Source organism: Cynocephalus volans, chromosome 2, assembly GCF_027409185.1.
Source record: "Cynocephalus volans isolate mCynVol1 chromosome 2, mCynVol1.pri, whole genome shotgun sequence".
In the NCBI taxonomy this organism is placed as follows: domain Eukaryota; kingdom Metazoa; phylum Chordata; class Mammalia; order Dermoptera; family Cynocephalidae; genus Cynocephalus; species Cynocephalus volans.
Window position 1 is genome coordinate 401652 of NC_084461.1, and position 69991 is coordinate 471642.

General features: G+C 58.7%; 1 protein-coding gene across 1 annotated transcript; it reads right to left on the reverse strand.

Annotated features, from left to right (window-relative positions):
* Positions 1 to 5494: 5494 nt before the first annotated feature.
* On the reverse strand, positions 5495 to 49572 carry SLC9A3 (solute carrier family 9 member A3). Its single transcript, XM_063086815.1, has 16 exons — positions 49362 to 49572; positions 19353 to 19655; positions 16067 to 16227; positions 13778 to 13856; positions 13095 to 13272; positions 12162 to 12382; positions 11342 to 11544; positions 10750 to 10839; positions 10593 to 10663; positions 8948 to 9077; positions 7803 to 7918; positions 7030 to 7159; positions 6583 to 6759; positions 6428 to 6500; positions 5952 to 6065; positions 5495 to 5748 (listed from the first exon to the last, which is right to left on the reverse strand). Exons 1-16 carry the CDS (start codon positions 49570 to 49572, stop codon positions 5495 to 5497), a joined length of 2511 nt encoding a protein of 836 aa, XP_062942885.1.
* Positions 49573 to 69991: the final 20419 nt, after the last annotated feature.

Below are 69991 nucleotides of genomic sequence, written 5' to 3' on the forward strand. Positions count from 1 at the left end.
GCTGCCGTGGACTTACCAGTAGGCAGGCGCCTGCTGCAGCCAGTCCCAGAAGCCATTCGCGCCTGCCACTCTGCATCTCAGGCATGTCCTCCATGAAATACCTTTCACCACTCGGATGAAAGACCATCTTTCAAGTTAGGAAAGTTCCTTGATTCTCTGTTTTATTCATTGGAGCTCCAGAGCATGAGGAGAGGGGCTCCCGGGTCAGGGCGTTGACCTGATAAGGCTGCGTGCGGTGCTTCCCACCTGTGGCTGTCAGGGCCACCTGGTCCATCTGGCTCCTCACCTGGGCATGCTGTCCGTGTCCCTTCCACATGTCTCAGCTGCTGTAATGAGCACACCCCAAAACACGGAGCCCCCATCCAGAGGAGCTGGTGGGTGACACCCCGTCTACATGGGGGCTTCCAGCTGCTCCACATCACTCTTCAGCCCACGAGAGAAAGGGTGGCATCCCAGGCATCTGCGTGGGGCACCTCAGCCAGGGGTGCCCACAGGCAGACTGGAGACGGCCAGGGGAAGCCACCGCATACCCAGGAGAGACCTGGGCGAGGCCTGGGAGTCCTCCTGACACAGGAGAGGAGGCGGGTGCGCAGGGAGCCAACTTGGCTCGCCCCCTTCCTCCTTGTGATGAGCTGGATTGTGTCTTCCTGAAAAGGGATGTTATGGTCTTAACCCCAGCACCTCAGAATGCAGCTTTGTTTGGAGACAGGATCAATGCAGATGCAATCAGTCGGGTTGAGAGGAAGTCATGCTGGAGCAGGGAGAAGACAGAAGGCGCCACGTGGAGACGGAGAGTAAGCGAAAGAGGCCAGGGGCTCCCCAGTTTCCGAGGGACGCGGCCCTGCTGGCACCTCCACCTCAGACTTCTGGCCCCCAGACCCTGAGACAGTGAGCTTCTGTTTTAAGCTGCCCCGTTTGTGTTGTTAGCAGACTCCAGTGCACTCATTAGTATCAACTTCGAAATGGCTGTCAGCGTAGACTCATCAGCAGTCCCTGTGGATGCTACTTTGATGGCAATTTTCTTTTTATAATAGACATTTAGAAGTTTTAACTATTAAATAAAAAATGTGTCTCTGTGACTCTTAGACCTCATATCTGACCTGTTGGAGACAGTTGTCTGGGCCAGAGGCAGGTGGCTCCACCTGGGGGGGCGTTGGGGGGATCCACCTGGAGGGGGCACCACAGGGTTGGGATTAGGGGGTTGGTGTTCACCTGGGGATCTACCTGTGGGGTGGGCTCCACCTGCAGGGGGCCGGGTTCACCAGGACTCCAGGGCAGGCACACAGCTCTCAGGTCCACCTATCTCTCTGCCTCCCCCATCAGCCTTATCTCCACCCTGCAGAGACCCTCCTTGGCCACCCAGGCTCTGGACACCACTGTCCCTGCCCATGTCTCTTTTCAGCCCTGGGCCCACGCACTTTGGTGTCTCAGGCCTCTCATCCTCCTGCTCCGGCCCACATGGGTCTGAATCCCAGCCCACGGCCCCAGTCAGCTACCCCCCGCCACCCCGGGGCCTCTCTGACCCGTTTCCCATCTGAGTGACGACTGATGTGTGGGAGTGCCTGGGTTGTATCCGGCATCAGGGGTTGTTCCACAGCTGTGTGTCCACCGACTTCCTCACACCAGCTAGAAAGGGCAGCACTTACCCACATACGCACACGCCTGTGTCAGTGTCAGTGTTCACGTGGAACAGTGTCTGCACACAGGAGGCTGCTTCATGAACTCTCCTGGCTTGCTTTCTCGTGTAAAAACAGTTTGCACCCAGATGCCTTGACACGCTTTTAATAGAATTGGTCAAGCAGTCGTGGAGGGTTTTAGTGATGGGGCCCTCCCTACCCAGACACTGCCCATGACACATCTGGAGGGCATTTTAAGGCACATCATTTTGTGATTAGAATTACACAAAGTTTGAGATTGCATTCACAAAATTAACATACAGTTTTCACACTCATGACAAAATACATATCCTAGTTTTGTTGAAATTCTTCCATTAAATTTCCTTTCACAATAGATCAGTAGTACACAGTACATTGAACACTGTAACAAAATTATTTTCAAGAAAATACAGAAGTCAACAATAGTGATTTTCTAAATTTGTGTATTTCATAGTCTACCCACAAAGTAGGCCAAAATTCAGTATTAAATAAATATTTTTTCCTAATAAAATTTTTTACAACAGTTTTTCTAGGAAACACATTCATAAGACTTTGTTTACATTCTGTTCTACAGTAGTGACGGGGACAGTGAAGACTCTTGTCTATGAAATGTGTCACAGTACCGGGTTCGTAACACTGTCAGCAGATGGAACGTACTGTGTGAAGTGTGGGTTTCTGTGAGTGAGGTTTCCTCATTGGGAACTTTGGTTCCACTGTGGTTGTGCTTTGCCTGTAGGGTCCACATAGACACAGAAAATCTGCCTGCCCACCACAGAAGACACTGGGACTGAAGACCACCACTCTAGGAGATAGTGTCAAAGGGACGCGTCACGTGGCCACTGTCTTTTATTCTCTGCTGACTTTGGTATCCCTGGGTGTCCAGTGTGCGGTGACCGGGAACGGCCTGCAGTGGGGAATCAGATCCAGGGTCCAGTGGTCCAGGCGAGTTGTTAAGGCAGTCGGCAGTGCTGCAGCCACTGGACAGTTCCGTTCTGTTCTGCTCCCAGGCACAGGGCAGGCACTTGGAAGGCAGCGTTAGGCTCCTCTGGCCACTGGGAGGCTTCGCTGCAGTGAGGATGGGACCGACTGCGGTGCTCTCAGAGCTCCCTTATGCCTGGGGAGGTGAGACCACCATGCCAGAACCCAGCCTGCTTGGGATGAACCTGAAGGGTGGTCGTGGCTGTGGCTCAGCAGCTTGGGCTGGCCTTGGCCTTGTCCAGTGGGATCACTAATTGGGCAGTTCCTAGCATGGCAATGGCTGGATCTTGTGCTTAGAGTTGGTTGAAGTGGTTGCAGGATGTGGAGCACAACTACTGAGAACCACCCGGCAGTGCACTTGAGCCGTAATGGCCGAGCTGATGACCCAAACAGCGTGCGAAGGGCTCCCCCTCAGGGCAAAGCGCTTGCGCTTCTCCAGGAGAGAAGCCCCAGGCGGGCTTGTGCTGTGAAGAAACTGCTGACTCCTGTTGTTTCACATGTTTTTCTCAACAGCAAAGCTTTGAACAAGGAACTGTGGACTTTTCCAGCAGGGGCTCCATGTGCAATATTAAAAGAGTACATACTGCTGATAACTCCTCCTTACCTATGACTGCTTTGAGAACATAAACTGTCACTTGATCTAAGACACATGAATAGTTTAATTTTCCTGAGCAAGTTGCTGAGAGTCTGCTTTGTTTTTAGAAAAGCATCTAGTAGTGTCCTAGGTCTACTGTCCCTTTAATCCCATACTCTGTCCTCAAACAAAACCCTACAGTGCAGGTGGAATTTCAGGAGTGTAGGAACCACAGGCTGACCCTCCAAGACTCGATGTCTGAGGAACAGACACTGGCAGATGACAGCAAGCTCAGAGGCCCCTTCCTGGGTCACAGCAGCGGAAGACTTCACCCCAGAACAGCCTGGACAGTGGTCTTGCTGCAAGGGACTGGGGGCTCTGTCCAAGGCCTTATCCCTGAGACCTTGGAGGGGGTGCGAGGGGATGGGAAGGGGCCTGTACTACAGCATCCCAGGGGTCTCAACCAAGTCCTCTTTGGAGGGCTTGAGCCCAGGTGTGTTGTGAGCCACCTCCATGTTCTCTGAGCTCTTCCCTAGTTGAGTGCGGCTAGAGTGACCATCTGGTCACCATCCATGTAAGGGCTGGCCATGATACTAAACCAGAGTTGCCTGTGAGGCCCTGCAGAGCTCGCTACCCCCAACCCAGCCTGGGCCTCCACGGAGACCTCAGTGTCAGGTGGGACAGTTCAGGCCAGTGACCTGTTCAGTGGGGACAGGACAGTGCCTGGCATCCAGAGGCTACCACCCCAAGACCCAGGCATATGCAGAGCTGGAATTGGGAGGGAAACAGGACAAATGCTAGATTCTAGGAGTTTAAACACATAATGACAAACATAAGGTGTTCCTGCAGTTGTTGCTACAGTCCACATAGTGACCAGGTGGCCAAGTGGACAGGAAGATGTCACACAAGGCCTTGGATGCCCACCTTCCCAACCACTGGGCCTGCAAGCGCACCGAGGAAGGGGGTCTCTTAGCTCTGCTGGCTCCAGGACGCTTGGGAACCGGGCTTGCCTCGACTTCCCTGGAGGTGAGGGGGGCCAGTGGGAGCCTGGGCCTGGAATCTTGGGCATCTCACGGGGCAAATCTCATCTTGTTTGGGGCTCAGTGTCCCTGGCAGTGATGAGAGGATGGACACAAGCTGCAACCACTCAAACACGGAGCCGGGCGCCTGGCCGTCCTGTCCCTGAGTCAGGGTTGACAGTGGAAATACTAACGCGAAAGTGCCGGCCCAGTTCAAAACAAGGACAAGCGGACAGCAGGACCCGCGGCACAGCACCCCTCAGGCCACGGGAAGCGGGGGACGCCGGGGCGGGTCCTGGAGCGGGGAGACACCCCCGGGGCGGGTCCTGGAGCGGGGGTCCCCCGGGCGGGCGGGGCGGCGCGGTCACAGCGGCGTCTCCTCCTGCTCCAGCGCGTGCGGAGGCGCGTGGCACGAGGGCGGCAGAGACGCGAGCTTGAGCAGCGCGGGGCGGCGACGCGCGCGGGGTCGCTGGAACGAGCGCCGGCTGTGCACGCGGCGCGCCGCCGCCGACCGCGCGTGCGCACTCGGCAGTCCCCGGCGCTCGGGCCCCGCCCCCGGCGCGGGCTCGCGGTCGGGCGGGGCGGCGGCGGCGGGCAGGGTCTGGCGCGAGGACGAGCGTCCGGTCAGCGGCGTGTCGGAGCCCGTGTCACCTGCGGGAGAACAGGGCGTGAGCGGCGGGGTCCGCGCTCGCGGCCTTCTGCAGCTGCAGATCTCCTTGCGCTCGGTTGGCTGTTCCGAGGGTCCTCCCCGAGGGCCCCCGCCCCGTCCTCCGAGGGCCTGGCCGGGAGCGGGGTCGTGGCCGCGGCGGGGAGGCCCCTCACCCCCACCCGCCTGCCTGGGCCGCCCGTCCGGGCACAGGGCACCTGGGATTCAAGGGTGAGAACAGAGGAGGGCGGGAGGGAGGGGACAAGGGACGCGGCCCCGAGGCAGGAGCAGGGACGGGCAGAGGCGCCCACAGCGGCAGGGAGAAGGCGGCGCCCGGCACGGAGAGGCCCTGCCCGGCCCGCGGCTCCTCAGCTGGCGGATAAACGCCCCTCGGGCTCGGTGGAAACGACGCGACACCCGCGGGGCGCGGGCGCCACATCCACGGCCGAGCGCCGGCCGGAGCGGACCGCGGTGACACGAGCCACCTGAAAGCAACGCTCATGAGACGTGACCGGCCCTCCTCGGGGGTTGCGGTGGGGACGCTCTGGAGGGTCGCGGAGCCCAGGCCGGCGACCTGCGGGAGGAGCTGCGGAGAGAGCGGCGTTAGGCGGCGGCCCGGGCATTACATGTGCGTGGAGTCGCGGGGCCCGGGCTGGGGCGGCTCCTCGGGGCCCGCGGGCAGCGGCACGGAGTCCGCCGACGAGCTGCTGAGGCGGAAGGGCGCCAGGCGGCGGAGGTGGCCGGGAGAGTGGGGGATCTGCACGCGGGCCCGCTGCGAGGGCACCACGGCCTCCCCGGGACACAGCCAGGGCGGCGCCCGGGCCAGGATGCTCGGGGTGGGGTCCTCGTCCGGAGAAAAGACAGGGTTGTCAATCCCTAGGAGAAAGGACAGGGCCGGTCAGAGCGGCGGGGGAGGGCGGCGGGGGCGCTGCTGCCCTCCGGCACCTGGCGCTGTGGCTGCCACCTGCGGGGTCGCCCGGAAGGTCGGGGTCACGTGCCTGTCAGGTCAGAGGCCCCCCACCCACGCGCAGCAGGCGACTCCCCCCACCCTGCCGAGGGTCACCGTCCCCACCGCTCACCCGTGGGGGAGTCCGACGCTGTGTCCTTGGTGACGTTTGCCAGGAACTCGATCCCGCCACTGGTCTCCTCGGCGTCGTAGTTCGGGGCTTCCTCGGGGTCTGAAAGTTCTAAATCTGGTTTTGGGGGATACCAAGGGAAACAGGCTGGCTCCAACGCCCCCCACCTGCTCCAAGTGCACCCCGAGGGGCTGTCACTGTGGCCACCCTGACCCAGCAGCATCTGGGCAGCCCCGGGGACGGCCACGCGGGGGGCAGGCTGGCAGAGTGGCCCCGGGCAGCTCCTCAGCTCACTCAGCCATGCCTGGCGTTCTGTGATGGGTGGCGGGACCTTTGCTGGGAGGGGCAGCTCTCTTGTGGCCCAGTCATGGTGAGGACATGGGACAAGGGGCCATGGAGCGTCCCTGAGGCGCTGTCCGCCAGCACGAGGACAAGTGCGAGGGGAGGGTCCCCGGAGGACAGCCGCGCCCCCGCCGCACCTTTGTCGCCGAGGGGGAAGCTGTGCGCCAGGCTCTCCGTGGGCAGCTTCCCGTTGGGGATGCTGCTGTTCCTCTGGGGACAAGCAGAAGCCGCTTACACACGCGGACACGCGCCGCCCCGCCGCCACCTGCCACGCACCCGGCCGCAGCCTCACCCGCTTCTGGGCGCGCTCCCTCCTGTGCAGCTTGGCCGCCTTCTTGTTCTGGTTGATGCCCAGCTTGGCCGACTTGAAGGACTCCAGGCGCTTCCGCATGGTCCTGTGGAAGATCTCCTTGTCCTGCTTCTCGTCCTCGTTTGCAGCTAAACCGTGCCGACTGTACAGGTATTTATACTGGGGGGCAGAAGCCACAGGGGCAGTCATGGCGGGCGGGGACACGTGGGCCCCGGTCACCCGAACCTCACGTCCTCCATCCCCCATTCCGAGCTGAACACAGGAGAGGAGGCAGGAGGACGGGCTCTGGGTCGGCCCCTACTCCCCACTGTACCGGGAAGGGTGCCATGTGGACCCCCACCCATACTGTGCAAGGAAGGGTTCCGGGCAGACCCCCACCCCCAGTGGACAGGAGGGGCTCTGGGCGGGCCCCTGCCCTGCATGGCCCACCTCCTGCCGCGGCTTGTACAGGTACTGCTGCAGCGTGTGATGGGTGACCATGTCCTCGGTGTCGCGGATGCTCCGCCGCCTCTGCTCCAGGGACTGCATGTCCAGACACACTGCGCTGACGTTCTCCCTCCTGTGGGGAGACCACGCTGAGCCCATGGAAGCTGCTCAGTGGAGTCTCCAGCCCCCCACCCTCCTTCTGGTCGGCATCTGCCCTGGGCCTAGGCACCTGTACACCAGGACACCTGGACACCTGGCTGGTTCTTCTCCCCAGGCCTTCCTGGCCTCCTGTTTAAGGTTGTCCCCTTCTGGCCCCCTCCTGACCCGCCTCCTCTGAAGCCCTGGCTGTGAAACAGGGGATGGGGAGACCCGTGCCCACTGTCTCTCCCCAGCACCTGGACAGGAACTGGCCATAAGGTGTGGAGCCAGGGCCAGCATGGGCAGCAGGCTTGAAACCCAGGACCAGTGCAGGCATCCCGTGGCCGGGGCGGAGAGACCGGCCTGAGCCCCGACTGCTGCCTGCCCTCCCTCCATCCCTCCCTTCCATCTTGCTGCCTCATACAGGTGGATTCGTGCCCCTCCCTCACTCCATGCCTCCCCCTGGCATCCAGGGTGGGAGCCCCACTGGTCCTATTTATGACTCTCAGCTCCCCCAAGGGCCTGGAGAAAGTGCTGGTCAGGGAAGACCCCTGCCCATCTGTAGGCTCCCGGGTAGTGGTGAGAGACGCCTGGGAAGGGGCCTCCTCCGGGGAAACGGGGCAAACGTGGACGCGTACAGGAGGTAGGAGACAGAGGCCTCCACCATGGACGGCCGTGGTGTGCTGAAGTCCACGTTGACCATGTTGTCGGTGCTTGGGGAGCGGATGAAGGCCAGGGACCCACGGCGCTCCCCCTGCAAGGAGGAAACGACCTCTTCACCAGACGCAGAGTGGCCCCGAGGCCCCCGCCCACAGGGAAGGCACCGGTGGCCGGGCTAAGCATTTGGGGTGCGCAAGCCCCAGTGGAGACGGGAATTGTTTTTCTCTGAACGGACAGAAGTTTCCAGGCCTGCAACTGGCCCTCTGTGTGAAGGTCTGTGGGGTTTGCAAAGACTGCCTCCTCCCTCTGTGGAGCACAGACCCACTGCAGGACCCAGGGTGCCCGGCTCACCAGGCTCCACCACTCAGGGAAGGAGCTGTAAGCTGCTAGAGAGAAGTGGAGACCCAGCAGCTGGGCCACCAGCCAGCCTCCTTCCCCCTCCCTCAGGGCCCCATGAGACTCCCCTGGCTGGGCCACTGGGCCAGAGCTCCTTGGGGCAGGCCTGAGCAGGCGTCTGAGGCTGAGGACCACCTACCACAGTGGACCTACTCTGGACACTGCTGTGGCTACGGGGCCGGGTGGGGACGGCTTGGCCCTGTCAGTCTCAGAGACTTAGGGGCAGACCCATTTCCCTGGAAAAGGCAGGGGTACTGAGGACGCAGGACAGCCCTGCCCACAGTGTGTCCATGGACCAGGGAGATGTCCCCCTGCTCCCCTCTGTGTGCACATGTGTGTGCTGTGTGCATGTGCACTTGTGCCTGCGCGTGCTCCCAGCCTACTCCCCATCCTCTCCTATCTCAAGAGGAAAACACGGGAGCTCAGGGTCAGAGGGCCTGCCCAGCCCGCAGACCCGCCACCACCACACTGTGTCTGATGGAGTCATTGGGGCGCTGTGCCTCAGTTTCCCCAAGTGATAGGGAGTATAACCCATTCCCAGGTATCGGAGGACCAGTGAGCCTCCATCATCAGGAGCTGCCAGCACCGCCTCAGGGGTATGCTGGGGTGCAGGGCCCCCGCTGCCCCACCCGCCCACGCCCCAGACCACAGTGGCACCCACGTCCAATGTCCATGTCTTGCTTCCGCCCCCAGCCCCAACAAAGACAACAAGTGGACGTGCTGGTACCTCCGCCACATAGCTGATGGCGTCTTTCAGGTTCAGCTCATGGAAAACATTCAGAATCCGATCGCGAGACTTTTGAGCTGACCTTCTCATAAGGATTTTGCTGAGGAATTTCCTGTCGAAATTGGACCACCTGGGGAGACAAACAGACACATGTCAGCCCCGGGCGAGGCCTGGGTCCAGGGGGAAGTCGGTGGGGCGGGGTCCCCCCCCCCACGCAGAGATCAGGAGTCCCCCAGGAGCCGGCCACGACCTGCAGGAGCATCCCTTTCTCTCCCCTGAGTGTTACCTACTGTGACAGCCCTAAAGATGGGTGTTAAAATGAGAGAAACGACTTCACTGCACTGCTTCCTGCTGTCCCGCCACTCTGTGCTGTTTTCCTATTTAGTGGCCGTTGTCATTCGAATGTACATATAGCTGTCTAAACAGTTTCTCCAGTGACCCCTAATCCTCCAGAAGGTGCAGAGGACAGGGCCGGGGTCTCAGGACGCAGGGCTCTGGCTGCAGTGCGGAGGCACATTTTAACTGCACAGAAGGGAAGGCCGGGGAGGGCGAATCTCTGAGCGCTTAGACTTAGAGGGGACGAGCCGGCCAGAGCAGGTTTTCTTAGTCTAACAGTTAGTACGTTCACTGGGTATTCAGGTCAGAAGGGGCCGTGGGCTGGTCACACTTGAAGGGGAACTTCTGGGACACGGGGCAGAGGCTTCTGGAGATGGATGGAGCGGCCAGACCCGGCCCTCGGGTAGAGGACTGTGAGACCCCCTCGTGCGATCGCACCTGGGAGCGGACGCGGTTCCTTCTCTACCGAGTGCACCCAGCTGGTGGCCTCGCCCGCCCACTGAGCCGGGAAGCGCGATGACAGGTCACTTTGCTTGGGTTCATTCTCAGCCTCACCGAGGAGCTGAAGCTAACTTAGGCTGTGCGTTCTGAGACCCCCCAGGAGGCGGGTCTCTGAGCCCTTCAGGACAGAATCCCGAGAACCTGCGGTTCCACTTGGTGAGAATCACACGGCCGTGACTTCCTCATCGGACACAGACGGTCATTGCACAAGACAGGAGCGGGAGTTCTTAAGTGCCTTAGTTATTAGGTTACTATAATTTTAAATGTTAATTATAAACATTACTTATAATAAAATATAAATAGACTGCTTCAGTTTCACGGACAAAGTAATTTAAATGTTGACTGACACTACCACATCTTTGTCTGTTAACAATGTGGAGGAAATGATCTGTTTTCCCTGTTTCCAATTCCCGCATGCTTTAACAATGTAGAATTCATTGGGCTACATTAAAAGGGCGTCTCTGCTCCCAGGAAGCCCAGGGGGACACGACTGGCTCACTCAGTGCTCCCTGCCCACTGCTGGAGTTTACTTTTCTTTTCCACGTGCCAGCCCCTGTGGCCTGGCGTTGAAGACACAGGGGCCTTGACCCGGTGCCCCCCAAGTATCAGGACCAAGCCCGGAACCCAGAAAATTTAGCTGTTTTGAATGGAGGATTCCTCTAGAAGCTGGGCTGTGTGACATTCCCAGCACCTGCTGGTGGCCCTGTGCACACCCTGCAGCCCCACAGCCCAGGGGTCATTGGCTAAGGGGGGGAGCACAGCTGAGACAAGCATCCCACAGTTTCCCAGTTTCACTCCAGCCACGTACTTATCTCTGAGATAATTGTGTCCGATTTGTCCCGAGATGTCCTCAATGGCGGAGAGGATGTGGTCAAAAGCCTTTTGGAGGAGAGGAGGTCAGTGCCCTGGGGCAGCCAGCTCCTGACAACAGCCCGCGCCCGCCTGGCCCTGTACGCTGTGCCTACCCGGCCGTGCAGCTTCTCGTTGAGCCTGGGCTCCCGCTGCTCACTCCTCTTCACCTTCAGCCACTGCACCAGTGGCTTGATGGTCAGGCCCTACAAGGTAGGGTCTTTCTGACCCTGGCGGCCATGGCAGGACCCCATGCCCCACTGGGGCCCACGGAGCCCACGATGCAAAGGTCAGAACGTGCACCCCAAATCACCTACACCCACTGGGGTGGCCCCAGGGCCCCAAGTGGCCCTGCCTGCCAGCGGTCATGCCGACGCCCCAGCAGTTTGCTCCTTTTATTCGCTAAAAGCAGAGGCAAACTGGGGCACGTCCCGGCATGTCTGGCTGGTGCCAAGGACACGCCAACAGGGCTTTGTACACCAGCGACAGCAAGAGGGACATTTAGGACAAATCGTGCTATGTCCCCTGTGGGGCCACGTGAAAACCTACAAACTGTTCCTAGTTACTAAAATTGTAAAATTCAATTAGGGTCTGGAGCCTGGAAATCTTGTCCTAAAGCGCCAGGTGGCTCATGCCATGGCAGGCCGTGAGCGGGATCTGCACGGTGGGGCCACGTGGGCGTGGGGGTGGCACAGGTGCCGAGCGCACCTGGAAGATGACCGTGAAGAAGACGACAATGATGGTGGTGCTGACAAACAGGTTCTTCTCCTTGACCTTTTCCTGGTCCAGGAGCACCACAAGCGCATAGGCCACAGCCCCACGCAGGCCACCGTAGCACATGACCACCTGGTCGATGATCTCCAGCTGCACCATGCGGTACCGGTTCAGGATCCACGTCTGGAGGACGACGCCTGCAGAGCGGCCAGTGCTCAGCCCCCCCAGCCACAACCCGTCCTCCAGCCGTCCCCAGGATGGTGCGTGCTGGCCAGGTGCATGGTGCTGAGGGCTGGCACCCTCCTGAGCACGGTCTCCCCACACCATGTCCCTCAGTCTCATCCAGCTGGAATCCTTTCTCCAGCCTCTCAGGCCACAGGTCCCACACACGCCAGGACCTAATCAGCCCCCGCGGTCAAGGTGTCTCCACACCACACTCTGCACAGGCACATGTGGGCAGTTGGTGACAGGTGTCTAGCTTCCCAATGGCATTTTTCACAATCACAAGACCCCATGTGGGGGTTACAGGCAGCAGCAAGGCCAGGACCCACCCCAGGGCAGGGTGTTTCTTCCCAGAGCCCTCGAGTGGCTGCCTGCAGGACATTCCAGCTCCTGCCTTACTGACCCTTCCCTGGGTCACATCCAGAGTGAGTCGGAGGAAGCCAAGTGGGCTCCTTCTGGGTTCCGGAAACGTCCACCCTGGCCCTAGGCCCCACCATCTGGTGCCCTCCTCTGCCCTCCTGCAGCACCACCCCTCAGTCTTTCCTGGGGGACGTCCCTGGTCCTCATGGCCACAGCCCATGCCCCGCCTCACCGATGGCCCGGTACACGGAGATGAAGACCAGCGTGAGGAGCACGAAGGCTGTGTTCCACGTCCAGATGAGCGGGTCCACGGCTGAGATGCCCAGGAACATGAAGATGATGGTCTCAGCCCCACTGGCCAGCATCTTCATGGTGTAGCGCACTGTGGTGGCCGACTGCTCTGAGATGTTGGCTGTCACGTACTTCTGGCAGCAGATGCCGCAGAAGGTGATGCTGTAGGGTGGGGAGGGCACCTCAGGGTGGGGCCACAGGCAGGGTGGACCCAGGGGGCCAGCCCGAGGCCCCTGCCCATCCCTTGCTGGTCTCCTGGAGGCATGGTGGCCCTCTGCATCCCGAATGCACGTCCTCCCCACTGGCCCGCCCCTCGCCATGTGAACTCCGTGCCTCCTCCAGATCGGTGCCCCGAGCAGGGTCCGTTCTGCTGCCCAGCCCCCACCTGGGCCTAGTGCCCTGGTTGCAGGGGTCACATGCATCTCTCTCTGACACTCGCATGGTCTGAACCGCGAGTGGGCTGTGGGGCCAGTGGCGGCTGTCACAGGCTTGGCTGTCCTGTCTGGTGGTATGCTCGGGCAGCCCACTGCCTCCTGCCTTAGAGCACAGGCAGCGGCGGACAAGGACAGCTGACACAGGGTTTCTGGAAACATCTCTTGAGACCTTGCCCACGAGGCCCCTCCCCCATCTCTCAGAGCAGGCGCCGCAGCCAGCCCAGGGAACGTTCTGTGGAAATGCCAACTCCTTATTTAAAAATGGAATAAATCAAATTCTTCACCCACGATGAATTTCCACCCAGCTTGGGGAAGGGCCAAGTGGAGGTGGCTGGAAAATGCTCTGAAAAGTTGTGCTCCGCCGCTGCGGCAGCCCGCCTGCCCCGTCTGCTCGCCCTGGCACCCTGAGCAGCCCACGCCTGGGAGAGCAGGGGACTTACGCCAGGATGGCCGACAGGGACAGCATCTCGGACGTCAAGTAGGACAGGTAGGAGATGACAAAGACAAAGCCGGGCTCGATGATGCGCACGTGCTTGGTGAAGCGGGTCACCAGCGAGAGCAGGAAGGCGAAGACGATGCCCACCAGCGTGCCCCCCAGGCTCACCACGAAGAAGGACACTGCGGGACAGGACGTGGCTGCCGTGATGAATGGCCCTTTGTGGCCCGCAGCGTGGGCAGGGCTGGCCGGGGACCTCCCCCCTCTGGGGCACCACAACCTCAGGAAAGGAGAGGTCGATTCTCTGCTCTCTCAGAGCCAGACTGTGCGGGAAGCACGGGGAAAGGACAGTCCCATGGCCCCCAGGACCCCACCCCTCCATGGGAGCACCACCGCGACGAACAGCCTGGGGCTGGGACACTGTCTGCTGGCCTCATCCCTGCCCGGTGAGACGCACAGGCCCCACGGTCCACGTCCAATCATGTTTGTGAAGTGCTCTGTGTAGGGACTGTGTGCAGAAGGGCCCATCATGGCGACTCTGGGAGGAAACCCCTTGTCCTTTGTGGGACGTGGGTCCCAGGAGCGGCAGAGGCCCGACGATCATCCAAGTTCTAGAGTCGTTGCAGCCGCCTGTGTGCCCCTGGCAGACCCCTGCGGGTGGGCCGGGCAGGCCCTGCCAGCACATACCTATGCCTTTCACACAATCCACGCCAGTCACGTTGTCACTGCCCAGTGTCACAAAGGATTCAAATACGTTGTACAGCACCTGAACAGACAGAGAGACAAGCCAGACACCCGGTCAGACCTCCACCCATTGCGGCCCGGGCCTCACTGGACTTGGTCCGAGTGTGGAGCCTGTGGCCGCTGAAGACTGGTGGAAGGAGAATCACTACAGGGCAATAGTGACGGACAGGACGACGCCAAAGATGAGCCAGCAGGGGGATACATGAGACGAGAACATTCTGGAAGGGGCTAGAAGCTTCAGGAGCAAAGCTGGCCTCCTCCTACCCTTAGCAAAACAGGGGCAACCACAAAAGTATAACCTGCCATGTTTTCATGCTCAACGTCATTTACCAAGACATACCAGAGTGTCACTTTCAGTGACTTTGCCACCATGTGGCCTCTAGATTGTGAGATCGCACCCTTGCAGTCTTTGCGTGTTGATGTTTCAACCTTATCTCATCAAGATGTTGAGATAAAAAGCCCAGAAACCTTCTCCCGCACCAGGGTGTGTGGAGACGGCCATGTTTTCTGAGTCTGGCTCTTGCCGAGCGGGGCCTGCGAGGGGCTTCCTGGGTAGCTCAGCTCCCTCGTGGGAAACCCGCCTCTGTGCTCGCGGATCTGGGCAAGGGGAGAGGGGATGCCCAAAAGGCTGGGCGTGTGCAGCGCTTATAAAGGGCATGCACAGCGGTCTTCAGTTCACAGGTGGGGTGTCACGGTCACTGAGTCCTGGCAGGGCCCTCAGCGGGGCCGTGCATCCTTATGAAACGTGCTTGGGAGGAGACGGGACCTCGCACAGGAAACCACTACGCAGGAGCTGTCGCTGTGCTCCTGATTAAGCCTCAAATGAACCCTCAAGTCCCTCTGAGCACATCCTGTCTGCTACATAATGGAAGGGATCTGGTGCAGCATGTCCTTGGGGTTTTTCACTCTCCTAAACCCTAAAGGAACACAAGAAACTGGAGAATTTCTTAGGGAAGCCGTAGGTCATTCCAGGGGAGGAGAAAACCAGCCATGGGCTCTTTGGGCGGCTGTGTCCTGCTGTGTCTGCAGAGTCCTGGGGGATGGAGACGGAGGGAAGGGCCGGGCCTGGCCCAGAGCCCGCACCCCTGTGATTGTCACTAAGGGGACTGTGCGGGTCCACCAAGTGATCTAATTACCCATGTCCACGAGGAGTGAGCCCCAGTTTGGGGACGGGTTTTGAAACTTGACCTGGCCACTGTGAAGTGGCAATAGCATTCCCACATCTCGTGAAACTTCCATTCACTTTATGTGGAGCGGATGTGGACTCGGGGCCTCTGCACCCGCCCACGGGACCGGATGAGCTCCCAGGACACCGCCTCCCACAGAAAACCCACAGCATCGGCGGGAGCTCCGGGCACCGCTCAACTTTCCTCCCTTAACTCCAGCCATGGGCTGCACTGTGCCCTGCAAAATTCACGTGTTGACGTCCTAACCCTGGGACCTCAGAACATGACCGTGCTTGGGGACAGGGCCTTTGAAGAGGTGAGGAAGGGAAAGGCCCTACTCTGCTGTGACTGGTGTCCTAAGAAGAGGACACGAGGACATGGACGTGCACAGAGGGACGACAGTGCAAGGACACAGGAAGAAGATGCTCACCGCGCACCCTGGAGGGGCCTCAAGAGGAACCAGCCCTGACCTTGGACATGCGCCTCCAGGGCTGTGAAGGGACAGCGGTCTGTGTTTGAGGCGTCCCGTCTGTGGGTCTTTGTTACGGCAGCCCCTATGAGATTTTGTTGCTTGCTTATTTGTCTACTTTTTAGGAAATCAGGGGTGGTGGCACCAAGTGTTGGTCCAGAATTAAAGACCCCTGTCCTAGGAAAGGGGAACACGGGATTTCAACAGTGACAGCAACAGCCCTGGAGGTGCAAAGTAGGCAGGTCTAAGAATTGTGCTAGGAAGGAGGAAAGAAGTCTAATGAAACCGCCATCCCCAGTTGGGGCCGGGGACAGACGTGGGGACACCACTGGAGAGGAGCTTGAGCAGGGACCGCCAGACGCACGAGGCCCTCAGCCTGCAGCGGGTCTGAAGGCCGCTGTGCTAACTGATGCGGGGTCTCCTAAGTAGCCGTGGCAAGGCCATGATGGGAAGGCCACTTGTGGGCAACAGACTCCTCTCTCTGTGTTCCGGCCCCAGGGACACGGGCGGTGCCCCGGGGCCCTGTGGTTTTGCCGCACGGTGGCTGCATGTCCGCTCTGCAGCCCGCCTCGGGAGACCTGCCCCTCGCCCACTCACCACAGTGACAGCATCATTCAGCAGCGACTCTCCGAAGACGATGATGAACAGGACTTCGTTGACATGGACCTCCTCAAACACGGCCAGCACGGCCACCGGGTCCACGGCAGCGATCAGACTGCCAAACAGGAGGAAGTCCAGCAGCCCGACCTGCAGTTCGCCTGCAGGACAACGGGACATGGGGAGGCCGCTGGGCCCTGCAGGACCTGGTGCTGGCGCTGCCCAGGGGAAGGAGGAGTGCTGGGGCTGGGTGGCAGGGAAGGCCCCGAGGCATCACCCAGGACCCAGAGAGGAGCGAGGCCAGGCCCGCGCCCCCAGGGGAGAGCCCTCGCTGTTCCAGCTGGGCTTGCCTGTGCGGGGCCTGGGTCCGAGTGCCTGCTTCCCTCCCCTGGCCCCCACAGCCATTCAAGGAAGGGTGGTCTTGCCCAAGGGGGGCCTGTCCTGTCTGGCCAGCCCACCCTCCACAGGCAGATGAGGGGCCCAGCCCTGCACAGCACAGCCTGAAGAGAGCCAGAGCCCCTCCCCGGGGGTCTCAGCCCAGCGTCCACCTGCCCTCGTGTGTGGCTGCAGATGGCTTATGTGTGCAGGGCGAGGGGCCTCCTCCTGGGGGGCTCCTGGGAAGTGATGTCCCACCAGACTCGGAGGAGGAGGGGTGAGGCAGGCCTTGCAGGAGCAGGACAGGCCAGCGGGGGCTGCTGGCCAAGAAGGGGCTGAGATGGGCAAGGGCGCACGGCGTGTGGTGAGTGGGGTGGGCAGTGCGGGGGGCCTGAAAAGACACAGGTCAGCTTGTAGACCCCGCTCCCGGCTGCGCCCTCCCTCCTGCCCTGCTTGGTGGCCTCCTGGGCCCCTTGCTCCTTTTTGTCCTTCCCAGTGGTTCACATTCACCCCAGGTTTCACACTTGGAGCAGGCCGTATGCAGAGCCTGCCATTTCCCTGCAACGGCCTCTGTAGACCTTCAGGGACAGCGTGTGATTACATGTGTTCACATGTGCTCACATGTGCTTACACGCACGGGCCCCTGTGGGGCCCCGTCCTCCCTGCTCTTAGCTCCTGGAGGCTCAGAGGACAGGGGGAGGGGGGCTTCCTGCTGCCTTCCTGGCTATGAGGAGAGCATTGAGCCCTGTCCCCAGCCCAGGGTACCCAAGTAGACCCTAGAAGCCCAGGAGACAGCTGTGACCTCGAGACGACCCCCAGGGGCTGGGGCTCCTGCTCTAAGTCCTGGGCTGGGGCAGAACCTGCCCGCTGTCCAGGGCCACAGCTCATGGAGGTTTGTGCCTGCAGCAGTGAATGGTCCCCTGGGAGAGGGCAGGGGACCGTGGGAGGGGATAGTCATCTCTGCAGGACTCGGCCCGAGTTTCCTGGGAGCTGCTAATCCTTGCAGCCCCGAGCCAGCTCACCGCAGCTGAAGCAGCCGCGGACGCTGTGAGTGCCAGCTTCTGATGCATTAAAGGTTCCATTTGGAGTGGGACCCTCACACCAGGCCTTCCGTCCCCAAACCGCCTCACAGTGGAAGTCATGCAAGCTCTGCCAGGGCTTCTGGACGCAGTCCCCTTCGAGGTCAGTCTTTAAACGCTGTGGTCCATTGCCTCTCACTGGACCTGGCAGACCTGGTGGTACATTCCGGAAATCAGTGGACTCTGAGCAGCAAGGGCAGCCTTGAAGCGTCCTGGGTCTGCTGAACTCGAACTTGCAGGCAGCGGCCTTTCTCGCCTCTGTCTGGACAGTCCATCGCCGACCCTGCCAGTGAGTCTAGTGGACCGACATGGGGCTCACGGCTGCCAGGCTGCGTGTTCTGGCCTCTCTCCACCTCGGAGACCTGTGGCTTCACCCACCTGCGGGCCTGTGCTACCCAGACACCTGCCTGGATGACTGCTGCCTGCCTGCGGCCTGGCCAGGCTGACCCTCTTTGGTGGGGTGAGCCCAGCCCCATCGGGCTCTCGGGACAAGACAGGCTTGCTGGCAATGGCGTGCTCTGCTGCGTGACCTCAGCTGATGGCCTGCCTTGACCCCTGGGTTTCAGGGCTGAGCCAGGCCTCAGTGTCTCTGTCCCTGGGGGAGTGGCCCCACCTTGCGTTTGACAGACGCAGTGCTGCTAAAGGACGCATAAGGCAGTTGGAGGACTGAGTCTGTCGGAACCCAGCCAGCTGTGCCCTGAGATCTGTGGAGGCCAGCACCATCTCGGACCGGGGCCAGGTGGGGCGGCTGTAAGGATGCTCTCAGCTCCACTGTGCAGGCCTGCGGCCACCATGCTGCAGAACATGCCGGATTTTGGAAGGAGCTGCTGCTGCCAGCCAGATCGGTTCTCAGCTTCTCCATGCCACCCTCAGAGCAACACAGGGACATCCACGGCAGGAACTCACAGGTGTTAGGGGCAGCTGGGGGATGGTGAGTGTGACCTTTGAGGAGCCGTATCATCGTGGGCATGTCCCATGATGTGACATCACCGATGCAACTAGTGACACCCACGTGCAAGCAGGCGCCTGAGCTGTGGTCCATGCTCTGCGTGGTGGCCAGGAGCTTGCCCCTGGTGGGTTTCTCTGGGGAGGGCCTGGTGGTTGGTGCGTGTTGGCAGGGGCTCGCGAGATCAAAGTCCTGAGGGGATTCCTCCAATCAGGGGCCCTCCTTCTCGATGCTTCTCCTTGGTCACTAGGAGGTCAAGGTCGAGATTCATGTAGTGGGGGCCATGCAATGCTCTCCTTTGAGCCCGATGGAAAATTGTGGTTTGGGGTCCATTCCAGTGAGTAGCATTGGGGGCTGCGCAGCGCTGGGCACATCTGTGTGAGGCATCGGGCAAGCTACCAGCCACAATCAGACTGGTCTAGCTCCCAGGGGCAGAGTGTGCCCGAAGTGCTGTAGCTGTGCAGGCAGCAGCGGCATGAGATGTGGTGGAAGAGAAGCCCAAACACATGGGTGTCACTGGAATGTGTTTGGCTTTGCGATCGTGGAGCTCTGGTGCCAGGATCCTCCTCTCCGTCCGTCCGGGGACCTTGGTGGCTGACCCCACCTCCCACACGCCCCACCCACCAGCCAACCTGGTGGGAAGGGAATCCAGCCCCAACAGGACACGTGTTCGGCCTGGGCTGCCTGTCCAGATGCTCAGGGACTGGCTACTTATGATCTAACCCTTGCTTCGAACGTGCAGGGGGTGTTTAAGTGGGCCCCCCAGTGAGTTTCTCACCACCCCAACACTCACCCCGCTTCAGTCTGTGTCCTGCACCCTGACCTTTGTCACACGGGCCGGTCCACAGCCCACTGCAGAGCCCGCAGGGGCAGAGCGTGCACTTACCCATCAGGCCACTGAGGAAGACGCCGTAGAGGGACAGGCCGGTGGTGGCCGCGTTCCATACGGTGCCGATGACGGCATACAGCAGGATGGTGCCCAGGTTGCCGAAGAAGAGCCGGTTGGGCATGAAGTAGCCGGCATCCAGCACGATGGGCGGCAGTAGGTAGAAGAAGAAGACGGTGGGCGTGAGCGTGAAGGAGGCGATGTGGTCAGCTGCCCAGACGATGCCGCCCAGCACCAGGCCCAGGACGATGAGCAGCGCGCTCTCGGGGACCACGCTGGTGACCTTGTGGGACAGGTGGAAGACTGCAGGGGAGGGGGAGAGTCAGCGGGGCCTGGACCCACAGGGCAGGGGAGAGAGGGCTGATGGGCCGGGACCCTCCCTGTAAGGCCCCCATAGGACAAGGGGACAGGGTCCTCATCCCGGGTCTCCAGGGGCACCTGTAAAGCCCCTCCCTGCCCATTTGCGAGGCTGCCCACAGTGGAAGGTGGGCGATAACACATGGACTGGGAGAACTCCTCGGGAAACCGAGTTACTCTCCCTATGGCTGGCACAGGCTGACAGTGCCCAGGCTGAGCACTGAACAGACGGGACTAAATCTGGGCTCTGCCACTGACCTGGGGTCTCCGCATCCACACCAGTCGGTGCTTCCCTCCAGCCCCCACCGTGTGCCCCAGGAGGCCCAGGGAGTGCAACCAGACCCTTCCATGAGCCCTTGGGAACTGCAGGAGAAACTGCCCGGCCAGCACCCGGGTGCGGGTTGGTGTCCTAGGTGCCTCTCCCCCACCACAAGCCCTCCTGCTTAGTCGGCTCCAGGGGGCCCAGCGCTGGGGCTTCAGCTGTCCCCCCACTTTTCCACAGGGAGCCCTGAGGGCTGGAGAGGAAGGGGTGCATGGGCGGCAGGTACAGCTCCTGCAACAGAATCGGGGACAGGGAGGCTGCACCGTGGCTGACTGACAGAGGCCCAAGCAGGGTGGACAGTCGACCCATGCCCCTACCTGGCCAGCCCCCCCATGTCTGACGCATCTGGAAGCCACACGCTCTCCATCCCCCAATGCCACGTCTGGTGACTGTCCCTGAGGTGTCTGGAGCTTGCCTCATTTTCATACCCTCTGGAGGGACCCCCAGGGCGGCTGTCTGGCCCCCAACCCCCTCTCCTCGGATCACAGCATCTCCTGAGGCAAGGGTCTCCCCCTGTCCCCAAGAGGAACTAGCTCGATTCCCCACACTGGAGCCTGCAGAGTGGACAGCAAGGCCTCAGGGGTCTCCTCAGCCCCAGCCAGCCCATCCTCCGCCTGCTGGGATCTTCAAGGCAGAGGCTCAGCCCTGCGCCGCTGGCACAGGTGCAGGCACGGACCTCTCGGGACCACGTCCACTTTGTTTCACGTGGACTCAGAAAAAGCAGGTCATGGGAATTGTATGTTAAGCCTAATTTCAAAGTAGTTGAAATGTCGACAAGTGAGGTCGACTCCTCTGGCTTAAGCAACATGTGATATAATTATCTTTTTCACTCACGGAGGTTCTGCTTATTAAGTCTTTGACATTCAAAGACAGGTTGTCTCCTGAGATAGCCAAGACCCCAGCGACGCGCAGCGCAGCGTGGGAGATGGGAAGGTTCCCGACGCTGGTTGCTGCTAACTCCGTCCGCCTCGGGAGAAGACTCTGCAGGCGAGACTGGAGGGGGTGGCGGTGCTTGGGAGCTGTGTCCAGTGGGTCCCCATCAGCCCCACCCTTCCTAATCAGGTGGCCCTGACTGAGTTCCTGGTCTCCTCCCTGGCCTGTTTCCTCACGTGTAATTACGGGGTTATTGCAGGATTAGGTGTTAGCTCCTGCGGAAGTCTCCCACGCCCAGAGCAAGGAGGAGCCGCGCTGTCGGGTGGATGGCCCCGCACCAGGCGCTGAGGGCTGCACTCGCCGCGTGCAGGTCCGGCTGAGAAGCACAGCGCCAGGCACAAGCACGGCTCCTGCGCTGCCCCCGGCACCGCTCCACGGCCACACCCTCGTGTCACCAGGAGAGCATCTGCCTGCCGCTGCCTTAGCTGCTGGTCCGTGGACCCCATGGCAGGGGCAGATGGGTTACTGCTTTCCAGATCTGAGGCCCTGCTGGGGTCCCTGCCACCCTAAGGTCTGCAGGCCCGGCTGTGCATCCTGCATCAGATCAAGGCTGTGTTCTCCCATCTGGGGGAGTCACAGGTGTTAGGTGGGAGCAGTAGGGAGGAGATGCCTTGGGGAGAAGCCACAGCCGACACTTGAGCTCACGGTCCAGGGCGGCCGAACCCACATGACTGACGACGACCACACCACGCAAGGCACATGCAGCGGACAGCACCACAGAGGGGCCTCCCAGCATGAGGGGGCCTTTTCTGTGGAGCACCGAGGGCCAGTTCGCTGGAAGTCCTCGGGTCCTGCCCGGGGCTGGCTGGACCTTGGAGGTTTTAGCCCAGTCTAGCTCGTCAGCAGGAAAATATCTGGAAGGTCTGGGCTTGCCAAGGTTTGCAGGGATATGGGTGAGAAGGTCCCATCCCAGGCACTGGGTGCTGCCACACATGGCGAGTTCCTGAGAGCTCCCAGCCAGACCTCAGCAGTGCCTCGTCCCCAGGTCTGGGCGCAGGACTGCTGCCCAGCAGAGGCATCTCTCTCCTGTGGGCTCCACCTCCTGGGCCCTGTGGTAACCAGAGGCAGGCCTCACAGAGCTTTGGGAACAGACCTGGCTGTGTTGTCCAGCCCTGCAGGGGGAGGCCGTGTTCTCTGCACTGGGTCCTGGTGGCCACAGGCACAGGGCAGCATGAGAACTCCTGCAGGTCCTGGGCCCAACTCCAGACCCCAGGCTGGGCAGGTCCTTGGCTGGCCCAGGAATCTGTATTCCAAGAGCTCTGAGGCCCCTCAGGAGTCGCACTGTGGGGTCCTGCATGGTGGACTCTGGATCAGGAGCCTCCAGGTCGTGTGTTAATGTCCAGAGATAAGCCAGGTTTATCACGGTCAGTTCTTTCCTAATGGGTGGAGAAGCTGGCCTTGGTGTCCAGGAGCTGTGTTTAGAAAGAGCCGGGTGGTCTCTGCCCAGGGCTGGCACTCTCCCTCTCCTGAGGGCCTGGCCTGCCACCCGCTGCTTCAGCCACCACGGCTCCCCCGTCTGTGCAGTGCCTGTTGTCTTCCTGTTGTGAGGCACGGCTCCCTTGTCACTCACCCCAGCTGTCATTTTTCTGTGCACGGCCTGTTTTCTGCCTGTCTTCACACCCTGGGCTGGGGCTTGCTGGTGTGGACCTCTCTGAGGATAAAATGCAGTGACCGAAAGAGACAGCATGTGCTGGCCAGGCGGGTGCCGTGGTCACAGGCCAGGCTCGGGAAGCTCAAGGAACCTCTGAATGTAGAAAGTTCCTGGCCTGAGGCCCGCAAGGGAGGGCCCCTCAGGCCATTTTGCTCAGGACTTTGGTCTTTAAGCCATAATCTCCTCCAAATTTAGAGATTTGCAGCAGATCATAACGACTGTGAAGACCTTTGACAACCATGGGGCCAGCGGGTCAGGGAGGCTGCACGGAAGCTGCTTATCAGAGATGGCAGCAGTAACAAAACTTTGCACTTGAGGAACTCAAAGGCTCCTCGGCGCTATCAGCGAACCCTTCGCACATTCCTGCGCAGCAGCTGGTTACTATAAAACCTCACTAATCTGGAGCATGGTGGGTGAGGGACAGGCTGACAGGGACAAACGCTCCTGCTCAGAAGTAAGCCCCGAAAATCCACAGCAATGAAATAATTTGACCTTTTTACTCTTTCAGAAGAAAAAAATACCTAGACACGCATGAAGTGCAGGTGGGCAGGTGGGTGTTTCCGCCTCTCGCCAGCACGATGTTGGAAAGACACCCTGGAACACACTCCTTTTCCACAACGCGGGCGTGTTGGGGGGGTTCCGAAAAGCGTGTGGAAGGCGTGTGCATTCCCCGCACCGAGAGCTCACCTGTGTCCTCCTGCACCTGCCCACGCAGCCCGGGCAGGCGCGGCCTGCACCTCTCTGTAGATCTAACCTACCCTTCTCTTACCGTCAGTGAGGGCTGAGCACCTCTTCCCTGAGGAAGGCTCCCTTTTCTTATGGACACGTGGCTCTCCACGTGCTGGAACACTCGAACCTGTGCTCGTGTCTTCAGGTGCAGGCGCACCTCCGTCTGTGACTGTCTGCTTTGCTAATGCTGCTTTGGTGCATGTGACATCTATTTACATAGTTAAGTTTAATCAGTCCTTCATTCTATGGCTTCTGAGTTTTGTGTTATGCTTTAAAAAGCCTATTGGGGCCGAGCCCGTGGCGCACTCGGGAGAGTGCGGTGCTGGGAGAGCCGCGACGCTCCCGCCGCGGGTTCGGATCCCATATAGGAATGGCCGGTGCACTCACTGGCTGAGTGCCGGTCACGAAAAAGACAAAAAAAAAAAATAAAAAATAATAAAAAATAAAATAAAAAGCCTATTCATGTTTTATGCTAAACTGTTGTTATTTATGTTTTTTAAAATAAAGGCATTCAATTTAATTTTACTTGGATTCAATAAAGAACATATTTTTAAAAGGTTGCGAAACAGAAGGCCCTGCTCAGCCTCACAGAGAAAGCACAGATGTCTGCTCCCGACATCCCTGAGCCTGAGAGTGGGTCCTGGCATGCTGCTGGCGTCCCTTAGTCAAGTCATTCCTCCCGCTCGGACAAGACTGAGTCCCAGGAGCGCAGGTTGGTGCCGCCCCTGCTCTTTAGCTGTGGCCGCTGTGTTCCCGAGTCCTCCCTCAAGGCTAGGGTCCCGTCACGGTTTGCAAACGTCGGTTCTCCGCCTCTGGTCTGAACCGAGCCTGCCGGCTCGCGTTCTGGAGAGACACATGTCCCTGCACCCTCGAGTGGCCGTGGCTTGTGGCCTTTGGGCTCCAGGAGTGCTGGGGAGAAGGCTCTACCGCTGTCACCGCGTGGGCCACTGGCTTGTCCGTTTTTCCCGTCTGGCTGTCAGAAGAAACGGTCCTCATCCTTGAGCACATCCTTGCCACGAGAATGTATCTCAGCACCGATCGTTCTGCTCTCCCGTGACAGCGGGTACACACTTTCAACCTGCGGCTCCCGTTCTTCCGCCACTTCAAGGAAACCTCTCAAAGCTTCCTGAGTCACCCGGCCCCCGCCCAGTGCCCCGAGAGGCAGACACTGCTGGCTTTCCCGGAGCTCACGGCTCGGGCGCAACCGCACCTCCCCCGGCCCGAGTGGACGCGCCTCGACGGCGTCTCTGCGGCTTTGTCCAGGGTCGATCAGCGCTGGCCACACCGCTGGTGTCGCTCCTTGGGCATCTGCTGGTCCTTACCTGCACTCTCCCCTCGGACCCTGCGTGGCTGCTGCAGCCCCTGGTGTTTCTGGTTTCTCCCTTGGACCTAACATCGTTTGCTGGCTCTTCACTGAGCATCCCTGTCCTGAGTCCCACCGCAAGCACCTGCGTCCAGGGACGTGTGTTCTGATCCTGCTTCTGTGCTGCGAGGCCCGTGGGGGCTTCTCCTCTGTTTCACAGGCTCTGTTTTGCCCTGGGCTGGGCTGTCCCCACCCTCCTCCTTTCCCGCCGTCCGGGGGTCACGGCGGCTGCCCGGCCCCCTCTGCACCTGCGCGCGTCTGACGTGGGTGCACTGTGTGGACTTTGCTGTGCTTTCCCGTGCTGGGGAGAGGCCTCCCGCAGGCCCAGGATGGGCTTTGGGGGCTGGTCGCTGCTTTCTACCCACTCTCCCGAGGCCTGGGACTCTGTAGCGGGCAGCAGGGAGAGGCCTCCACAGGGACCTCGCTGGGCTCACCTAGTGTCGGCCTGGTCAGGGCTGTGCTGTCCCCTGGGGCTCCAGCCCAGCCGCCCTCCCTGGTGCCACAGCAAAGCTGCTCCTCGATTACTTGTTCATCTCTCTGGTTGGGGACATTGCGCTGGGGACTGGGGTTGGGGGAGCCTCAGTGGTGGATCTCGTTTTCATGTTCACCTGGAGGCCAGTGGTCTCCATGGCCGGCGGGAATTTTCAGAGAGGGTGTCGCACCCGCCAGGGACTGGTCTGGTGTTCCGTGACCTTCCCACGCACCCGCGGCCACCTCCCAAGCAGCAGCTGCACTGTAATTAGCTAATTAAACTGAAGACTCCATTAATTTTAAGTGGCAATTTGCTAGTGGTTCAGCAATTAAGTGCATGATGGGCGTCTCAGGAGTCGGTGAGCCAATTTCCTGCGCAACGTGCCCTGCGGCAGCCAGTCCCTGCTGCTGGACGGCGTGGGGCGCCTGGGACTGGCCTGGCACAGGGGCCTGACCCGGTGGGGCTGTCCACGCTCACGAGGAGCACGTGATGCCCGGCCCAGGCCCGGGAGGCCGAGGCACGTGTGGGCTCCTGGCAGGGCCCGCAACCCCTGAAGGGCTGAGTCATTTCGGGCAGTGAACGTACTTCCTGCCATGGTCCGCACATTTTTAGGATGGGTGACAGCACTTGGGCTGCAGGGTCACAGGCTGCAGGGTCACAGTGTGAGAATGCTCTCACACACCGGCCTTTCCCCCTCCTGTGCCTTCTGTCCACCATCTCCAGATACCGCCCAATGGCTTCTGTGGGTCCCTCTAGTCTGACAACCGGCCTCTCATACTCCCGGGGCAGGTTGGGCCTTCGGGAAAGCAGGGAAGGCGGGGAGGGCGACTGGTGGAGCCTGAGAGGACAAGCAGAGGTGGCCTCGCCACTGTCCCCCTGCACGCTGCTTCCAGCTGGCCCAGCAGCTCAGGCCAGCTTGGCCACAGGGCTGCCACGGCAGCGTGGAAGGAGCCCAGCCTCCTCCTCAGAGTTGCCGCTCTGGCCCCACGTCCAGCCACCATGTGGGGAAGGCGCCGTGTCCTCAGGAGCCAGGCTCAGGGCGGCCGCGATGCGGGAGGCAGGTCTGCAGCCCCTGCGCTCACATCCTGAAGTCCCCTGAGCTTGCTGGGAAGGGCCTGGCCCCGTCAGAGGACGTGGGAGACCTCACAGAAAATAAGGGCAGAAGTGACAGCCACTGCGCCCACGGCCACCTGCCCGGGTGGAGGCCACCGCGAGTCTGTGACAGAACGTGCGTGCTGCCACCGGGCCTGGCCGCACAGTCGCCAGAGCCAAGGCTGAGAGGAGCTTTGTGGAGAGAAACTGCCTTCCCAAGTGGCTTCCTTGCGGGAACTCAAACTCCACTTGCATGTGAGAGGCTGCCGGTGCCCACAGCCAAGACAGAGGGGACCGCAGCAGAGACGGGGACAGGGGTCTCTTTAGAGGACAAAATAAAAGTATGCCAGGAACGACGAGGCCGGGCGGGAGCCAGACAGGACGCAGCCGGGCCCTGCATCCCCCACAGGGTGGTGCCTTCCAAACTCCACGACATGCGTGAAGGGACATCCCAACCCATGCATCACTGATCGCTAAGGCTGGGAGAGTCACAGCCAATTAGGCACAAAATGGCACAGCCGCGTGATGGCAGCGACAGGGCAGCAGCTTTTAGTCCTAATTACAAAGCCTCTGGTGGCAGGGAAAGGTCGGGTGGGTGTGGCAGACCAGCCCTCACTGCAGCAGCACCAGAAAGAGCTTTGCCGGCCACGCCGGGCCCAGGAGGCACATGTGTCGCTCCTGGAACACAGCCTGGGGGCCTGCTCAGGCTGGGGCGCCACTGCCTCCAAGGATATTTCAAGGTGACGAGCAGATTTAGCTGAGTCCACTCAAACACAACAGCACAGTAAATCCTCTGGTTTTACTTTAACAACACACAAGCCTTGGCAAATTTAACCCTGCTTGATGACAGGAACCAGATCGAGCAGTAAAGACCCGTTGTGAGAGAACAGCAGGCCCTCGGTCAACGCAGAGACCCACTTCCATGTGTGGGATAAGCTGGTCGGGACCAGGGGTGAGACATGGACACACACAGGCAAGTGGACGTGGTACACACATGAACACACATGCACACACACAGAGACACACACAGAGACATACATACTCACACACACAGACATACACAGACGTCCACACAGACACACATACAGAGACACACGTACACTCACGCACACACTCACAGAGGCACAGAGACACACGCAGACACACAGACAAACGCAGAGATAGTCACACAGAGACAACCACAGGCACACACAGAGACACATACTCACACGCACACACAGATACACACTCACACAGAGACATGCACTCACATGCATAGACAGAGACATACACACAAAAAGACATACAGACATGCACACACACGTACAGAGGCACACATACATGTATAGACACAGTCACACAGACATACAGAGACACATGCACTCACATGCACAGACACACAGACACATAGACTCACACAGAGACACAAACACACAGACACGCACAGAGACACCCATGGGCACACCATGGGGTCCCCACATGCTCTTCCAGGACAGGGGCTGCAATCGTGTCTTCCCCTCATGTCTGGCACAGCTGAGCAGCCCACCCGGAGCAGACCCTGTTCCTCTGCCCTCAACACCACATGGCTCACCGCTGAGCTGACTCAGCACCGTGCGAGCAATTACGGTAAAAGTGTCAGCACCGCGCCCAGGGCAGGAGGTACAACTGTTTATGGCGTCCTCCTGCAGCCTCTGCACATGTTACTGAACTGACCCCCACCTCCCGCCTGTGGGCCATGCTCCAGCAGCGAGCCCTGAGGTCAGTGCTGGGGAAGTGGAGCCCAGGCCCGGACTCTCCCGGCGGCAGTGCAGAGAGCTCCCTCGGCAGTGGCGCCTGCTGCCTGCACGAGGAGCTTTGCATGGCGTTGGGAGCAACAGCCCATTCAGGACAATCAGAACTTGTCAGTTTTTACAATGAAAGGTGAAGATTGCTAATAGCGTCCTTGGTTTCAAGCCATGTGGTCCAGACAGACAGGAAGACCCTGCAGCCCTCAGTCACTAGCCACCGACCACTCGGGACGTCCTCCAGGCCCTCCCTGGCTGGAGCGGGCTCCAGCCCTGAGCACCTGTGCTCTTCCCGCGGCTGGGAGGACTCCTTCCGGCTGTTGGGGCCTCGTGCTGCTGCTCTGAATTGCTTTATATCCTCATTGCCAGTCACCTCCCTCTTCCACAGCGTCTTCCAGACTCATGTGTAGAAAGCATTGCTCACACACGCTTGGGTGTAGCCTTCACAAAGCCCCATGCTTCCCTGTGACCCGAGTCAGAACAAAGTGTCCTCTGAGGTTGGGCTAGAAAACCAAGAAGAATTCAGTGGACGGCTGCAGGGTGCCTGGTCGCTACTGTGGCTCCCGAGCCTTGATTGGGGCAGGCACACGAGGAAAAGCAGAAAACAGAAGGAGGGGTTCAGATTCAGCTTCAAGCACCAGAGAGACCAGGTGCCCTTTTATTTAAAATAAAACCCTCATCCTGTGTTCAGAGGCATCTACCCCAGCTGAATCCATTGTAGAACAGGCAGCACCACATGCAGGTGTTAATAATATTACACACAATCGTATACCTTAATAACAGTAAGTAGCAAATGCTTATTAGCTGAGTTGATAAGTGCATGGCTCGGGACAATGGTGTGACCCACAGAAGCCAGAGCCAGAGCCAGCACCAGTGCAGCTTCCAGTGGCAGCTCCTCCCGCTCTGAGCGTGCTTCTCCCCGAGCGCTTTCTCTTTCTCAACTCTTCTGAGCCATGCTACTCCTAAAGACCACTAGTCACAAAGGAGTACAGGTTGTAAGGTTTGCTTTCTTATGATTTCATGATTGGCTCTAACTTAATAAAAATCTGAGAGAAGGATTTGTACAACTGCCTCTTTATGGTCAGGTCAGGGTGGAGTAGCTCCTGCTGCCCCAACTCTCCCACAGGTAACAACCATGAGTCTGGAAAAGAGACAAACAACCTCTTAAGACAGTGCAGACAGACCAAAAGCAGGCAGAAGCGGGAGGGAGCGGTCTAGAATTAGAGAGAGGGAACAGCACTGGGTGATTTCTGGATTTTTTTTATGGCTCTTTTCCCAAGGGCAGGTCAGAGCAGGTTAAACTCAAATAGAAGCCTTTGGTCTCACTGGCTTGAAAACTCAGAGGACAGAGGTGACCATAGCAGCTGACAAGTAAGGGGGCAAATCCCAGAAAGGAAAGAGCCAGAGAGGGTGTAGTGGATTGAATTATGTCCCACCCAAACTCACTGAAGCTTGAACTGTGTCCCTGAAGTTTCATGTATTAGGAACTTAGACCCCACTGTGACTGTTAAGAGGGTGGGAAATCCTATTATGGTAATTGAAAGGTGGAGCCTTGAAGAGGTGATTGGATTGTAGGAGAGGGGAGAATGGGGCAGGGAAATTTTGTAATAATAGTCCCAAGTGTCCCCGATTTGGTGAAAGACACACATTTATAGATCTGAGAAATTCTGAAAACCCCAAGCAGGGTAAACACAAAGAATATCAAACTTCATAGTCAAACTGCTGAAAATCAAAAATAAAAAGAAAATCTTGAAATACATATAATTTGTGCAAGTTACAAATAAAGACCTTTCACCTTGTTCACTTCCATCAAATGGGAAGGAAAAGAAAAAGAGCCTGTTGGGAATCTTATCAGATGAGGCATCGTCTGTCTGTCGGGCTGGTGGTTCTGGGCCAAAGCCCTGAGTTCTCACGAGACTCCCAAAGCTCCTGATCTGACCCTTTGTCCCCACCGGGCCCCTCCTTTTCTCAGGACCCACCTCCTTCCATATTTCCCCTTTCAACGTCTGTTCCCGCTCCTCTCTTGCCCTATAAAATCGCATGTTTCATTCAAAGTAGAAATTATGAAAGGCGTTCTAACTAGTCACCGCAGCTTAGCATTCCTTGTGTTTTCCCTTTAGTTTATCAACAACCAAGGAACAGTGTCCTGCAGAAGCTTCAGACAAGCAGGACAAAGTCCTGCACAAGGCGCCGCTTGAAGGGAAGGTCGTCAGAAACGTCACTGCGGCGGCTGTGCCTACTGATTCAGTCACCCGCTCCACCGAGGGGCCTTCGCTCCTCCGTGGTAGTTTGGACAGATTATCCAGCACAGCCCCAAAGCAGCAAACAGGCAACTTGGGGGACAGGGCAGGGAGCTCAGAGCTCGTGGGTTGTCAACAGACTGTTCTGGAGACCCCTCGGCCCCACCAGGCACGTGAGTGCTGGTCAAGAGCCACCCAGGAAGTGTGCAACCTGCCCTTGCCCTGCCTCAGCCTCTCCTCTGCAAAGTGAGAGAACAGCCACCTGGCGGGCTGGATGTTGGCCGACTCTGGACCCCCCTGCAGGGGACATGGGGCTGTAGCCCTCGGGAGAGGACTCCGCAGCCTCCTCCAGTGTGTGCTGGGAGGACGGAGGGGAGGACGCCCAGCAGCCCACAGGCCCTGCCCTCACTTCTGGCTGGACCTCAAGCTCCCCAGACCCACGGCCTCCCCAGCTCCCTTCCGCAGACCTCAGGCTGGCAGAGCAAGCCCAGTTCTGGGGACCGCGGAGGCTCCCACAAGCCCCCCACCCGGGCCCCACCTCCAGAGCCTGCAGGGCTGCGTTGCTCTGCGTGGGGTGGGAGCCGTGTGAAACTCACACCTGGCTTCTGGCTGCAGTGGCCGCGGCCACAGCCGCACAGGGATTTTGCCCAGTGTTCCTCAGGCCCAGGGCAGGGCCTGTGGGGAGAGGCTCCTGGGTCCTTCTCAAGGCCCCCCCAGGTCACAGGGCCCCCCACCCCAGCCCCTCAGTGTAGGCCAGGCTTGCTCCTCTGCCCTGCCTGGACATTGGCTCCTGTGGGGCCCAGGGCTGGATGCCACCTGGATAAGGGACCGAGCCTCCTTGCTGGACGGTGCTGTCAGGGAGGAAAGTCCAGGGATTAGGGGTGACATGGGAGGGCAGCGGACCGGCCAAGACCTCAGAAGAGTGAGAGCAGAGGGATGGCTCAGCCGGGCCTGGCACAGGTGAAGCAAACGACGGTGTTGATTGGCGATGCTGGGGCAGAGGACAGCAGGCCGTGGGGTCCTGGCTGGGACGCCTGCTCCTGGCCAGCGCCGCGGAGGCCCAGAAGGAAGGGGCAGGTCGGAGCCGCGCCGCCTGGCACCCCCGCCTGCTCCCTTCCCCTCCTTTCCCTGCGTGAAATGTGAGGAGGCCCCAGAAGGGCCTGCACACAGTTACCCGCTTCAATAAAACGAGGAGGCCGAAGCCAGGGTGGCCTGAGAGGCTGGACAAACCAGAGCAGCATGCTTCTTTAAAGCTTCAAGTTTCAAGAACACAAAAAGTTGATTACATCGTAGGAAACCATTGTGTGAAGAGAGCCTGGGCGGTCAAGGGGGTTGGTGGTTGGCTGGAGGCCAGAGGGTGCCCGAAGGATCAAATTAATGTCAAATCCACAGAAGCAAAGATACAAAGACACTGCACTTTGGGCTGTGGCTGTGAGACATGGGCATATCCTCTAAAACTCTATAGGATCTTGCAAATGTATTCCCAGCAGGGAGGCAAGTTCAGATCTCATTGACCTTCCTGTGAAAAATTCCAGTAAGGCCATTTTCTGAGGTCATCTTTTGTGCAGATAAAGTGTGTGGGCAATGTCCCAAGGCTATTTAAGCCCAGCCTGTGCCCATTCACGTGGCTGCTGTAGCCATCGCTATCAAGGAGCTCCTGGTACCGTCCCGAAGCCAGGACTTTGTCACTAGCAGCTGCCTGGACACAGCAGCAGGAAGAGATTGGGACTGCTGATTGTTTATATTATGCAGCCCTGGAGGATCACAAAGGGCTCTGCAAGGTGGAACGCACTGTAATACAGCCCAGGAGCTCAGAGCCACTCAGCAAGGACCAGGGTCTCGAGGCACACTGGACCAAGAAGGTGGAATGTTGCTGAGGAAGCTGCTTTTATGATGACAGCTCTTGCCCACCCTATAGCTTCCCGGGCTCCCATTGTTTGCCCCAAATGCAGGAGGGCCAGGGCCCAGGGGGCGCTTCCAAGGGGCCCCTCTGCCACCCACCTCCCTGTTGGGGCCACCCCTCCCTGCGGTCAGAGTTCCACGGTCCCTGCACCTGGAGGACTCTGTGTTCTGGGAGACCTGCCTGGCCACTTCCAAGCAGGTTATTTTATCTCCTCAGACCTGCTTTCCTCATTGCATGATGACCATCTCCAGTCTCTGGGCTGCTGTAACAATGACAATCAGACTCCTGCAGAGCAGGCGGACTGCCTTTGTCCTCATACCCATGAAACAGAAGGGACAAGGCTATCATTGTTGCCGTGATTTTCAGGTGTTTCGGGCCAACAGCCACGAGGGGTCTAAGGACACTGGCATTAGTCCCCCCACAGCCCCTGCAGCTGACAGGCTCCCCGGGCTGCTCAGGCTCCCTCTTGCTTTTTGGCAATGATAATGCAGGTGGACCCAGCCCAGTGTCCAGCATGGAGAGTCTCAGGCGTGGAAACCAGTGACCGAATCACAAGAAACACGCCCAGACCAGGCGAGGGAACGAATGGAGACGCTGCAGGAAAGGCGGGCTCCAGATGTCACCATCCGCACTGAGAACAGAGGCGCTGTGTCCTCGAAAGCAAAGCATGTTCGGAGATTTAAAGACCTCTTGGAAGTTAAAAACATGAGAGCAGAGATTGAAAACAGAAGAGTTGAAAGATGAAGTTCAGGAATTCCCTTAGAAGACAGAGGAAAAAGACAAAAAGTGCAGAAGAGAAAACTGAGGAGGAAGAACGTATGTGGCACACAGGGGAGCAAGCAGAGAAGGCGGCGACGAACCGTGGGCGCAGCCGGGGTGAATGGGCTACCAGGGACCTAGCGCAGCAGATGGCGTCAGAGCCACCCAGAGCAAGTCGGTATGAAAAGAGATCGATCCTATGATATGGGGGAGAGTGGGGGAGGGGAGAGGCCCCCCAGAGGACAGGGCAGAGGAGGAAGCCTTCGGTGGTCTTGGCTTCGACACTGGAGGAGGCGGCACGACGCCTTGTGACTCGGCAGGGAGCCACACACGCCGCGCCCCTCCCGCCCTCCCACACAGGACCACGCCGTGCAGCGCACGGGCCTCTCCCCAGGTCCCCAGGAAGAAGGGGGGACCCCATGAGAATGAGCCCCCAAAGAAAGGGACTCCCCAAGACAGAGCCACAGAATGCAAGAAAGAGGCCACCCGCAGAGGAGAGGGTGTCGGGCAGGCCGGGCACCCAGGCTCAGGAGGAAAATGAGAGGGCTCCCGGGAGCTCGAGCACATCGTAGGGTGCGGCTCGATAAGTACACAGAAGGCGATGCCAGCAACGACACCAGCAAAAGCAGCGACTAACTTCAGGCGAAACACAGTTGAATGGGAAATGGGAACGTGGTCGTTCACTGTCACTTGGCTGTGGAAACCCCAGAACCGACAGAACATGCCCGAGAGGGGCGGGACAGTGGCATGGTCCCACAGAGGTTGGGGGACAGGGACGCTCCCTGAGCTTTGCTGTGGTCACCTCTGGGGACTGGAGACTGGGGGATGTGGGCAGAGGCTGCCGTTTTTCAAGTGAACCCTGGAACCACTCAATTCTTCGTGGACAACGCTAACCACCGAAAGAAGGAGACGACACTGGTCACCTCGCTAGAAGCGCTCTGCCTCGCAGGCGAAAGCGCCCGGTACACTGTGGCGTTTTTAGACACTTACTGAAAGTCCATGACCCACAGGCTAAGGACAGATGCAGCTCAGGAAAGTCCCAAAATGTGGCCCTGAGTCCCCGCTTCTGCAGGCTGATGGGGTTGGCAGCTGGTGGGACCCAGCAAGGGGTGAAGACAAGAGAAACAGACTCGGAGGAGGGGCAGACAGGCCCAGGGCTGGGGGCAGGGGCAGGAGGCCTCATCACAGCTTCCTGTGGGCACTACTGAGCTCCAAGACCTCCCATGGCTCTCACTGTCCCACGTCTGTACCTGACACCCACCACCCACCAGGTCTCCCCATGACTCCCCCGGCCAGAGCTCCTTCCCCTGTCTCTGCAGGCACCAGCATCCAGTCTTATAAGTTCACATCACAATTGCCTCCAGCCTCATCACAAACAGTCAAATACTTGCCCACCCATGTGTAAGATCATGGCCAAGATATCCTAAAATATCCAACACCTATCAGCAAAACCATGCGCCACAGGGAGCATGCTGCGGGCCCACTGGCCGCTGGGCAGGGGCAAGAGTGTCTGCTTACAGGTGACATGATCATCTATGCAGAAAGTCCCAAAGACTCCCGGAACTAATAAAGGACTACAGCAAGGTTGCAGAGTGCAAGGTGAATATACACAGTCAACTGCTCTCGTGTATACCGGCAATGGACGTACAGAATTCGAAATGTAAAACACACTACCACTTATCTTAGCACAACAAAAGCTTACCAAAAAGCAGAAACCAAAACCAAAACTAAACAAACAAAAACGCAAAATAAAACGTAGGCACCAATCTGACAAAAATATGAACAGCATCAAGATGAGGAAAACCACAAAACTCTGATGACAGAAATCAAGAAAGTCAATGGAGAGACGTTCCATGTTCACAGAGGGGAAGACCTGGTCTCATCGAGGTGTCAGCTCTTCCAATGAGATCTACAGACTCAGCGCAATCCTAACCCAAACCCCAGCAAGTTATCTTGTGGGTGTTGGCAAACTCATTCTAAAGTTTGTGTAGAAGGCAAAAGACCCAGAACAGACAACTCAACACTGAAGGACAGCCCAGTCGAGGACTGACATGCCTGATCTCGAGGCTTACATGAAACCACAGTGATCCAGACAGTGAGTGCATCCGTGAGAAAACAGACACACAGACCAACGGAACAGGAGGGGGAGCCCAGAAACACAACCGCGCGAACGCAGTCAGCGGACACGGGACACGGGCGCAAAGGCAATTCTGCAGGGAAGAGACGGTCTTTTCAACAAATGCTGCTGGAACGACCGGACATCCACGTATGTGCAAACGAATCTAGACACAGACCTTCACTTCCACATAAAATTAATCCAAAATGGACCAACACAAAACTATTAAACTTTTAGAAGATAACACGGAAGAAAATCTAGATAACCTTGGGTTTGGTGATAAATTTCTAGATAGAACAACAAAAGCATGATCCACAAACATAAAAATTAATAAGTTGGACTTCATTAAAATTAAAAACTCCATTAGAACTGAAAACTTTTACCCCACAAAAGACATTATGAAGAGAATGAAAAGACAACCCACAGATGGGAGAAAATATTTGCAAATATTTGCAATTACATATCTGATAAAGGGCTTATATCCAAAATATACAAAGAACTCTTAAAACTCAATAAGAAAATAAACACAATTAAACAATGAGCCAAATATCTAAACCAAATATCACCAAAGATATGCAGATGGAAAAGGAGGACACGAAAAGATGCTCCATGTCACCTGTCATCAGGGAAATGCAAATGAAAATGAGACACTTCACACACGCATTAGAAAGGCAGAGGCCAAAATCCAGAGCAGTGACAAGACCAGGTGCTGGCGAGGACGCGGAGCCGCAGGGGCTCTCGGCCACAGCTGGTGGCATGCAGGACGTGCCGCCGCTCTGGCAGGCGGTGTGGTGGCTTCTTCAAAAACTAAGCACACTCTTCCCGTATGATCCAGCGCTGTGCTCCTTGGTACCTGCCCAAGTGAAGTGAAAACTTTCGTCCACACAAAACCCTGCACGTGGGTGTTTACAGCAGCTTCGTCCATAATCACCAAAACTTGGAGCTGAAGCAACTAAGATTCGCTTTAGTAGGTGATGGACAAACTGTGGTGCGTCCAGACAGTGAAATATATTCAGAGCTAAGAAGAAATGAGCCATCGAGCCATAAAAAGACACGGAGGAAACTTAAATTCATGTTACTAAGTGACAGAAGCAATCTGGAAAGGCTACATGTTACACACTATAAGACACTCTGGAAAAGGCACAACTATGGAGACAGTAAGAGAATCATTGGTTGCCAGGGGCTGGGGAGGGAAGGGCGCATGGTGCGCACAGACGTGTAGAGCAGCGGCACTTCTCTGTGTGATACTGCAGTGGTGGGTGCATGTCATTACACACTGTATGTGTCCAAACCCATAGAACGTACAACACCAGGAGTGAACCCCAGTGTAAACTATGAACTGTGGTTAATAATCGCGTGTCAATATTGGCTCAATTGTAACAAATGCACCACACAAACGCAAGACGTTAACAATAGGAACTCTCTCTGAAAATCTCTGCTGCAGGGACAGTGAGGCTTGGGAACCTGGACACAGGGAAGGTGAGAGGTGGGTGAGGAGGGCCAGTGGGTGTGCAAGCGTGTGTACTTGGGGAGTGTGAGTGAGCAAGGGTGTGAGTCTGAGCACCAAGTGTGGGTGTGGGTTGCATGGTGTGGCAGAGGGAAGCGCCATCCTGAGACACTGGCTGCTGTGGCTCCAGCAGCGGCAGAGCCAGTGCGTTTCTGGAGCATGGAAGTCCCACGAAGGTTAGAGTCTCGTGTGCAGTCTTCCCTGTTGAGCTTTGGTTCTATGGTATTTACGACAGGTGACAACCTGGGAGCTTCGTTTCCTTTATGCTTTTGGAAGAGGGATGGGAGACCTGCCCTGGGGAGAAAGGTGGCCCCTCAGCACGGCGACCCTGCCTGGATGGCCCCACACCACCTCCCCTCTCTAACAGAGCCGAGGATCCCCTCCAGGATGCAGAGCTTAACAGGAGGAGAGAGCTGAGGTGCACCATGAACCCAGTGCTGGCTGCCGGGGTGTGCAGGGCACGGCATGCAGTTTCAGCCCCCACGCCAGCCTGGTGCATCCTGACCACAGCGTCCCTCAAATCCCCCAGACCCACCGAGGCTGTGACTGATGCTGCGACTCTGGAACACTCACACACCTCCCCATGCAGCAGCTTTGAGGACGTCCGAGGTGTGGGAAGAGGAGCTGGGAGTGCCGGGCTGGGGGTCTCCAGGAGCAGCTCCGGCTCTGAGCTGGAGGTCGGTGTCGCAGCAGCCTGGGCACCAGCACTGGCTAGTCTGGTGAATAGTTCTGCCAGCAGAGCTGGCCCTCACCCCTGGGCGGCCACCAGTGCCATCCTGCGGCCCGGCATGGCTGCCCTTGCTGCTTCTGCAGATATCTCAGATGGGGGGCCCTGGTAAGCCAGAGGGGCTCACGGAATATTTTCGGCATTGCCCAGTGAGTGAGTAAAGGGTTCTGACAGCAGAGGCTGAGTTCGACACCAGGGCTTCTCAGAAGCTTGAATTCCTCTTCTGGTTCATCCCAGAGATGAGAAGCCGTGTGGGGAAGGGGTAAGGGCGGGGAGTGCTTGGACCAACACCTGCATTTGGTAGAAGGTGTCCGGAGGCCCCGACCCAACACTGACCCCCGCTCTGTCCACTAACTCTATTTCTAAATGGCAGTCAGTGGCCGTGCCCTTTCCCACTCGCCCCAGATCTTAGCACCAGCATGCAGGAGGTCGCCGGCAGACGCCGGCACTACTACAGAAGAACAGGTAAACCAGTAGCCATGGTTTGAGGCACACCTGGGAGGGACCAACACCTGTCACAGGCAGTCCAAAGGCTGCCACTCCTTCGCAGCCCCACCAGAACTGGCAGGGCCACTCTAGCTGGGGTCAAGTGACCAGAGCACCCACCAGAATGAGGCGTAAAACATTCCTGCCCAGCAAGGGCCAGGGTGGAGAACCAGGAGGCCACAGGTGACAGGTGTGTGGGGTGGGGGTGGCGTGTCCATGCACCCAGCACTGCAGGACAGCAGCCCCTCATGAGAGCCAGCTGCACCATGTCCACCTCAGACCCGGGCGTTTGTGGCTGCTGTGTGGCCATCTGGCATCTCCGTTGTTCTCCAGCTATTGTTTGTGGTCTCATTGTGTGCAGAGCCCTGCGGCCTTTGCAGACACCAGGCGCCTTTCCAGGGCTTCCCTGTGGAGTCCACTCTCACCGCCTCCCCCAAGGCCACAGCTTGCCCACGGACAGGGCGTCAACCCAGGCTGCCACGAGTCCTCTCAGATGCAGCCACCGACCACACAAGAGCCAGGTGTGATACGTCTAGCCCTGGGGGCACTGGGGTCCCGTGGGCTGCCTCCAGGAGCCCCAGTGGGCAGTGCCTGCTCGGGGAAGGCGACCTCCTGCTTCCTCGTCCTGCCCTCCCTGGAGAGCTGCAGCTCACAAGTGCCGGCCCCAGACTTGCCCCAGAAGTTCTGAGTTAGGAGGTCAGGAGTGGCCTGGGGACTGAGCTGCACAGAGATCTGCTGGTCTCCAGGCTGCTCAGTGCCCATGAGAGATGAGGCCAGAGATGCATCTGGCTCCTCGGCTGGAGGAGTGGAATTGAGGTTTTGCACCTCAGGACATCTGCGGGGCAGTGGGTCCCACACGTGAGGGTCACAGGCGTGTACCCAGCCCCAGTGGCATGCTCTGCCCACCAGTGCTGCCGCTGCGTGGGGACAATCTGCTCCCTTCTCAGTCTGCTCCTGGGGGGGCCTGGCCTCCGAGTCCGGCCTCTGAGAAGCAGCTGGAGCCGCCCCCAACCCTGCTGCTGACACCTGCGTTCCCCGGCCTGCTCTGAGGCCCAGGCCTGGGGCTTCTCGCACCGGAAAGGGCCTCTGTGACCCACAGCACAGCTCTCAGCGAGCCCTGCCTGCGACCGGGGATGGTCAAAGGGCAGCTCCAGCCAAGTCTCCAGGGTCTGAGAAGCCGCCATACCAACTCTCCGCAAGTGTGTGCCTGAACCCCTACCCTGCGTGCGTCCTGGGGTATGAGTGTCCCCACTCCTCGCAGACCCCTGGTGGGGAGGGCTGGCGCTGCTGCAGAGGCAAGAGGGGACGGGGCCCAGGAAGCAACGGAGGCAGGATTCGAACCCAGCCCCAAGTCCACTTAGCTCTACAGGCTCAGACCCTTAAACCACAGGGAGCCACCACACAAGGCCAGTGCACATGTGTGCGTACACACACAGCCACACACACAACCACATACACACAACCAAGCACAGCCACGCACACAGCCACGCACAACCACACACACAACCAAACACAGCCACACACAACCACACACACACACACAGCCACACACACAGCCAAGCACAACCACACACACAGCCACACACAACTACACACACAGCCACATACACAACCACACACAACTACACACAGTCACATACACAACCACACACAGCCACACACACAACCACACACACACACACAGCCACCCACAGCCACACACAACCAAATGCACATACAACCACACACAACAAAACGCACACATAACCACACTCACAGCCACACACAACCACATACAGAGTCATATATACAACCACAACCATACACAGCCACACACAACCACACACACAACCAACCACACACAGCCACACACACTACACACACAAAAACACATATACACACAACCACATAGTTATACACACCACATACAATCATACAATCACACACAACCACACACACAACCTCACAAAACCACACACACACACAATCATACACACATACATACACATATAACCACACGTGGAGGTGCACAGGCACCCGCCCCCAGAGCCACACATACAAATGCACACACATGTGCCTGCCCAACCGCGCACCTGCACACCCACCCACAATGCATCCCTCCTCCCATGCACACACATACCTGCACACACGTGTACACACACTTCCTTTTCCTCCCAGACCGGCAGTCCTCTGGGCTTTGAAGCTCACAGGAGCTCCTTTGAGATCCAGCTGCCAGCCTCCAGCCTCCCTCCCCACCGTGCCAAGTCACTCTGGTGTAACCAAGACCAGCTGACCACGCCCTCGGCACAGCCAGCGCAGCCCCCAGCCCAGAGCCCCATCCCAGCGCTGCCCGCTACCCTCACAGGGTGGGCTCTCACTGCAGCGCCTCCGCGGCAGCCCTGCCCATCGGGGTGCATGCAGCCAGCAGCCAGGAGGGGTGGGTGATGTAGCACTGGGGGCCACGTTCTAGGGGAAATCATCCACCATGGCAGCAGGTGGGGCAACCTGTGTCAGATCTAAGAATGAAGCCCTCCACAGCTGGTGATTTTCCACATTTTGCATTGTTCCAAAAGTTCTTAAGAACAGGCATTTTCAATGTTCCCGTTCTGCACTTGCAAGAAACCCCTTCCCAACTGAGAACTCAAAACCGGTTGGACTTTGGCATGACAGCTTGGCGGGTGGTGAATTCAAGAGATTTCCTCATTCACCCGGGAAGAGAGGAAACAGCCTGAGTTCACCACCGCTCCCCTCCCTAGGTGAGTCCTACCTTGGTCCTGATGGATGCCAGAGGCACCCAGAGCCAGGCTGGTGGTCCTGAGCCAGGATAGCCCAACCAAACCCCCCCCATCCCAGAAGGCACAGGCTGGCAGGTGCCCCTGCTGGCCCAGCACGTCCTTCTCTGAAGTGGAACACTGCATGGGGGAGGGGTACTGGGAGGCGACTTGGCTCAGACCCCCACACCCCACCTGGGCAAAGTCCACACCCTTCAGCCTGCCCGGAAGTCCCCATCACCCGGCCCTAACCACTCCCGGCACTGCAACCCAAATGGCCCTGACCCCATTCCTGGATTCCCCCCCTCTGGGTGTCCCCCAAGGTGGTGCCTCCCCTGGGCTGCCCCCGCCCTCAGCCCCCCTGGTTCTGACTGGCCCCCTTCCTTTGAGGCCCACCTGCACTGCACCCCGACGGGAAGCCCCATCCTCACCCCAGTCGCTCTCTGACCCTCAGCCCGGACTCTGCCTCCCTGCGTCCAGCAACCCTGCGGCTCTCTCAGTTCTTGCTGCATGAACTACACTTGGTTGGGAAGTGGATGTGAGACACAGCTGGCCCCAAGGCAAGGCCAGTGTGGGACCCCAACCTCAGGCCCATGCAGGATGGTGTAGAACGACCAGCACTGAGCTCACCACAGCCCAGCACAGTCAGCCTCGAGTGGATGCTGCCTGTCACACGGCGGCCACCACGAGCTGGGCACTGCAGCAAAAGAACCCTCAACACAGGGAGGCAGGCGGGCCTTAGGAGCCCCTATGGGCAATCCTCGATCCCAGATCAGACCCCAAAGCACACCCACTGGTCTTTTGATGTGTTTATTCTGAACACGTTTCTGGGAAGAATCTCATAACATCAGAGGGATTGTGCCAACATTACCAGCCACGTGGGAAGGCCTAGGTCCTCGGGGACAGGACAGAGCCACCTCAGCCTACCTCCTGGCTGACTCTGCACGCAGCGGCCAGCAGGGCCTGGAGGACCTAGGTGGGGGCCCGCATCGCTGCTGGCCCCTGCAGCACCCCCACACACGCTGCCCCGGGGCCTCTGCCCTGGCCGCTCTCGCAACTCCCCTGCAGGGCCACCTGCTCCTGCCCGCACCCTCTCCCCCTCGTCCACCACAGCTCCCAACAGCAGCTGCCCATGGGCTGAGCTCCCGGCTGCCCCCATAGGACTGCTGCTGCCAAGGGAGGTTTGGGTCCTTTTGTCTGAAGCTGGGTCCCCTACCCACAGAGTGCCAGCATGTGGCGAACACTAAACATTTGTTGGATGAATATTAAGCTGGTGAGAGCTTGTCTGATGCCCAGACTTTGACTACTAAAAACCAGGCATTTGGGGCTGCATTGATAAAATAAATCAGACCATTCAAGCCCCCAAAAGTTGTCGCTGTACTCAGGCAGGGTATCAGCCGCCTAGGACTCGCGTTCCTTTCTATGTCCCAGGAGGGTGCCTGGCTGGGCTGGTCCTGGCACCCAAGCTGGGACCTGCTTAGGGTGTGCCTGCATCTCCAGAGGCCTGGGCGGCATTGGGACCAGGCTGGATTTGTCCCGTCTTATTCCAGAAGGCAAAACTAAGGTGGCGTGAATCCGGGGCAGCAGATTTCAGCTCATGCAGTGGAACGTGAGCAGTGGAGCGTGTTTTAGACAGGCAGGCACAGCTCCTCCCCAGACAGTGCTCTCCACCCTGACCCCTGACGCACCCATGGTGCTCTGAGCCGTGCTAGCACCAGTTGTCAATGGTCCCATTTTGCAGATTAAGTCCACCGCTCTTCCACAGGCAGCATCCCTGAGGGTGTTGTCACCAGAAGCGGGTGTGCCACTTACAGGAGGCTGTGTGGCAATGTGGGGAAAGAATTTGGCTAAGGAGCTTAGGGAGTCTCTTCCTGGGCCCAGCGACCGGATGGTTTGGAGGAAGGTTACAGACAGACGGGGAGCCAGTGTCCGTCCCTGCGTTCGCGCCTTCATCCACACTTGTGTGTGCCCACGCATTTATCCATTTAACCATCCCGGCATTCCCTCCTCGACTCCCCCACCCATCCCTGTGTGTGTGTTTGTACATGCACAGATATGCAGGAGCCTGCTGGGTGCAGGCAGGGTTCTGGGCACTGGGGACACAGCAGAACGAAACAGACAAGGCTGTACTGCGGCGCTGACCTGGCTGAGCCAAAGGAACCTAGTGTTGGGAGGTGTCCTAGGGACCTGGGTGGGCGGGAGGTTCTGGGCTCAGAAGAGGTGGGGCAGGAGAAGAGGTGGGGAGGTGTGGACAGACGGGCTGGGGTTAGGGGTTGTTCAGTGCATAACTGGGGGGTGGGGTCTGGGCTGCACGGCTGGCGTGGGGGCCGCCATGCACCTTCCATGCAACGTCCCTCGCCTCCTCCCTGCACACCCCTCCCTAAGGCTGTATCTGCAATCCTGGCACACTGGCCGCGAACGACTGCCCCTCCCTGAGCTGGAGGCACGAGGAGGGATGAGGGAAGAGATGTAGGAGGCCAGGAGGGCAGGTAAGTGAGCGAGTGGGGTCAAGAGATGGGGCTGGGAGGTCAGAGGGCAAGGGACATGGGGAAGGAGCAGAGGTGTGGGCACAGATTGGGGCAGGCCCGGGGCTGCCTAAAAGCACCGGGCCCCCTCCATGGCCTCCCCAGGGCAGTGGACAGGGACCCCGTGGTACCCACAATGGCCCAGGGAGAAACCACCCACTCTGGGCTCTGGAGCAGAGTGAGGGGTAGAGAACCTGGTGCTGCTCAGACCCAGTGCCCAGACCTGACACCCCAAGATGTGGCACCTTGTGACCCAGTACCCTGAGACCTGGGACCCCGAGATCCAGCACCTTAAGATCTGGCACCCTGAGATCTGATACCTTGAGACCTAGCCCCTGAGACCTGGCACCCTGAGGCCTGACACCTTGAAATCCTACACTACACCCTGAAACCCAGCACCCTGAGACCTGGGACACTGAGATCCAGCACCTTAAGCACCCTGGCACACCAAGACCAGGCACCTTGAGACCTGGCATCCCGAGATCTGATACCTTGAGACCTAGCCCCTGAGACCTGGCACCCCAAGACCCAGCACCTTGAGACCTGGTACCCTGAGGCCTGGCACTCTAAGACCTGGTACCCTGAGGCTTACTGCCTGAAAACTGATACCCCAGAGCAGCATCACGACCCTGGGAGCAGGCTCATCCAGGGCCCCAGCAGGGACAGAGCTGGAAGCTGTGGGACCTCAGCTCCTTCCCTGAGAGAAACTCCAGCACAGGCAGGGTGGGGCAGGGAGAAGAGAGCCCAGCTGGCCCTGACCTTGGCCTTGCTCATCCTACACTGAGACCTCAAGAATGAAACTCGGCCCAGACCCTGGGGAGGCAACGCAAGATGGCAACCCCAACTCTAAACAAGCCCCAATCTTCAGACCCTGGCTCCCAGGGAAGCAGATGGTGAGGGCCGACGGGGATGCAGCACGGCCAAGCACCCTCCTGGAGAGGGCTTACATGTCCACCCAGAAATAAAACAAGAGGCTGATTAGGTGCGGGCATAGCAGAGCCCAGAGACACGACGAACCTGCGCTTTCTCAGTGTGAGCTGCGCACCCAAAGGCGGACGGTGTGCAGCAGAGGGGCTCAGAGTCTTGCAGGAAGCTGGCCCAGGAGTGTCACCTACAGGGAGGTCGGCTTGCTCCCTGACCCCTGGATGCTATTAGCACTCCCCAACCTTTACCCCTCTTTTTTCAGGATATTCCAGGGCCAGGCAATGCCTTAGCTCCAAATGCCATGGATTATTTTACAGCCTGTTTCTAATTCTCCCATGGGCAATTCCTGAAAAATGAGACTTTCCACCTTCAGCACCACCCTTCCCTCCCATAGAGACTCTTGGAAGAGTCCTTGGTTCCAGGCTTCTGCTGATGGGGCCTGACTCCAAGCCCACTGAGTCCACCTTTCCTGCCTGGACTGGGGTCCACTAGGGCCCCTGACTCGTCCTCTCCTGGGAGGACAGGGGTCCTCTGGGGACTCTTGCTGCTCACTCTGGCCCCTCTAGGTCATCCTTGTCCCCAGATCCTCTCCTGTGTTCCTTCAAGGAGAGTCTAAGGGAAATTCAGCAGGGTAGTATAGGGGACGTGGCAGAGAGAGCCCATGGGAAAGACGGCAGGACAGGGCTGGGCCCATCACTGGGGGCTCCTGTCCCTAGGGCCAGAGCACATGATATAAAAACCTCAAACTTCCGAGTTCAGCCCTAGGAGGTAGATATGACCCCATTGCTTCCCCCACGACCTGGGAGCATGACTCAGGGCAGACACCCGGTGCCTGACGGATCGCTGCGGTGTGGAGAAATCCACAGATTAGGCTGGGGGTCTAGACAGAAGTCACTCCCCTAGGAGTACCTGGGTAAGACAACAGGGATGTGGGGACACAGCTCCTCCACCCCTGCAGATGGCTGGACTTGGTCCCATGGCACAGAGCCTGTGGTCAGGAGCAGACTCCCAGGAGGGACTGGAAGCCACGGTGAGAGCAACTGTCCTGCGCCCTGTCCCAAACAGTAAGTGACGGGGATTCAGGGGCCAGGGACAGGCAGCCTGGTGGCCAGAGGTCTGAGTCTTGACAAGGCCACTGTGGACACATCAAAGAGGAGAGAGTGGCATTCAAGGCCAGCACCACACCTGAACAACAGGGCGTGTAACATGGTGATACACAGAACAAGAGACAGAGAGGGCAGGGGCTCCTCACAGCCCACCTCACACAGAGCGCCTTCCTGACCCCAAAGCCACCCAGGATCCTCAGTGCCAAGTCACTCCCCTGAGGGGCCTCTGGCTGCCCAGTCCCCTCAAGGTGAGGTGGGGTTGGCATTGTGGAGACAGTTCTCCCCGGATGGCGCAGGCCTGAGGGGCACAAGATGGGACTGGAGTCCGAAAACCCTGTGAGCCCCACCCCACCCCAATGCCCCCCTGAGGCCGACCTGCCATTCTTCCTGAGTTCAAAGGAAGTTCTAGATTGTTCCCTGGCATCCTCTGTGGTGCCGTTCTCTGCCCTATGGCCAGGGTAGCATCTGAAAACCCAGATCTAACCATGTCCCGCCCCTCCCTACAACCCTGAGGAGAGCTCTAAGGCCTCTGAGGCCTCACTTCAGCCCCCTCCAGCTCCTCCCCACACCCCTCTGACCTCCCCCTCAGCTCCCCCAAGTCTCCCCGGCCTCCAATGCTTCAATCTCCCTTTTCCTCCAGGAGCACATTTCCTGGTTGTCCTGTCCTCTGAAGCTGCCTGGATCCACTGCAGGCACGGCCCTCCACCCAGTGCTCCCATAGCCTGGCACCTACACCACTGAGGTGGGCCTGCCAAGCCCGGCACCAGCTCAGCCTTCGGCCCTCAAGGAGGCCCAGGAAGGACAGCTCCTTGAGGGAGAGGAGGCCTGGCCCGGGGTTCCTGACCTTCAACAGCATAGGACGAGGCCCAAAATATCCCTGGTGTGGGTGGCTGCAGGCTGGGAACCCCCCAGGAGAGCACATGTTCCTGGTGGTCCAGAAGAGAGAACCTCTCACCCCGCCCAGGGGCAGACACCAGTGCCACTGCCTCTCCACTGCAGAGGGTCCTCACCCTCTCGGCCCACCCCAGCCCTGGACTGTGGACAGCCGACCTGGCCTCAGCAGCCCCTTCTTCCCCTCCCAAATTCCTAAAAGATGCAATCACAGGCAGGGGGACCCTTGCAGCAAGACAAGAGGTCTTGGGGGCCTGTGGGCTCCATGCCCACCTGTCCTCACGGGGCTCCTGGCCCCCTGTGGTTCAGGCAGCTCCTGCCTGCTGATTTCTCTGTCCCGAGCTGCTGCCCAGAGTGAAAAACCTCCTGGAATCAAACATTGTGTTCAGGGCCCCCCAGGTCTTCTTCCCCAACCAGGTTATAAATGGCTCACAGAAATCTGCCCTTTCCAGACAAGGCCAGGGATGTAAGCTGGAAACACTTAGAACAATGCACCAGAAATTCAACAAGTGTTTGGAAAATCAACACAAATCCAACCCTTCTTCTGTTAGAAGGTAGGTTTCTGTTTGTACAACTTGAGATTGACATAGTCTAGACAATCCCTGACCATTTTAAACAATAAATTGGACAAAATAGCTTAAGTATGAGCCGCGGTCTGGGGTCTGCCAGGGATTAGGATGAGGTTCACTAGAATTCAAGTGTTTCCCTCATCTGGGCAGATATCAGAGTCCCCCTGTGTCTGTACCATGTTGGTTGCAGGTGCTGGGGGGCTCGTGGGATGGGTCATGTAGGACTGGCTGCACAGGGAGGGGTCTGGGGGACTCTTGAGGAAGCCAAGTCCAGTCAGCTGGGATCTGAGTCCAGAGTTCATGGGAAAGGGAGCCTCACAACAGAGGGATGGGTGTGGGGGGGGGGCCCTGCACCCGAGAGGCGAGGCCCTCAACGCAGGCAGTGGGGACTGGACGGTGGGGACTCTGGAGAGTTAGGGCAGAGCCCTGCTAATGGGGGCAGCGGAAAGTGGGAGTCTCATAGGGTGGGTGGAGCAGAGAGGGGGTCTGGTGATGATTTGGTGTGACCCCTGTTTGGGGACTGAGCCTGTGGAGAGGCCAGGAGTTGGGGGGATCACCTGGGGCGTATGGAGGCAGGTGTGGGGAGCTATCTATGCAGGAGTGCCTGGGGGGCAGCTGCACTCAGGGACCCCTGGGTGGACAGTGGGGGACCTGAGGAGCTGCCTGTGACAGTGCAGTGATGCAGGGAGAGGCATCAGCGAGGCCCAGGCAAAGGAGCCGACATCTGAAGGGCGGGGAAGGGGAAGCCAGCTGGGGGCAGGAAGGCAGAGCAGGTGGAATTGGGGTGGGGACACACGAGGACCATGCTGAGCCACCAGGAAGGCCTTGGGGACCTGGGAAGGATCAACTTTGCAGACTCTGGGAATCAGGAACAAGGGGGATGCAGGGTTGGGACAGGCTGGGAGGGCCTGGGCTCATGGGAAGTGTTCTGGCTTACTTTTTAAGATGGGGGAGACAGCCCAGCAGCAGAGCCCTGGTTCATGGTGAGGCCCTGAAGGTGAGAGCCTCCAGGGCAGTTGTGCAGTTGAAGCGGGGCTGGCCAGGGCGGAGGGCATGCCAGGGAGCTCTGTCAGCCCCAAGGGTCCCTTCGGTTTGTCCTTAGAGCCCCTCAAAGCTCCACCAGTGCTCGGCTCTTACCCCCTGAAGTGGGGAGCCAACAATTCCAGGATTAAGACAACAAGCGCTTGGGAATGCGGTGTTGTTAAGGTGGGTCTTTTTAAATGGTGAGCGCCCGGCAGGGAAGCAGCTTGGCCCGCCCTGCCCCAGCCTGCCGGGAGAGGAGCCACCCCACCCTCCTGGACAGAGGAGCCACCCCACCCTCCTGGACGTCCTCTCGGGGACGAATCCAGCTCTTCCTGGTGAATAACAAATTCTGGGGTCAGGCAAAACCCTGGCCAGCGTGCCCTCCCAGTGGCTTTCCCAAGCAGAGCTGACCGGTGGGTGGTGCCCTGGCAGCGTCACTGGACTTTCAGATGCCAGGCTCTGAATCTGCACATGGGGGCTGTCATGGGGGCCTCAGCTTGCACAGAAAGTACACGTCCACTTTACACAACGGGGGTTTTCCAGTCCAGAGAGGAGCAAGGTGAGCTTTGGAACAGGGCGTCCCGGGAGCCCCAGGTTGAAGCCAGACCTCCCAGAGGCCCCGTTGGCCCTTCGGAGTAAGTGACCCGTAGGAAGCAGCTGTGCCGCTGACTCCCCCACGGCCAACATCACAAGCCCCGATCGGCAAGCCCAGTGGGGGCAGATCGAGCTCAAGACACACAGCCGGGACTGGGGCACTCAACAGACCCTGAGGACGAGGGTAGAGCATCGGAAGGGACAGAGCAGAGCGGACGGGTGTCATCGAAGGGGAGCGGAGCCGTCTGCAGACGTCACTGCAGAGAAAGCGAGGCCTCACCAGCTGGGTCTGCCGGGTGCTCCAGGCGCCCCGCACCCACCTCGTCGAGGTTCCCTAACCTGTCCTCAAAGCCTGTCCCTCCCTGTGCTGCCGAGGACCTCAGCGCCCCTCCCGCCCCAGCAGGGCCCCCCCTTCACTCTGCCCTCCACCCCCAATCCCAAAGCCACTTTGGAAGGCTCCCAGGGCCTGCGGCTCTGGTCTCAAGGCTCTCGGCCCCCGCCCGGTCCTCCCATCCACCCGCCTCGGGCTCCACCTCGCAGGTCACACCGCGACCCCCACCACCTCACTAGGCCCCTCTCCGTGCTGACCAGCGCGGTGAAACCTTGATCCTCGTGAGCTCGTAAGAAAGCTGACCTTCCTGTCACCTTGCCGCCTGCAATTCCCACATCACTGACTCACTGGAGCCAGTTAAGAGCAGCGACATCTGACAGACCAGGATTTGGAAAATGAGGAAGCCTGCCTGGGAAATGAGACCTCACCGTGCTGAGCCTTGAGTGGCACCGGTTTTCCTTCCTGCTCTAGAAACAACACATCACTCGGGCGCGTGACTGCGACGCATTTTTCTCTCTTGGTGCATTAAAAAGCCCCGACCGACCGACCCGGCGGAACAGCTGGCGGCTGGGACCCCTGGGCGCGCCGCCCATGTCCACAGGGCGCGGGGACCCGGCGCGGGGGCTTTGAGGCTGTGCTGCCCGGTGCGTGCGGTCGTCCGGAGCGGTGACCCGCGGCCAACCGCGGGGTTGCTCCGGGACCGGCCAGGGTCGTGGCCCCAAGTCCCCCTCGCCAGGCCCAAGAGCCCCACTCCTCGGCGTGGGCCACGGCTGTCCTTAGACCCGACAGCGGCGGCCGCTGACCCTGGACTGGCGTCCTCCGCGGGGAAGACCGTGGACCCGACGGAGACGGCGGCCAGGGCCCGCGGCTGTTTACCTATCTTGGCCAAGCTGGCCACGAGGATCCAGAGCGCGATGATGTACGGGTCCTGGACGTGGTGCCACTCGAAGGTGACCACCTGGAAGCCCCGACTGGCGTTCGCGCCCGGCTGCTCCTCGACGGCGCTCGCCCGCGGCAGCCCGCCCAGCGCCAGCGCCAGCGCCAGCGGCGGTCCCCAGCCGGAGCCCGGGGCCGCGCGCCCCGACATCTCCGCGGCTGCTCAGCGTGCGGCTCCGGCGCTCATGTCGCGGGGAGTCCCCGCTGCGCGTCGGGCGGCGTGGAGCGGCGCGCTCCGGTGCCGGCCGCAGTCCCGCTCTCCGCCCGCGCGGTGGCCTTTAATCCCGCGGCCCCCCGCCCCGGGGCGGGGCCCGCCCGCCCCCGCCGCGCACACGCGAGCGCAGACACCGCGGCGGGCGCTCGGCACGCCCGGCCCGCCCGGCCCGCCCCGCCCCGGCCGCGCCTCCCCGGCCCCCGCGCGCCCGGCCCGCGCTCCCCGCCTCCTCGCCCACCGCCCCGCACGCTCCCCGCTCGGTCCCCGCCTTCTCCTGGAGCCCGCGGCGCGGCCGGCCGGCCGGGCCTGAGTCCCCGTGCGGCAGGCCACCGGGTGGGTGGGACTAGCAGATCCCGGTGCCTCGGGCGCCCCTCGGTGGCCTTCGCCCCGCTCCGAGTTGCCGGGGCAGCTGCGGGAACACTAGCCCCAAGCCGCTTCTTATCCCTAAACGCAGCACCCGGGGCTGTGTAGACCCCACCGGAGGCCCGGGGTCCACAAGGTGACCTAGGCTGCAAGTCCACCTACGTCCCTCAGCAGGACCCGTCAACTTGTGGGAAGCTGGGGCCTCCCCGCCGAGTCTCGGGCTCCCGCGGCGCGGCATGGAAGCGTCTCCGCCCCTCCCCACGGCTCCCCGCCCCCGCCGCCCCCTCCCCGCCCTGACCTGGGAGCCTAGGCAAGCGTCCGTCCGTCTGCAATCCCAGGGCTTCGGACTGACCGCCCTCGACCCCCTCCAGCCAGTGCTGCCATCTACCGAGGTTCACTTGGGCATCTCTGCTCCACAAGGCAAACCATGCCGTCCTTTCCTCCCCAAGCCCACTCTGCAAACACAACACAGGACAGCTGTCCTCTTCCAGCCTTCTGGCCCCAAACCTCGGAGGCAGGCCTGGCTTCTTTTGTTCACGCTGTTTCCAGTCTCTCAGTATACCTGTCTGCTCTACCTTCAAAATACATGCAGAACCTCCAGCTGCAAAGTCCTGCAGCATGGGCCCCTCCACCTGCCCCTTCAAGCCCTCCTATGGGGACCCTCCAACTCAGAGGAAAGGCTCAAGTTCTCCCAGGACCCAAAGCCCAGGACCTCTGACCCTGGCCCCTCCCTGACCTCCTCCCCTGCCCACACCAGCACTCCCCTTCTCTAGCCCTCTGACTGGGAGGCACTTGCCCCAGGCCTCTGCATGCTAACCCCCTCGACTCATTAAGGTCTTTGCTTCAGTGTCACCTTTTCCTTGTCCCGTCCCTGACCACTCAGCTGACAATTGTGACACCTGAGTTCCTGCCTCCCCTATCTGCTTTCTTCCACGACTCAGCTCACCTTCCGACGAGCCATCTGCTGTATTTGTCTGTGGACAGTCTGCCTCTCCATGGGAATGTCTGCTCCATGAGTGAGGGGTTTTGGCTATAGGGCTCACAGCTGTATCCCCAATGTTTGGAACAGTGTCTGGCACACAATAGCACTCAAAAAACATAGAATAGGTGGGTGGACAGATGGACGAACAGACAGGTGGATGGATGGATAGATGGATGGGTGAATGGGTGGGTGGATTGATGGATAAGTGGATGGGTGGGTGGGTGGAGGAGCGGGGGCGGACGGCTGTGTCTTCTAATGTCTGAGCACATGTCGGGGCTCCCAGGAGGCCTGAGGAGGACAGTGCTGAGTTGATGACTTTGTCACTCTCCCTACACCCACTTCATGCTTATGGGAGTTGGCCTGTGTAAAAGAGAGAGTGGGTTCAGATCATGTCCAGCTGGGGGATTTGTCTGGGTGGCTGGATGCTGAATGGTGCATGAGGGGAGGCGGACCCTGGACTGAGCCAACCATAGGGTCTGGCACACAGTGCCAGGACACAGGAGTCTGAGACTGGCCACCAGGGTGCCTGGTGCAGTGGCCACTGGAATCCCTCCCAGCTGAGTGTGTCCATGCTGAACCTGCTTGTCCCTAGCTCCATTCCAGGCCTCCTGTCCCCTAGAAAGAGCCAGCTGGACAAGGACAGCATCCCCCAGGCCAGACAGGCTTCCCTGCTTTTTTCTTGCAGTTCCTGAGCAAAGCCTTCGGGAAGCATGTCCTGTTTGAAGATGTTACCCCTGCATTCCACGGGAAGGCCAAATTCCCACTGGAACAGTGTGTTCCCTGATGCCCAGTGAGCCTGTGGTCACCCCACCCTCGGGGAGTTTTGATCCAAACCAGACTGTCCTGAGAGCCTGCAGCACTTCTCCTGGGAGGGCTGCTTCTGAGAGCCCACAAAGCAGTTCAAAGGGTAAAAGTGCAGGGCATTGCTGCACCAACTGACCAGTTCAGAATGAGCACGATCCTGGTCACTGGCCATCGGAGAGTGTGCTGCCCACACCACAGGCTGCCCAAGGACAAAGGGAAGGGCTGCCTAATGGAGAGTGGGAAGGCAGCAAGCTGTGAAATGATGCAGGTGGGCATGGGGTGCACCCCGCTGCCCAGGACTCGCCACTTGGGTGAGAAGTGTGGCTGTTCGGCGGGGTTTATGTGCTTTTGAAGAAGGAAATGCATCTGTGCACCAAGGTTGCTGGAAGGCTCTGGGGCAGGTGTGTACTGCCCAGGCCCTGGTGACTAAGAAGATGGTAGTGAGGACACCAACCTTACAAGCAGAAGGCAGCTTAGGGGGGTATGTGGTGTGCACATCCCCCTTGGACTGGGTCCACAGGCGGGCAGCCCTCAAGGGCTCTTTCCTTCTAACTGGGTTGTGGTTTTAAGCAGAGCTGTGGCACTTGACCACTCCAGGGCTACCACTCACATCAGGCAGACTGTGTGAACAGCGCCCCAGAACTGTGCCATGCACAAACTGCATGGCCTGACGGCCAAACGTACCCAGAGGCCAGGTTGTGTATGTGTGGGGGACGCGGTGGGACTCTTGGAAAGCGTCCTCGTGACACTTCCTGTCCTTCAAGTGTGTGAGGAGGTGAGAACTGCCCTATCACCTTCTCCATCAGGCAGGCATGGGCAGCATTTTGGAGCTCCCCCCTCCACAGCTCCCCAAGCGCCTGGACCCCTGTGAGTTTCCCTGCACACATGGGAGGGTCACGGCTATACAACCTAGTGCAAAAAAAGTCCAAACACAACTGTAATCTACCTAACCTGCCGCAAGCATCCGAGCTCCAAAATTAAGAAAATAAAAGCAAAGGCATCTAGTTCATCACGTTAATTTCTGGTTATGAATTTCATTGCATGGTTTGTGAAAAGCATCTCGTGAATAAAGAAACAAATGGTTTAGACTCTACACTTTTGCTAACAATACGCAGGAGAAAAAGGTTAAGTTTTAACATAACTTTAAGGCGTTTGAGGCCATGTGAGTAGACAGGTACTTGCCACCCCATCTACAAGGTCATTTTAAAACCTTGAGTGGTCACATACCAGCTCCTCTTAAGGAGGAAAAGAGCCACAGTCCTGTGGGAGGAAAAGAGCCACAGTCCTGTGGCTGCTCCTTCAGCTGCTTCCTGAGCGCCTGGACGCCAGACGGGAGGTCCCTCTGGGAGCCACTCTTCCAGTCCCCGACATCCTCACGACACCACCTCTCATCAATGGCAAAGTTAGTTTCTTATTTGATTGCTGGAATACAGTTGCATTTTTCAAAGGCAGAGTCTGAGCGTCAGCCCTTCTGCGTCTGCCTGTCGGTGCCTTGGAGACCTCTGGACAGGTGAGCCCATGAGCCTTCACCTTCTGTCTTATTCAGGAATGGGCTTTTGACCCGCCTGAAACACGCTTGCAGGTGAAGAGGGACCGAGGGCCCTGCGGGACTTGAGGCTTGCTCTCTGGCTCAGCCGGAGCACAGATCAGGCCAGGGTCTCATTCCCAGCAGCCACGGGGGTGCCCGGCTCTAGATCGGACCCTGGGAAGCGGTGGGGTGTGGCCTGGGGCCGTCTTCCCAGAGTCAGACCCCGAACACTGTCACCACTGCCGGGGTAGCCCAGGGCCTGGGACCCAGGGAACCCAAGCTGGTGTGGCCAGACCGTGGATTGCTCCATAGTGGTGGTGGGGGGGAGTCCAGTGACTGGCACCGCGGTTCCGGTACCCTGGGACTGGGCTGCACGCGGGGGACCAAGCTGGCGACATTGGGGACAGGGCTGGGAGCTTGAGCCTGGGGCGGGGCACCACCCTAATGTCTGTCCCCTGAGGTCCAGTCCCAGGGGACGATGCGCGCCTGGGACTGTGCGGAGCCCCAGAGCATGGTCCCCGCTAAACCTCGACCCCCACCGCCGCCCAGGACCCCGTGGGTGCGCCGTGTGCCCCTCTCTGCACCCGCAGCCTCTCAGCCCAGTAAGCAGCTACTCCTGTCCTTCCTCCCGCCCTTGGGGACACCAGGTTCCCCTCCGCGACGGCGACTCCTCCTGCTCCACAGAGCTCCCTGCGGGAGCCCCTCCCTGCAAACCATATCTGTCCGCACTGCGGAGCCCAAGGCGACCTCTCCCACCTCCCGACCCTCCTCCCCACCTGCCCCGGTCCCCCTCCTCGCAGTCCCGGACACAGGCGACTCCTCCTGCCCTCTGGGATCTCGCGCTCCTGGGGCATCTCCGCGCGGCCCCAGGGCTGACCTCGCCCACCTGCCTCGCCCCTCCCCAGGAACGGTTTTGCTCCGCTGAACCTCGCTGCCAGGGTGACCAACCACCCCCAGACCAGCCGCTATGAGAAAGGAAAATTAAGGCCCATCCCGGGCGTAAACAAAATTGGAAGCGCAAGGGTATCGAGCTGAACCCAGCAATATATGGAGAGGATAGTAGGCTTTGACCAAGTTGCGTTTACCCGGGATGAAAGGCTGTTTTAACTTTAGGAAAGCTGCTGCAGGACTGGCCGGGTGGCTCTGCTGGTCAGAAGAGGTGACACCAGCCCGTCACCTACAGGCCAAACAGGACGCACAAGAAGAAAGAAAGAGGAGCAAGTGAGGAAGGGACGCTGCCTCTGTGGTTCTAGGCAGGGACAGGTTAGAGGAGGAAAGGAGGCTCCTCAGCAAACGTGGAAAGGACACAGATTTATTGATCTGATACATTGTACCTGTGAATCCTGCAGTGAACATAGCTACTGATGCAAGGCTGGAGCTTCTCTCCTGGACAGCAGGGACCATGGAGGGTGTTAGCTGGTCCCCTGCTGTTGGCCCTAGTATCAGAGGTCCTAGGGAGCATGCTAAGGAGAAAAAGAATAAAGGTGCAAGAACGGGAAAGGAAGAGGCAGTTTTCTCAGCACATAAAATGATTGCGACACATAATACCTGAAAGAACTTAATAAGAGATAGTTGAGCAAGGTTGCTGGCCACAAAATTAATATTCCAAAATCAGATACATTTCTATATGGTAGCAACAAACTTTTTAGAAAAATGGAAGTTAATTCAAAAATACTATTTACATAGCATCAAACATATGAAATACGTAGAAAAAAACTAGCAAGAGAAGAGATGTGTAAAGTATTTACGAGAAAATTTATCAGTGAAACCATCTGGGCCTGGAGTTTTCTTTGTGGGAAGATTTTATACTATGGATTTAATTTCTTTCATAAATATCAGACTGTTTAGACTTTCTGTTCCTTTTTGTGTGCCCATTTTGATAACTTGTATTTTTCAGGGAAATTCTTCATTACATAAAAATTTCATGTTTATTGGGCCGGCCCGTGGCTCACTCAGGAGAGTGCGGTGCTGATAACACCAAGGCCATGGGTTCGGATCCCATATAGGGATGGCCGGTTCGCTCACTGGCTGAGCGTGGTACTGACAACACCAAGTCAAGGGTTAGGATCCCCGTACTGGTCATCTTTAAAAAAAAAAAAAAAAAAAAAAATTTCATGTTTATTGATGTAAAGTACATGATATTCTTTTAATGTCCTTTTTATGTGTGCAGATTCTGCAGTGACTTTTTCTTTTTATTTCTCATGTTGGTAATTCTTGTTTTCTCTCTTTGAAGTGACCAGTATGACTACAGGTCTACTGACTGTATTGTCCTTTTTACGGCACCAGATTTCACTCTTGTGGACTCGATCTTTTCTACACCTGTCTTCTGTCTCATGGACTCTTTTCTGTTTTCTTGCCTTCTGCTTTCTGTGCCTTTATTTTGATGTCCCTTTTTCTACCTTCTTGAACTGGAAGCTTAGGTCATTGCTTTTCAGCATTTCTTTTTTAATATATTCCTTTTTCAATAAGCTATAAATTTCTCTTTGATAACTAATTTTGTGCATCCCAGAGGTTTTTAATATTTTAGTATTTTCCTTATTCAGCTCAGAATATTTTCTGATTTCTATTATACTATTTCTATTATTTCTATCTCCTTTGACATATATGTTATTTAGAAGTGTGCTGCTTAATTTCCAAACATTTAGAGGTTTTACTATTATCTTTCTGTTATTGAGATCTAATATAATTTCATCATGGCCGGAGAACATATACTATATGATTTCAATCTTTTCACATATATTAAACTTGCTTTGTGGTTGAGAATATGGTCTGTTTTGATAGATCTGCTATATGCCCTTGGTAAGAGTGTATTCTGCAGCTGTAGGATATAGGGTTCTGTATATGTCAATTGGCCAAATTGATTAATTGTGCTGTTCAAATCCATATTCTTCCTAGTTTCAGTAACTGGAACAGGTTAAAGTCGTCATCTATGTGATGGTGGCTTTGTCTATCATTTTATTTTCGTCAGCTTTTGCTTTACATGTTCTAAGCTATGTTATCAGGAGCGTATCAGTATAGGATTGCTATATCTTCAGGGTGTTGGTCTTCTACCACTATGTGCTGTAGATTGGATTTCCCCCCACCCCCAACCTCACTGAGGCTTAATTCTCCCTGTAACTATTGAGGGTGGGAAATCCTATTATGATAATTGAAAGGTGGGGCCTTGAAGAGGTGATTGGATTGTAGGACCATGCCATAGTGAATGGGTTAATAATGGAGGTCATGGGCGTTGTTCTGAGGGTTTTAAAAGAAGAGCTCATGAGGTGTTAGTCTCTCTCTGTTCTGCCATTTTTGCCATGTGAGACCCCTGGGTCACTCATCACCACCAAGACCCTCACCATATGTCTTCCCTGCACTGTGGAACTTCCCAGCCTCTGAAATTGTAAGCAACACATTTTGCTTTCTTTATAATATAATTACCCAGTTCTGTGTATTTTGTTATAAGCAATAGAAATGAACTAATACACTATGGAATGTCCCTTTTTCATCTCTCATAATTTCTTGCCTAAAGTCTACTCTGATAATAACACACCCACACCAGTTTTTTGTGGGTATTTTTGTTAATGCATGTGAGTTATATCATTTTCCATTCTTTTATTTTTAACCTATCTGTGTCTTTATATTTAAAGTGTAGTTTTTGTTTCCTTATTGAGTCTGACATCTTTATCTTTTACGTATGTGTTCTTAACTAGTAATATATACATGGCTGGTCTGGAGCATTCAATACCTGGACATTGCAATTGGGCGTCTCCTCTTTACCTGAGCAGCAGGTGTTGGTCTTTCTCATCATCCACCATGCCACCCCCCACCCAGAGACACAGTTCCTCTTGGTCTATCACTTGCTCAGATATATCTCAGAAAAAAACAAACTTGCTTTGCTCTGCGTCCTTGGATATGTTTTCTTCCGCCTTTTGGACTTGGTTAATTTCTCCAAGCATTCTTTTTACAATTCACTTTCCTTTGGCAAATATTTGCTTGGACTGAGTTAGGTTCTGTGTGTAGCACAGATGTGCCCTCCAACTGCTCACAGCAACGTTGCGGGACTGGGCCCCTGGGTGTAACAAGTGTCAGAGAAATTGCACAGGTGTCTTGTGAGCATGGACATGCAGAGGAGAGAGCCAGCAAGCAGCAGCCACACTGTCGATTGCCCCACGTTCCCGCCATCCAGGTTGGCTTCCCTCTCTGCACTGCCATGTTCCGAGTCATTGTTCACACAGAATTCAGTGCCGTGGGTGTCCCTGAGGACTCCCACACTCGAGCAGTCATCCAGGTCTCCTCCCTGGGCTTCCTCCCAGGCCAGAGGCCCCTGGGGCTCCAGAATGTGTCCTGGCCAGACACAGCCTACTGTGCTGGGAGGAGCCATCACAGGAGCTCCCTCCCTCTCCTGCCCTTCCAGGCCCACCCTCCGGGAGGGCTCACTTACCCCTCACAAAAGATCCCAGGCTGTGCTGGCGGAGACCCTGGAGCCTACCTGTGGTCTTCAGACCCCCTTGAAACATCCAGAGGTCAAATGGAGCCATTAAGAGCAGAGACTTGGGGGCAGGTGGCCCAGCACAGGCCATGTTTGAGTGGCGGGTCTCACAGGCGTGGCCACCCTCTGTGCCTTCAACCCCCCTCTGCAGAACATGGATGAGAGCCCTTAGCCCCAGGGCCGTGCATGTTGTGATTTGACATGTATGAGTGCTGGCGTGACACGGCGGCATGGCGAGCCTGCCACAGCCCTCTCGTGGCTGCTATTTATTGGTGATACCCCCCTGAGGCTGTGGGAGGCATGGGCCTTGGTCTCCCCATGTCAACCCACCATGCCCTCTTCAAGAGGCCCCAGTGCAGATAGTTGAAAAAGGAAGGAATCGATCAATCAGGCAATTGTTCAACTGATCTTAGCTCGCTCTGGATTGCCAGATCTGTCCCTCCCCAAGGACAGCTGAGATGCTGTCCATTGTGCGGCTTCCTGTATTTCTGTTTTGAAGCGGAAGGGTCAGACATTCCCTGGCATTTCTGATGGGGAGCCTGACACGGGGGCTCTGGAGCCCACTGGGCTCGGATTCCATCTGCCTTGGGTGAGATCTTGCCTACACAGACAAGCCTCGGTTTCACCCGTGTGGCTGAGGCGCACAGATGTGAACGGCTCTGAGCTGAACCCTGGGGTCTCACCGTGCACCGTGGCGGGTCCCTGAGACTGTGGGAGTGACCCCGGCAGGCCGTGTCAGCCTCTCCCTTGCACTTCAGACCCACTGGACAGGGAGCGATGGGCAGCTTGCGGCAGCCTGAGGAGAGCCTCTGGAGCTGTGGAATAGTCCAGGCTGCTGGAAGGGGACCAAGTCCCTGTGGACTGAAAACTACCACCTCCCAGAGGGCCAGAGTCCTGCCACACCTGTAGACCAATGGTGTCAGGCCAGGCTCAGCAAACACAGCCTGAAAGGTGGGGTGACAATAGCCCTGACAGAGGAGGGTGGTGCTCCTGGGCTTTGTCTCAGGGCCCAATGTGTATGCTGGAGGATTTAGTGAGGCTCGGGGCTCTGAGCTAGCACGCCGCCCGGGGGAGCACAGTGCACGTCGTGCTCCAGTGCTGAGCAGAGAGCCCTGGCCACTGCAGGTGGCCCCGCTCGTGGTGGTGGACACAGCTCTGTCCACACAGTAACTCCTGATAGCATTCCTTCTCAAGGGAATCTGGAATGATTTTTGCCATGGATCTGCTGTTTTGTCCTTGGAAATAAGTTTGGAGCTCCTACTAATGTGCCGCCATTAACATTCTTGCATATTCGTCACCACATGTGTATCTCAAGTGCGAATGCGCACCCCTCTGCTCGGGAGGGCTAAAGTCCTGTCGGCAGGCTCCAGCGCGACCCTGTGCTTCTGTGCTCACGGAGAACTGGGGCCGAGGCGAGCCCCAGGTTGAAGCACAGCCCCCGTGGAGGGTTGGAGGCTCGTCCCTTTAGCTGAGTGGGGGTCATAGCCCAGGCCCCTCCCGACCCAGCCTTGGGCTGCTAAAGGGCCAAGGAGAGGCAGATGCCCACGCAGGCCAACCCAGGAGCAGGGCTGGCCCCAGCCTGAGCTGCTGTGCAAAGGAGGGTCGAGCGCAGCCCCTTCCCCATCTCTCTCGCCTCCCTCACACAGCAGCATCAGCACCTGGTCACCCCGAGCCCCGGGGGGGGGGGTGCCAGCTGGTTTCACTTCTGCCTTGGGGGCATGTGTGCGGCTGTCCCCACGAGGACACCAGTGGGGCCAGAGGCCTTGCACAGGCAGAATCTCTGACCCGAGTCTAGTCCCTAAGTCCCTGCCTCTGCTGCTAACCACACCACAGAGCAGTGGACTGAGGACCGGGACAGGTGACCCAGGCCCTGTGGTCAGGGAAGCTCTGGCTCAGTCAAGGGCTCTGGCCACCTTGGGAGGAAAAGCTGTTGCCTAAATCCAAAGATGGCACTGGGTACTTGTGGGAGCCGAGAGAGGTGGCAGTGGAAAATTTTCACAGGGAGGAATGCCTGTGGTCTGTGTGGCAGGACGGGGAATTCCTGGGCAGAGGCCGCGTGTGAACACACACTCATTTGCACTGATTAGCCTTTCGGATTGGAATGTCACTCATGCCAGACCCAGTCAGCTTGAGGCAGGACTTGATGTCCCAGAGCAGAGTCACGGTCCCGGCACACAAAGGCCCTCGGCACCTCCTGCCCCCACCTCTTCCCTCGAAGCGACTGGACTCGAGCCGCCCTCTCTTCCCAGGGAAAGGCCACGGAGTGCGCACAGGGCCACCGGTCTCCTGCTCGCTCCCGACTTCACAGAGGGTCAGCGTGGGATGCTGCTCAGCCCCGACTCACTCCTCTGCTAGTGCTGGAGGAGGGGTTGTTCATGCACAGCAAGGGACACAGTGCAGAGTCACCTCACGCCCCACATGTGGGGGTGGCCTGGCTCAGCACAGGGAGGAATTGGGAGGGTCCAGATCCAGCTCGGGGTGCACCCCTGACCCATCCATTCTGTCCTGATTACTACTCCATAGGACCTCCCAGGCCCCGGGGCCCTGGGCACTGGGCAGCCCGAGATGGTGCGGGAGGGAGGGAGGCCGCTGTCTGGGCCCTGCAGGAGATGAGCGTTCTGCCTGTCCTGGGAGGCCACGGACCCCTCAGTGGGCCTTTCCTTGCCTCTTGCTGGTCGACCGCCCTGTCCCTGGGTGCCCTGAGGACTCCATGACAGAGACCAGCAACAGCTGGGGTGTGACTCATATGTGGTGGACCCTTGACCAGCCTTCTCTCTGCAGCTCCAGCCCTGACAAGGTGCTCCAGTCCCCCAGGAAGTGTGGGGTCCCTCTGAGGCCCAGCTGTGCCCCTGCCCACATCCCTGCTGGAGGAGGCCTGCTCCATCCCAGATGCCTGCACCCACCAGGAGGGCACAGGACATCTTGGGCCACCTGGCTGGGCTGAGGTCAGCTGGGCTGTGAAGGAGACATGGATGTGTTGGACAGAAACCATTACTTCTTCCCGAACACGGGAATCGCCAGGTTTACTGAGGGTGATACTTAGGAAGGATTAGGGATCTGGGTCACCAATTAGTGACCCTGGAAAGGGTGTGGGGCCACTTCCCACCCGGGCAGCTCCCAGGCAAGGGGAAGACAACATGTGAATTTAAACATTTTTCCTCCCCAGCGTGAGAGCGTCTCCTTGACCAGACTGAGCCAAGCCGCAGGTGGATGCTGGAGTCCCAGATCCAAAAGGCCCAATCAGACTTGCTGCCCGGAAATGCCAGCTGCACATCTAGATTTCAGGAATAATATTTTCAGAAGTCAGCGGCTCACGCTCATGCTGTTTCGGCTGCTGAAAACAAGGGTGTTTGCCTTGGCCATGCTGCAAACTGCCTGGCTTCCCCCAGCAGCGTGCCGCCTGGCAGAGGGACGGAGCGGCCTCCCCAGCCCTAAGGAGCCTCATAAAGCGGAGTGGACACAGCCTGTGTCACAGGAAAGTGCCTGAGCATTTTGTTTTAGCACTTCTGTGATCTGGTCACACCCAGCCTGCGCCTGGCCAGAGGCGCAGCCTGTCATGCTGGTGAACTCAACAGGCTCAGCCGTGTGGACGGTCCCTCGCGCTCGTCTGCAAGTGAATATGTTCATTGTTCTGCCTCTGAACTTCCCTATTTAGAGACTGGGTATTATATACGCAGAAAAACAACAGCAGCTCCCGGCGCTCACCCCTCGTACGTCCCCACCCGGGTTTCATCTGATACCCATGGGAACCGTGTGGGGCGGGCCAGCCTGGCATCCACCCTCCATGCCTAAGCCCCTGTTAAAGCGAGGACGCTGAAGCCTCCAGCAGCTGGCCACGGGCCACAGGATCATGGAGCCAGGTCCCTGCACCTGCCCTGCCCAGCCTGCCCCTCACTCTGCTGACTGCGCCATGGACATCTCACTGGGGGCAGTGGGCCTGCACCTGGCCTGAGGGCCTGGGGAGTCCTGCCCCCACCACGGCTCAGCTGTGTTGCCTTTGGGGAGTTACTTAACCTCTCTGTGCTGAACTTCCTCATCTGTCCGATGGGGGGATGACAGTAGCGCCTGGCTGCCCTCTCCATGTGAGGGTCCAGAGTCCAGGATCAGTGAAGGCTGGTGTGGGTGCAGGTGTGGGGGATGGGCTGCCCGTGCAGGGGAAGGAAGGCTGTACAGAAGGCCCTGTGACGAGCCACTGTCCGGGCATGGGGCCAGCACAGGGTTTAGCCAGAATGAATACACGCTCACCCCTGGAGGTCTGGGTTGGTGGGTGGGCTGGTGGGTGACTGGGTCATTTTAAAGGGGATGATGGTGCTAACAGTGGGTGGGTTTACTAGTTTATCCTGATGGCCCCAGGTAACAGGTGCCACTGACCATCTGTGGCCTGCAGGAGGAGCACCTACCAAAGCCTGGGATCACCGATGGGAGAGGCAGGGCTGAGAGGCCTCTCGGGACACTGGGGGCAGATGGCTGTCTGGGTGAGGGACCCGGGAACCCGATTGTCACTGAACAGCAGCTAGAGCCCATCATGGGGAGGGTTTCGGGAGAAGAAAGCTCAGCTTATCCCCGCTTGGCCATGTCTCTCCATGCTGGGATCTCCCCGGGCAGCAGCAGGAGATGTCACCAGGCCCAACGCAGGCCAGTCCTGCCAGGCGCGCATGGCGAGAGTATGGCGAGAGCATGGCTCTGTGTGGGAGATTGTCTCTCCTGACTTTGTTCCAGAGCTGGCTGGAGCGTGCACGGGCACTTGTGTGTTTCTTCTGAGGCTCGTTCTCCAGGTTTCTTAAAGCCCGGCTGGGGCAGCCACAGGCCTGGCTGCAGTCAGCTGAAGGTAAAGGAGGCAGCGCTGCCTGAGCGGCTGGCAGCCAGCACGAGCCATGCCAGGCCCCGAGCACATCTCCTGAGCTGGCCTTGTCCACCTGCCTGGGGCTCATAGACAAAGGCAGGGCCGGGCAAGGGCTGATTCACCTGCCACATTTGTACAAGGCCTGTCCTTGACGGGACCAGATGTTTGAAACAAAGCCGTGTTGGTGCGTGTGTGCGAGCGTGTGAACAGGGCAGGACAATGAGCTCTGTGTGTCCACACCTTCAGAGCAAGGACCTCGGCTGGCAGTTGGCCCTCCGGTGCTGTCCACATACACTCACTCTCTGTCGAGTGCCGTGTGCCTGTGCGTAACTCTTCTGTCCCTATTTCCACTTTTCCTTCCCTATTAGCTCATCTGAGAGGGGTCTGTACGCAGAGGGGGGGTCCTGCTTGCCTCCTGAGCGCCATGTCTCTGGCTGTGGCACAAAGTCACTGCATGGACAGGAGTGACCAGAGGCAGGAGGGCAGGGCTGGAGGAGGGGCTCCCCCACTTGCTTCTTTTCCTGAAACCAACTCCTCTGCACCCTTGGAAGGCCGACGCCCACCCTCAGTGCCCCCACCTCCCTGTGGCTCACGCGAGGACAGCAGCACCCTGCGCCTCCCAGACTCTCGGGATGGGCTGGTGGGCGAGCCCAGTTTATGACATGCTATATTCTCGCCTCTGCCCTCTTCTGCCCCGTGACCTGCCCGCAGGAGGGGAGCTGCCTGTGCCAGGACTGCCTAATGTTGCAAGTCATAGCTCCCTGGCCTTGCCTCCCGGCGCCGGCGCCTGTGATCCAGGGGAGAAAGGCAGCTGTGGGCAGCAGGGGCGCAGCGCCCGTGAGCGCCCTCACTGTGGCTGTGTGTGTGGCAGACACTGCTACAAAACAATGCGAATAATGCAGCCCTCTGGAAGAACTCATAATAAAGACGTGGACTAAAGCATCATCCCAAAGCCCCTGCTCGAATGGAGAGGATGCAGACATGGGGGGCAGCAGGCCTGGCCCAGCCCCACGCGCCCTGCAGCAGGGTCCTGGGTGTGCGGCCGAGGGGTGCTGTCCACTGTGCCCTCCCTGGGACAGCCCCCGTGACCTTGGCATCTATCACAATGACAGAAGGCCCTTATCGGGTGCTTTCCCTCCCTTTTTCTCATTAAATCCTTATCAGGCAAGAGTGCTGGTGCTGACGAGATACCATGGGGTGTGGAATTATATATTAACTTGTGCTAATTAATGTTATGCAGCTGTTTATGGCTCAGGGCGCTGCGCACTGCTGTGGACAGCCACAACCATGGCCACTTGGAGGTGGCCGCAGGGCCGGGCCTGCCAGGGCGGCTGGCTCTGCTGAGCCCCCAGCTCCTGGGCTGGCCGGCTCCCCGTTCCAGTCCCTCTCCGTCCCTAGCCTCTCCTCTGAGAGTCAGGCCATGGTGTCCACCCTGCACCGCTGTCCCCCCTCCGTTTGTGGCGGGAGGAGAAGCCCTCCTGCCCGACGCCCCCCCAGGCTCCGCTCCTGCCCCACCCGCCTGCCAGCGGCAAAGCCGTCCTCCCCCTCCACCCAGCAACGTCCAGCCTCGACTTCCACACCGTCCACCTCCTCGTTGACCCACTCCCCCTGAAACGACTCAGCCAGGGTCACCAGTGGCCTTCATGCTGCCACGTCTGTGGCTGGAGAGGGGACAGCCTCTCTGGATTCTGGGCCCCTCGGCTCTCACCCATCTGTCAGGGCAGCCTCCATCCTCCTGGAGTCCCCTCTGTCCTCCTGACCTTCTGGGCACATCTCCCAGGCCTCGAGGTCCTCCCTTCCTCAGGGGTCTCAGCTCAGAGCCACCTCTTCTGAGAGCCCCCCAGATGGCTCCCCTCGGGCACCCCAGCCCCTCTCCGCAGCTCTCCTTAGCCTGCTGGCCCTCTCCCCACCCGAGGGTGGTTTCGAAGCCATCCAGACATGATATGATTTCATCCACCATAAAAATCGTAAAAATAACAATAACGTTTGCAGCCAAGTGGGTCCTATGATAGTGAGCAGCAGCCTGGTGGGGACACCTCCCCACGCCCAGGCCCTGCCAGCCCTGCCATGTCTTGGGAACATCTGGGCAGGCGAGTGCCCCAGCCTCAGACAGCTTGTGTGGGGAACATGCCCACCGGGGAGCTGAGCAGGATGGACCAGCTCCAAAGGAGAAGCCACAGTGTGGGCCACCCTGAGACCTCAGGTGACATCTACACAGGGGCCTGGCTTCGGGCAGGAGCGAGAAGGGAGGGGGACATTTCCTACGGGGAGAAGCAGGGCAGAGGCGTCCAGTCATGAGCCCGGACGGCAGGCCTGCCTTGGCGTGCCAGGGCGTGCCAGCAGGAGCCCCGTGTGCAGGGCTGGGGTGGGGGCTGGACAAGGCCAACCCTGGAGGCAGCTGCTCAGGTGACCTCCATCACGGCCGGGCAGCCTCAGAGCAGACATCTGGTACTGAAGACAGAGGGTACCAGCAAGATGCCCGCAGAAGCTCAGACACGACCAGGAGGCCTGGGGGACCAGGCGGCCTGGGGGGCAGCATGGCCTTGGTGCAGGGACTTGCTGCCTGGCTTCTCCAAGCATGGTGTGGGAACACCCCCACATCAGAAGAGCCAATGACACCACACCCCAGACCAATTAGGACTAGGGGCCACACCCCAAAGGGACTCTCCATGAAAGAGCTCCCCAGAGTCCCTCTTGGGACCCACTCCCCACAGGGGTTGGCGCTTCTGTTGTCTGCAGATCGCCAGTTTAGAAAATCCAAGAGCACGGTTTGTAACAGTTACTGCAGCACGTTTGCAGAGCTCAGAGCGCTCTGACGCTTCTAAACTAGCAAGTCCTGGTCTGTCTATGCTGGGGGTGGGAAGGGAGGGCCGAGGTACGGGGTTCCGCAGCCCCTGTCCAGCCCGCTTCCTGCCCAGAGGCTGGCCACGTGCGCAGGCAGGAGGTCACACTGGTGGCGGGGGTGGGGGCCGTCAGGTAGGGCGAGCTGGGGCCCTGCCTGAGTCCTCTTGGGGTGGCGGCTCTACCTGACACGCTCTCCTCGCAGCCGCTTGCCATCCCCTCGCACAGGCACCCCCTGCACCCACCCCACCCTTCTTCGTGAATGATGTTCCCTCCCGGGACCTGGGAGGGCGCCTGCCTGTGCACCCTTCTTGGTCTTCCTGATGAGGAAGGGGTGCGTTACCACCCATTTCCATGGCCCATCCGTGTGTCTTGGGCAGGGACCCCTGAGTGTGGCAGTGTGGCCCCCGCCCCTGTGGGGCAGGCGGAGGCCCAGATTCTCCCCCATGTGGCCCTCCCAGCCACCGTAGCACCCTGGGCTGGGGACGTCAGGGTGGGGGCACTTTCCAGAGGGCAAGACATGGGCAGGCCAGGGGTGGGTGAGAGGGTCTGGATGCCCCTGCAGACTTCGTCTATCCCACAAGGCCTGATCCCCTCTGAGGACTGCGGGTCTGCCAGGACCACGTTTTCTTGGCAGTGTGGCTGTGTCCCTTACTGCAGAAGCACCTTGTACAACACACGGAGAGAAGGAAGGGGCTCTGCCACGCCGGGTAGACCTCCCTATTTCAAACATGGCCCGGCTGCGGAGTGTGCGTTCCACGCAATTGTTTTCCACTTGACACAGCGAGCACCGGGTCCTGTGGATGCCTCACTGGGCAGAGCCATGGGGGTGACATGCCCTGGCCTCCCACCCAGCACTGCCCCCATGGTGACCCGGCGCTGCCTGAGGAACGGCTGGTCATGACACTGGCGGAACAGGGAGAGAGCAGGGGCCAATGGCTGGACTGCAGTCCGTGTGGACGCTCCTCTGCGGGGACAGGGCCTCCAGGGTGGGTTTCAGGGCCCGCGGGAGAGGGCGGCCCCAGCAGGACCCTCTTGGCCACGGCCCTTCGTGCCCCTCGACCTTCTCTCACTGGCTCCTTCACCTATGCCCCCTCCCAGCACAGCAGGCCTGGGGGTGGGGCCCTCTGAGGGTGAGACCTTGGGGGTCCTTGGGGAAATTTGGGGGGGAGAGCCTGGGTATGGGGCCAGGATGGGGGCTTTTGGGGGAACATGCCCAGGTGGGGGTCCAGGTGGGGGTCCGATTTGGGGAAAGAGGGGGGCGTGTCTGGGTGGGGGCCCTGAGGGGTGGGCCCAGGTGTTGCTGGCAGGGGTGTCCCCTGGAGACATTGCCATCCGCTGTAGGCAGGTGACAAGGTCTCTGCGAAAATGCTCTAGCACAGACCAACCTTGAAACTGGTTGATTGCATCGTAAGATGAAAGGTTTCTCAGTGTGGTTGCGACAGGACTGGACTGCGGAGTCTGAGCAGGAAGCCGCATGGGCCCCTGTGCGCCTCCAGGGCAGCCGCACTCCTCTGTGTCCCCTCCAGCTCCCTTCCCAGGAGCCTGCTGCCCTCTTCCCAGTCACTGTCATTGCTCTCTGAGCTGTTGTGCATGTCCGTCTCCTGGAGGTCAGGGACCCCTGCTTTTCCACCCACATCTGGCACATACAAAGCCTGGACATGCTAGTGACCATGCCTGCCAGCCAGATGACCTCTGTGAGGCCCCACTGGGGCTCACAGCCACCAGGCCTCCAGGAGTGGGGGTCCCTGTGGGGCTGCCTTCACCTGCCCACAGGACACACGCGGCCGTCAGTGAGGGTGCGGCCTGGGCACACCCTGACCAGCTCACTGCCCCTCCAGCCGCACAATGTCTCCTGAGGGCTCTCTCAGCCACAGCTGGATGTGGCAAGTCCCTGAGCTTCTGGTCAACTCCCTGATGCAGGCCTCGGGCCTGGGCAGAGCCACGCTGTGTACCCTTCACACAGAACACAAGGCTCGTAGGGTCCCCGGGGCAGGCAGGGGCATGGGATGAAGCTGGGAATATCACCTCTACAAGGACCCGCTTGGGGAACACACATCCAACAGAGGCTCAGAGGAGGCCCAGCGTCTGCTCTCAGGGACCTTGTGAGGTTTGCAATGTCCCAGTCAGCAAAGGGGACACCAGGGGATCTAGAAATTGCTTTACAACCAGGCTACCTTCAGCAACCTCGCTGTTGGGAGAAGGTGAAGGGTTGGGAGTCAGCATGTTCTGGAAGCAGCCCAGCGATCGTGCCTGCCAGGCGCGGGAGGGCACGCCGCTCGCGTCCATCTCCTCACCTCGTTTAATTTTTATACCCTTTAAAACCATGCAGGTCGAGGGGGAGGCCGGCGCCCTGCCGCCGAGCGTTAGGTCGGATGCTGGGGTTTCCAGCACATGCCGCCTGGCACACCCGCCCCGGAAGGTGGGGAAGGTGAGAAACAGAGGCCACGTCCAGTGCTCCCTGGGACAGGAGCTGTCGAGGAGGTCGGTGGCTTCCTGCACACACGTCCTGTTGTGGTTGATGAGAAGCCTCTGAGTGGCCAGGCCTTCCCCTCAATAGGACACAAGGTAGCTCATGGCTACCCAAGGGGGTCTCTGGTCAAGCAGAGGTAACTGACCCTCTCCTGGGGGCCCTGCCAGCCTGGCCACGAGGCAGGTGCCAGCTTCCAAGGGAGCTTGTTGGCACGCAGAACCTGAATGGGCCCATAAGACCACCCAGAGAGGTTGTCGCTTGGGGGAGAGATGGTGGAGACCTGAGGCCTGCCCAGCTAGTCACATCACGGTGCCCCTTTGCCTACCACCTGCTTCCCGTGGCAGGTGAGGGGGCTCAAATGTCAACAGACTTCCTCAACATTCTGTGGTGCTCAAAACTCTTCAGAACCGTCAGAGGAAATGAAAAGGCTTTGTCTCTCTAAAAGTGGCCCCGGCGAGCCCCGGTGCGCCCCGCTGCCCAGGGGAGCTCTGAAGAGCCAGCAGGCTGTGGCTCCTCTCCTGGGCACCCACCATCCCTGTGGGCCACCAGCTGTGTGCGTGTTGGGGTCAATTGTGACAAAAGAGGCTCCGCTTGACACTGGAGTGTTAGCCGATGGGTGTGCACTTAGATGATCTGCTAAGACCAGTAGGCCTAGTACTTCTTAGTAGCAGGCCTAGTAGACCAGTGCTCAGTCTCTTCCCCTCAAATGTAGCTGCTGGAAAGCCCATCCTGTGGCACGTGGCTGCCCAGGTGGTCTGCCCTCTGGAAACTCACAGCACTTGCTGGCCACCTAGGTGACATCACCGAGGGCCTGTGTTCTGTGGGGGACCTCAGGGCAGTGCAGGGCCTCAGGGTGGGAAGACTCATCCATGACAGTGTGACGCCTGGGGTGGCTCAGGATGTGCCGCGTGTGGGAGGGCTGTGCCTGTCAGCCATAGCAGGTCCCTAAAACCCGAGTTTGCACAAGGTGGCCAAGACTGGAGAGAGAAGGAGGGGCTGAGGGGCATCAGGGGACCAGAGGGCTGGAAGGCTGGGTTTCTGTTAAAGCAGTGTCTAGATGGAGAATGTCAGCACCTTGGTGCTGGGTGACCTCCACTGGACCCCGCTGAGGAGTCCACGTGGGGCTTTCTGTGAAGTATTTGTGAATCTGCTTCCCACATTCCTTCTTCCAGCAGGGGCCCTTCCTCGGGGCTTCTCTCTACTGCCGTGGCATTGCAGCCTTTGACTTGCTCGCCATGTCATCTCATCAGGGGTCTTGAAGAGCCCAACAGCCAAAGGCACAGGGGCCCCTTTTGAGGCTGGCATCCCTGGAGAGAGCGGGCCAGGCTGCATCTGGGCTCAGGTCTCATGTTCAGACTCTCTCAGCCTCTGCAACCAGTAGGGCAGAGCCCTGCACAATCATCTCTGGGCACAGGGAATGGCTGCCTGTGCCTGGGCAGCTGCTGTGAACACTTGTCATCTGGCAGGGCTGGGGACATTTTATTCTCCTCTTGTCCTGGCCTTGGTGGTTCTTGGGCAGCTTGGGCAGCTTGGAAAGGTCTCAGGAAGGAGGAGGTTGAGGAAAGTGACTTTGTCTGTTCCCGTCAAGTCTAGGGCAGCTGCCAGGGGCTTATCAGAAGGAAAGTCCACCTGAGGTCACACCCTGTCATTGTGTGACCCATCATTGACCTTGGGGAGCCCTGGGACCACACCAGGGGCTTTGTTCAGAAGTGTAGGCTCCTTGGTGTGGCTGTGACCTCTGTGCCAGCCCCTGCCCCGCGTGGTGGGCCTTCGGGGCCTCCCATGTGGCCTTTCACCATCCTCTGCCCTTTACCCTCTGGAGGCCAATGCTGGGTGTCAATGCCCTAAACAGCCTTGCTCTGGGCTGGGACACCATACACTTGGTGCCAAAACTGAGTTTAGGATAGGGGCGACTGCGCCGGAAGACGGCTCCTCCTACTAATAAAGTCCACAGAATTGCCGGGATTGGACTTTGTGACATCTGATTATTTCTGCAGCTCAGATCTGCCCCGCTTACTTCCTGCTCCCGGATAACCGGGACAGGACAGGTC

Excerpts from the sequence above, each read along its gene's own strand:
- SLC9A3 (XM_063086815.1), bottom strand. The coding sequence starts at position 49,572 with ATGTCGGGGCGCGCGGCCCCGGGCTCCGGCTGGGGACCGCCGCTGGCG. Across the intron at positions 12,383-13,094 it reads TCCCTGTCGGCCATCCTGGC|CATCACCTTCTGCGGCATCT; the intron begins GTAAGTCCCCTG and ends CCCACCCTACAG. Across the intron at positions 10,664-10,749 it reads ACGAGAAGCTGCACGGCCGG|GCTTTTGACCACATCCTCTC; the intron begins GTAGGCACAGCG and ends CTCCTCCAAAAG.